The sequence below is a fragment of the Micromys minutus genome (genome assembly GCF_963924665.1).
Source record: "Micromys minutus genome assembly, chromosome: 10".
Classification (NCBI taxonomy): Eukaryota; Metazoa; Chordata; class Mammalia; order Rodentia; family Muridae; genus Micromys; species Micromys minutus.
This window is the reverse complement of record NC_137979.1, coordinates 11,301,722-11,373,810: the sequence shown is the minus strand read 5'-3', so window position 1 is coordinate 11,373,810 and position 72,089 is coordinate 11,301,722. Positions and strand designations below refer to the sequence as shown.

The window sequence follows — 72,089 nt, the reverse complement described above, 5'->3', positions numbered from 1 at the left end:
AGCAATCCTGTCGGTTGTTACATCTTCGAGGAGAGACAGCTCACATTAAAGAGAAGTGTAGTGAGTAAACAGGTCCCATCCCTGAGAAGAACAGCCAATGCTGGATAATGATGTCTTTTTCAAATGTATTCTTAAGACATGTCTAGGTCCGGTAACCATTTTCATCTTATATGTAGGCAATATCTCTTGCTTAATTTTAAAAATTATTTAATTGTACGTAAATGGACACCTTGTACTAATATAGGCCTGTGGAAGTGAGAAGAGGCTTTGAACTTAATAGATGGTTGTGATTTGTTATGTCTTTTTAAAAGACACTTTTTAGTTGGGGTAGTATGAAGAAGAATGGCCCCTTTAGACTCATGTGTTTGAGAGCTTGGCCATAGAAAATGGCACTATTGGGGCCTTATTGGAGTGGAATGACCTTGATGGAGGAAATGTGACACTGCAGAGGTAGGTTTTGATATCTCCTTTGCTCAACCTAGGCCTAGTGTGGCAGTCTTCCTTCCCTTCCTGCAGATCAAGATGTAGAATGATCAGCTCCTTCTCCAGCACCGTTTCTGCCTGCATGACACCATGCTTTCCACCATGATGATAATGGGCCGAAGGTCTGAAAAGTGTCAGCAGGCCTCAATTCAATGTTTGTCTCTGGAAGAGTTGCCATGGTCATGGTGTCTGTTCACATGGATAGAAACCCTAAGTAAGACACTAGTGAATGAGGATGCAGCTGTGTGGAACTTTCCCTCAGAGTGACAGATGCTTGTACATGTAACAGACTATTTCCACTGTTCCAGCCTTGCTGCAGGAAGAGGAGCAGTCTTTGTTGGCCTCTGTGATGCACTTCAGTTTCTGAGCACATCCTTAGATTATCAGGTCACCTCAGAGCCCTTGTGTGACAAGGTTCAGTGGAAATACAAGGAGCTGTACCCAAGCCTGTGAAGGGCAGGAGGGGAGGGACAGAAAAATGCTCAAAATACATCTTAGTTTCACTGCCATGTCACATGGGTCTACAAACTAAACAATATGTATGAATCTAAACCATCTTATTCATTCATGAAATTGTGATACAAAATATATCCTTGAAACGTGGGAGCCACTTCTCCAAGGGAAGATACCAGAGAGTATGCTAGTTACACAATGTTTCTTGTGACTTATTTGAGTTAGATAGTTTGCATGTCTACTTGAGATACAGTTCTGTAAGCGTCCAGTAGCACAGGTTAAGGTCAAACAATATTTGCTTCTTGGGGAGAGCATTAATAAGCAATGAGTCTAAATTAATGTGTTCCCCAATACCACAAAATGAAAGAAAAGGAGGATAATAAAGGATATCAGAAATGAGCATGGCTTCTAATAGCGGAGCAATATTCCATCATGTAAATACATTTTCTGTATCCATTCCTCAGTTGAAGGACATCTGGGTCCTTTCCAGCTTCTGGTTCTTATGAAAAAGGATCCTATGAACGTAGCAGGTCATGTATTTATGTTATATGTTGGAGCATCTTTTGGATATATGCCCAAGAGTAGGATAGATGGATCTTTAGGTAGTACTATGTCCAATTTTATTAGGAACTTCTAGACTGATTCAGAGTGGTTGTACCAGCTTGCAATTCCACCAACAATGGCGGAGTGTTCCTCTTTCTCCACATCCTTGTCAGAATAAGCTGTCACGTGAGGTTTTGGTCTTAGTCATTCTGACTTGTGTGAGGTGGAATCTCAGGGTTGTTTTGATTTGCATTTCCCTACTGACTATGGATGCTGAGCATTCATTAGGTGCTTCTCAGCCATTTGGTATTCCTCAGTTGACAACTTTTTGTTTAGCTCTGTACCCCATTTTTAATAGGATTATTTGATCTTCTATAGTCTTCCTTATTGAGTTCTTTGTACATATTGGATATTAGCCCTCTATCAGATATAGCTCTGGTAAAGATCCTTTTCTAATTTATTGGCTGCCGTTTTGTCTTCTTGACTGTGTCCTTAACCTTAGAGAAACTTTGCAATTTCATGAGGTTCTAATTGTCTATTCTTGATTTTAGAGCAAAAGACAACTCTCTTTGTTTCAGGAAAATTTCCCCTGTGGTCATGTGTTCTAAGCTCTTCCCCACTTTCTCTTCTAATTGTTTTATTGAGACTTGTCATATGTGGAGGTCTTTGATCTACTTGTACTTGAACTTTGTACAATGAGACAAGAATGACTTCATGAAATTCCTAGGCATGTTGATGGAAGTAGAAATTATAATCCTGAGTGATATAACCCAGTCACAAAAAAGAAAAACCACACACACACACACACACACACACACACACACACACACACACACACACAAGGTATGCACTCACTACTCACTGATAAGTGGATACTAGCTCCAAAAAACTCTCAATACACAAGAAACAATTCATAGATCTTATGAAGCTCAAAAAGAAGGATGGCCAGAATGCGAATGCCTCTGTCTCCACCGTCTGTGACGGCGAAAAGGAGCGACTACACAGCGTTCTTCTCAAAGCGGTTTATTCAGGTAGCTTACAGCATGCCAGTGAAAATCTTTCTCTCCCCTGTCTATTTCTCTTTCTGTCTCCCCTTCTAGTTTCTCTTTCTGTTTCTGTTTCTCTTTCAATTTCAACTTTCTCATTTTCCCTGCCTCCAAGTGCAGTCCTATTATCCTGATCTCAGGTCATGGGTGCACCTGCGCAGCTCGCACAGTGGGAGTGGCTAATCTTGGGGGGGGGGGACAGGAGGAAGTCAGGTGCTAGTCACAAGACCAGGCCAGAGCCCCAAGCATTATCTTGGGACTCCTGTCACACCTGCTATCCACATGCCTCAGTCCTTCTTAGAAGGGAGAACAAAACACTAATCGGAGGAAATACAAGGTCAAATAAAGGAGCAGGGATTGAAGAAAAAATAATTCATAGACTGATTCACCTGGGGATCCACCTCATATGGAGCCACCAAACCGAAGAACTATTGCTGATGCCATGAAGTGCTTACTGGCCCAGATATGGATGCCTCATCAGAAGCTCTGCCAGATTCATACAGATACAGTTGAGGATGCTTGCAGCTATCCCTCTGACTGAACACAGGCACCCCAATGAAAGAACTAGAGAAAGGACTGAAGGAGCTGAGAAGGTTCGTAAGCAACCAATCAAATCCTCCACAACTCCCATGGAATAAAACATCAACCATTGAGCACACATTGAGATTCCGCTGGCTCCAGTTGCATATGTAGCAGAAGATAGCATTGTTTGGCATCAATTGAAGAAAATCCTTTAGTCCAGTGAAGGCACATTTTTCAGTTTAGGGTAATGCCAAGACCTTGAGATGAAGAGGGTGATTCGGAGAGGGGGCACATTTATGGACGCAAGTGGAGGGGAAGAGAGATGATATCGGGGGAGGGGAGGGATAAAGATAACATTTAAAATGTAAATACATAGAATATATAATAAAATAATGATAAAAAAGAAATGAGCCTTGGGACATCTGCATCCTTCTATGTTTCTTTCTACACAGGTGAGCCTGATAGTATCTCAATATGTTTCTGTTCTGTTTTTCAGTTTCATGTCTCTCTCTCTCTCTCTGTCTCTCTCTCTCTCTCTCTCTCTCTCTCTCTCTCTCTCTGTGTGTGTGTGTGTGTGTATGTGTGTGTGTGTGTGTGTGTGTGTGTGTGGTGTACTTATGATTTCAGGTATGTTTCTATCTGTGTGAGTGTGTGTACCATCTGACCAATCTTGTTAGCTCCCACATTTCTCAATTTCTTATCTTTTAGTTTGCATCTATCTGTCTATCTATCTATCTATCTATCTATCTATCTATCTATCTATCTATCTATCCATCCAACCATCCATCTATTAATCCATCTATCAATCCATCCATTCATCCATTTATACATTCATACATCTAAATGGGTAGATAAAATATAGTCGAATCTTTGAAAAATTAATCTACTTCATTTTTTAAGGCAGGGTCTTACTGTATAGCCATGGGTGTCCTAGAACTTACTATGTAGACTGGACTAATCTGAAATTCATAGAGGTCTTCCTGTCCTTGCCTCCAAAACACTAGGATTAAGGGCATGAGACATTATGCATGACTACTTTGTCTGTTAAAGGTCTACTTTGATAATTTACACTTAAAATCATTACTGACAGAATTAGATTTCACTATCACATTTGTTAATGTTTCATAATCATTTTCTCTTCTCTTTCTGTTTTCCTTTTTTTTGGTTTTAAGCATATCAGTTTTATATATTTTAAAAGCTTCAGTACATTTTCTTGAGTTTTCAAGGTGCTTCTTTTATAAAACAACTTAGGCCAATTTAAGAATGACAGTGTAGCACCGCTTTTCCTGTAATACAGACACATAAGAGAATTCACATCATGATTCCTCCAGCATAAGAAAAAAAATTACCCTTCAAGAAGCACTAATAATAAGTTGTGTGCCTTGATATAGTCCATGTATATTGGATTCTGTCATATTGACTGTATAGGAAAGCATTTATTTCAGTATAATTGAGCTAAGAGACAGAACGTCCACAAAATTACAAATTTCTAAAATCATAAATTATGATCACAACTCTTATAAGAAAAACATTAATTTTCATTTATTTTAAATGTTAGGCTTTAGATGTTTGACTTCAGATGCTTAGCGCCCATCACTAATGTCAGTATTGAGAAACAAAACTTAATACATGCCCCAAAAACACTGAACTGGGGTGCCGTGCTTGTGAAAAATTAAGAATCAGGACCCAGATATTTTACTAAAAAGGAAACCCTGTTATTCCTCCCAATAACCCCACACTTGGTAAGCTGAAGCAGAAAAACTGAACTCAAGACCTTTCTTTACTAGAAACTGAGTTTGAGGCTACTGGGCTACCAGAATCCCGTCTTATAGTGAGAAACAAGGGCCTGGAGAGATGGGCAAGAGCATTAGCTGCTCCCCCAAAGAACCTTGTATGATTCTCAGCACTTACAAGGTGCCTCAGAATCATCTGTAACTTCAGCTCCAGGAAATGTTCTCTTATGATCTACAAAGAACCAAAGCACAAAATAGTGCAGACACACATGGAGGCAAAGACACACACATAAAATAAATATAAGAAAATAGAACAAACTGAGGACAACAGCAAAAGAACCATCCTGGCCATATATAAAATGAAGCCACATTTCAAAAAAACTGATTTGAGTGAATTTTTACTTAAAAAGGAATTTAAAAATTTCACTGAAAATAAAAAGGACAGATTCCAACTATCAATATATACACATAAAAGCAGAGCCCTAAGCCAGGAGACAGAGATTTGTAGGAAAAAATTACATTGTGCTTCCTGTGGGGAGAGAGTGACATTGGCCATGAGAACAGCTGTTCCTGAAGTTTGCAAAACCCAAAAGGCACATCTGAGAATCCTGGTGTCTGTCTCAGCACTGACATAGGAAACTCCCTCTTATGACCTGTGGAAGACATCCAGTGTAAATCCAACAAAAGTTTGGTATCCAAAGCAAAAGAGAGACAGAGATAAAGGATGTGTTTAAGGAGAGCAAGTCTGTTTCACGTGGGTAAGTTCCAGTTACTCAATACACACAGTGCTCCTGAGAGTTCTGCCATAGCTGCAGAGCCTGGGAAGAGGGAGTCCAAAAGCCCTGGATGGTTGGCCATCTCCTTGTGTATAAATCCAGGTTCTGCAAACAGAGAGGAAGAGAGTGAACGACTTTGTGGGTCATTCCGTAATATGGGACTGGGTTGTCAGAAAGCAAGTCAGTTTAACACCAGCCAGCAAACAGTGTTATCAGCAGAACATACATCATATTTCTCTGGTGGCAGACACTTTTTTTTTTGCTTGTCTTTCTATCGTAAGTATCTATAGGTATACATTTGCACTTGATTTAGGTAATTAAGTTTTGATATTTTTACAACATCCCGAGAAACAATGTTTATTTTAAAAATGTTAGGATTTATGTTGCTATTTGTAGGTCAATGCACATGGGTCTTGGTGCTTATAGTAGGCAGAAGACAGTAGAGAATCCCTTGAGCTAAATTGTCACAGAAAGGACTGTGGTGGCTTCAGGCATGTTCTGGAACTGGTTTCATCGGCATTGTCATGTGTCACAGGAAAGGAAAAGGGTGTGTGTGGCTGAAACACTTGGGTCCAACAACAACCATCAGAGGCACACACTGTAATCTTCGAGGATTCAGCACTTTCTCTCACAATAAAGTTTCTGTAGAGCAGACTTCATGTCTTTGTTCCTCAGACAATAGACAACTGGATTCAAAGACGGCGTGACCACAGAGTAGAAAATGGATGCCAGGCGACCCAGGGTCGGAGAGTACTGAGAGGCAGGTCTCAGGTATACAAAGCTTCCAGTTCCATAAAACAAGGTGACAGTGGTCAGGTGAGAGGAGCAAGTAGAAAAGGCTTTCCACCTGCCCTCCACTGAGGGGATTCGAAGAACTGTGGTCACGATGCCAATGTAGGAGACCACTGTGAGGGCAAAGGAGCTCATGACAGTGCAGATGCTGACAACAAAGCCCAACTCTTCATTGAAATGATAATCAATGCAGGACAGTCTCATGACAGGAGGGATGTCACAGAAGAAGTGTTCCACAACATTGGGACCACAAAACGGGAGGGAGAAGATGTTGAAAGTGCGGAAGATTGAGTAGATGGCCCCACTAACCCAGGCAGTTACCACCAGTGCAGAACAATACTTCTGGCTCATGATGGTTCCATAGAGCAGTGGTCTGAGGATGGCCAGACACCGGTCATAAGCCATGGCTGTGAGCAGAAAGCATTCAGCACTCGCAAACGTAAAAATTATGTAAAGCTGTGCTACACACTCGAGGTAGGAGACAACCCCAGAGCCTGTAAAGGATATAACCACTGCCTTGGGGATGGTGGCCGAGGTGTAGCACACGTCCAGGAAAGACAGATTCTTCAGGAAGAAGTACATGGGAGAGTGGAGCCTCCTGTCTCTCATCACAGCCATGATGATGGAGAGGTTTCCCAGGAGACCAAAAGTGTAAGCAAACAAGAAAAATGGGATGACCACCAATCTCAGCTGTGGGACATCTGAGAAGCCCCTGAGGATGAAGTGAGTCACTCTTGTGTGATTGGACATGTCTGCTGAAGTTGTGCTCAGAAGTAGTGCCACACTCAGCTGAGGGAGGGGACAGAAATAAATGCCAGCCTCAGAATATGTGGGTAGGGCCCTTTTGACTATGGGGGCATGGCTTTTACAGAAAAGTAAGAAAATGAAGTAGCCAATCTAAATGCAGTTTGATGAATTAATTTAGAGAAGGTAGATTGGGTGATGGAGGAGGAAGAAGGAAGAAAGAGGATAGAGGTGTGGTGAGGGAGGGACATACAGGAGAAAGCAGGGGTGGAGAGGGAGAGTAAAGGGGAGTAGAAAGGGAGGGGGAAGAGTAGACCTATGTCAATGTTCTCTTGCTTTTATGTTTTGCATGGTGTCATGGTGAGAAGCAGTCTTTTCTATGTACTTTAAATTTTTTACCTGTATATGTGTATGTGTATGTGTATGTAGTTTAGTCTCTCTCTTTCTGTTTCCCATTCCCCTAACTCTGTATGTGTGTGTGTGTGTGTCCATAAATGCACAGGCCACAAAATAGGTAAGGAGTCCACAAAACTATTTACAAGAGTCGGTTATCTCTCTCAATTATGTAGATTCTGGGATTCACACTCAGGTCGACAGCTTTGCAGACATCTTTACCTGCTGAGCAACCTGTCCTGCCCCTTTCTATTTGATCTTCTATATATTGAAGCAGTTAAATTTTTGTGGACATTTTCAAAATTAATTAAACTTGTTTTAGATAAGTTTCTAAATTTTGCTTTTATTTTTAATATGCCCCCTTTAATCACTTGAATTTTAGAAGGTTTTGAGCTTTTTGATTTTCTTCATATTGCTGATTTACAGCCTTCTTTACTTGTGTTAAATTTTCTGTTTTTCTGCAAACTACTGATTGAAAACCTTCATTTTAGTATTAACAGAAAGATCAGCATCCGAGTCCGTGTGTAAGTGTCTTCAATTGAATGAATGTTTGTTGATCAACCCCACAGTTCTAGATTTCTATAAATCCCTGTTTCTAGAGACCTTGATTTCATTTATTTATTCTCCTGATATTTTCCTGTGTAAGTGCATTTTTAGAAGCAGAGTCTGCTTCCTCTGCATACAGAGATGGTCAGTATCAGATGATGAGCCTTCATTGGAAATTAGTAATTAGACAAAGGAAAACAAATAACTGTAGCCTCTCTAAGATATCAGCTTAGCTCTGAGCCATTAATCTCTGTGGTGTCAAGACAGAGAGAGAGAGAGAGAGAGAGAGAGAGAGAGAGAGAGAGAGAGAGAGAGAGAGAGAGAGAGAGAGAGAATGAGAGAGAGAGAGACAGAGAGACAGAGAGAAACTCACTTGCATAGACAAACATAACCCTCCCCCAAGACTAACTGGATGCAAAACATGCAGCCTGCTGAGTAGGTTTAATAGAATATGTGGGATTCATGGAAGTCTCTGCTTCTCTGCCCCTTTTCTGGTTCACCAGCAGATGTCAGCCACAGGTGCTGAACAGGAGAACCAAGGCTCCCACTCTTGTTCTGTATTGCCAATCCTTCTATTTGGTTGAAGCCATTGTGATCACTCCAAGGTCAGCTGGGTGCAGGTAATGTAGTCATGGGGACTGATGAAGGCACTGGCTGTAGCCTGAGTCAGGCAGTGTGGGCATTTCCCTTAGAAGAGGGAAATAGGCACAGTACATGGAAAAGGGTCAAGTTTCCATAAAGTACAACCTCTGTTGTGCTCTGGATGGAAGAGGGGTGTCTTTGGTCATACCTGGAATTCCTGATACAGCTTAGTAGATAAGTCCCATCTAATGTAAGGAGAACACTTGAATGAGCTTTGAGGACTGGGTGCAGAGGTCCTGGTAAAATTCCCACATTTCATGCTGTTTTGTAAAAACCTCGGAAATACGAGAAACACCGCTATATTTCCAGAAGACAAAGCGGGGAAAGTGTATGTTCATTTGGAAGAGAATTAATACTGGGAGGGAAGTGAGGAGCTAGCAGACTACAGCCAGAAAGACTCTTTCTTTCAGGGCTAGGTGAATTTGCTTGTCACCTTGACTGAGCCAAGCCATGGTGGCTGTGGGTCATAAGCCACCTCCCATTTACTCCCTCCTCCATATTCCCAGACTCCTCTTCCTAAGATGACATGATCAACCCAGGCTCAAGATACTACCTCTGGCTTTGGAAGAGAGCAAGACCAGATCCTGGCTGGTGGGTTGGCATGGCTGTCAGAATCTGGTGTGACTGGGGTGTGGGTTTCATTAGAAGGTGGAATTAATGTTGAAGATATTTACTAATGGTATTTTTAAAACAAGGGAACAATTACAGATGTCACATTTGAGCTGTGGATACTTGTACCTTCTAAGCTTTGAGACATTGTACTCATCAGAATGTCTTTGTCAATGCAGCAAACATCAAATACCAAGATAACTTGGACAAAAATCTTTACATTGTATCTTTACATTGTATGTTTACATTGTAAATCTCCACATTTCCTTACAAAGGACCAGAAATGAATTTTCTTTCTCTTTAAATCATGTTTAACACTCAAAGGGTAACCTAAGTGGAACCTGAGGCAATTGCTGATATAAGTGTATGTAAGAGTGTGATGTGATATTACCTACCTGTATAAAGTATGGAATTTCTGTTCTGGACTGTTTGCCTTATTGGTACTGGGCACAGGGGGAACTAGGAAGAGCATTCACACTAGGCAGACTGGTCACACTAGCCACAGTGGTCACATGACTGGAGTGGCAGCTCACTATTTTTAAGGACTTTCCCTTGTTTTGATCTTTAGGTGCATGGAGTGATTTCTCATGGAAAACCATAACAACAGTAGCTATTTCCAGTAGAGCTTCATTGGATGCACTCACTAATGCATACGTCCCTTCAATGTATGGATTCCATGCCCTTTGGGTGTGTACTCAGGCTTGGGGCTGCTGGATCCTGGGACTGTTGTATTCCCAGCTTTCTGAGGGTTCTGCATTAGGCTCTGTTTGTAATCGAAATGGTGAGTAGGTGAGGTTGCCAAAGATGATTAGGTTAAATGGTCATTTAACAGTGTGCTCAGGCATGGGGACAACACATAAAGCCTATTCAGGCATCACTATCAGAAATTAAAACTGAAATAGTCTGAAATCCTCCCGTTCAGAGGTGAAGCAGGAGGCTCAGAGCATTAAGATCCTCTTGGCTTTCTAGGGAGTTTGAATATAACTTTGGACACATGAAAACCTGTTTTCAAAGAGACATTGACTGCATAATTCAGTTCCAAATCAATAATGCAGTTGGTCACGTAGTATCTTCAGCGAGGAAGAGAGAAATTAATGCTTGTGCTCAGCCCTCTTTCTTCTTTTTATAGAGTTTAGAGTGCCTGCCTAGAATGGTTTTGCCTTACACATCAGTTGACCCAAGCAAGGTAATCCAGCACTGACCTTTTCAGAGGCTAGTCTTAGTCTAAGTAATGCTTCATGAGTGTGCCTAGACATTTATCTTCTAGGTAATTCTGAATCTGATTAAGTGAGATTAAATATCATAGTCCCATATGCAGGAGAGGTGGGGAGGGACCCACCTGTTCTCTCAATAAGTGGAATCCAGTCATTGATACCTGACATGAACTGAGGAGTATTTCCTTCTATGTTTTCTGTACAGCCGAGGTGCAGCTCACCTGGGCATGAATTTCCAGAGTCAGCTTTATTAATCAGGCCTCTGGTGGTTTCAGGTCCTAATTTCCCCAAGGTTGGCTCATTATCTGAATTCCTAAAAGATACATTTTCAAAAGCAAATCTTTTTGATTGTGTATATGTTTGATTAATTCCTCAAGTTTGTAATTTTAGATCATGGAAGCTATGTGAGTTTGGAAAATGAAAATAGACAATAAAACACAGATTTGGGTCACAGATCCAACCCCTGTTCACTCAGTTGGTGGTCTGCACTCAGTCTTCAACAGGCATTCACTCTAGAATGGAAGGCACCATCTCCCATTCCTGGGATGTAATTTTGTCTTTGAATCCCAGAGATGTTACATTTCTTTATCTATTGCAGGTTTATCATCAGCCCTTATATAATTGTCCCTTAGAGAAAGAGGAATTCCAGCCCTTGGCAGTAGCAGCTGTCTGAGGGAGATGACAGAGTTCATGGAGGTGCTGGGAGAAGACATGTGTAGGAGGCTGGGACTCTCTGGGGACTGTGTGTTTAGGAGCATTGAAGGATGGCCCTGAGACACTTGGGAAATGGGAGAATCTGCTCTACATAACCCTGTGCTTTTTCTCCAACCAGTTCTTTCTATGACAGTGTAAACAAGGTTATTGATGGTAAATCATTTATTAAAATAGTCTGCTATATATTGTAATATGGCTCTCACCAAAATGGCTGATGTGTATGAAAATTTAGAAAATATGGTCAACCCATCAACATGGTCAAGGCAAGGCGGGATGGAGCAGCTAACCTCAGTGCAGACCCAGAAGCAGAGAAATGTTGACTTCTGGGCTCTTTGCTATCAGTCTCCTAGGAGACACTAAATCCAGATGAGCTGACAACCAATTATCACATCTGCAAGCATGAGAATCTGCTCGGTACCTGGCATTGCTGTAGGGATCACATTTTCTAAGATAGAGAGACCATGCCTGCTGCAGGTTACTGAGCAGTTTGCCAGAATCTGTTTATACAGAGCCTATGTCTTTTTAAAAAATACATAGTCAAGTAAACAAAAGGTGCTCTCAGAATGGGCTAGGGACCTGTCCATATATTTAAATCAAAAGAGTGATCTTTTGATAGATTCTAGAGCTTTCCTTTGAAAATCAATGTCTTTTCTTGCAGAATCTAAATTATGATTGGACTTAACCCAGTTTCCTCTTGCTCTCTCTAATGTCTTTCTAGAGCCGACGATGTTTGCAATGGTCCATGAGAGTACGTGCACCAAAAACTCAATAGCAGATTCATTTACATTAGTGCTTGGATGTTAATATGATTTCAAAAGAGAGTATGTAGCTTCTGTAGTTAAAGGATCATGAAATACCTTCATCAAAATAGAACTTAAAGCCTGGTGGTGGTGGTGCATGCCTTTAATCCCAGCATTTAGAAGGCAGCTACAGGCAGATCTCTGAGTTTGAGGTAATTCTGGTCTACAGAGTGAGTTCTAGAACTTCACAGAGAAACCTTGTGTTGGTTCCTCCCCCAATATACATATTATGTGTGTTCGTGTGTGTGTGTGTGTGTGTGTGTGTGTGTGTATGTGTGTGTGTGTGTGTGTTTGTTCGTGTGTGTACATATTCTCTATATATCTCGAGTTCTAGGTCTATGTCTAGATTTTAGATTTCAAAATAGAATAAAGTCACAGGTGAAGAGCTCACACGCTGGCAACAAGTGTCTTTGTGCCTTTGTTTAGGGTATTTCAAGGTGTTGGAGAGGGTGGGGTGGGCTGCCTGAGCTCCTGTCGTGTAGAGATGTGTTCCTCTCATATTCTGGCCCTATTTTATATTTTCTGCCATGGCCACTTTTGAGTTCTTCCTGTTCAAATTGTCTCCTGGGCTGGCCTGACTCCTGCTCCTCAGACACAAAGGCTGGGTTCTCATTCAGCTGCCACCTCAGCCTTCCAAGGAGATTCACTGCTTCTCCTTCCTGCTTCCAATGGTTTCCATAGAGACAGGATGTCCATCCCCCCCCCAGTGAGCACTCTCTGCACAGCCCACCACCAGCTACCCAGTGACCCCAGCCCTCAGGAATAATGTCTAACATGGATGTGAAACTTTCTTCCTCAGTGGAGTCTGACAATTGCTAAAAGCGGCTGGTGTGTAGTGCCTGCTTTATATATTTGTTCAATCTTCTCTCTGTCAATTGTTTCACCCTAAGGCAGCAGAGTCAGTCCCTACCCTACTCAGTCTGTGATTTGCACAGGAGGCCATGTCCTTCTGCTGCTGCCATGCCTCAGAGGAAGCAACTCATGATTCCTGCAAACTCAGGTGGCCAACCACTGCCTCAGAAACAGTTGGGATGACAGCCTTGTACCGTCAGGTCATTGTCAGCATTCTGAGGTAGAGGGAACACACTTGGACAACTTTAGAAACAGACCTTCACCCCAGTTGTTATTCCAAAATGCAACCAAGCCTGCTAAGCCACAAGCATGTGTCTTGCCTCTTGCCCAGGTCATTGTACATGCTAAAATGCTGTGTTGCGAATATCCTGATTGCAGTTGTGAGAGAAACCAATGCCCAGCTTTTTCATAATTTTCCCTCCCATTTGTAGACCTTCAACTTTCCTAATAGAGATGCAGGTTGCTTGATTCACAGTGAGCACATCTTACAATGAGGAAGAGTGGAGGTGTTTCATTTTGTTTTATCTCATCCAGCTCTTACCTGCTTGGACAGTGTCACTTTCTGTGTCCAGAAGTCACCAAGTGGTGGGATGTGGTAGGACAGTCTCTCAGGCCATCAGTCAACTACCCGGGCAAGAACTTGTTGGAGGTATGACTGGATGAAGCTGTCTGATGTCTTTTGCATGTCTTAAATATTGTCAAATGATTCACCTGACAGTCCATTTGGGAAAGGAGAGAGCGTGCTTTGAGCTGTCTGGGGACCTGGGGACCTGGCTCTGGGAATATGTTTGGTTCTTGTCAGGTCCCATGGACTAAGTCGTTTCAGGGTCCCTAGAGGTTATCTTGGAGAACTTGAAAAAGAAAATTTCCTGATGCCACCTGAAAATAATAGTTGGTACAATAGAACTGTGGTTTGAGTTTCAAATCCAGAGGCTTGAGTGTATGAGACAGACATTTATTTTCAGACACAAAGATCTGCATACTATACCGACCACAACTATAAAATTAAACGCCCCGAACTTACCATTTTCTTTGTCCAGGTTCTTAGGGTTCTTAGAAACATCAAGTCCAGTGCACCCTTGTACTTTTACTGTGATCTGTGACCCCAAACATTTGATTACCCAAACCCTTGTCTTATCTTATAGATAAGCATGGGTGGCATTGTTTAAATATCATGTTTGCTAGTATGTGCCATAAATGGTCAGCTGAAGTCCACAGCTCATTTTATTTTAAACGTATAACCAAATCTATCATTCTTGCCAATACATTTAGATTGGGGAACAGAAAACAGAGACCAGCACTCAAGGGGCTGGGGATGGAAATATGAATGTGAGGCCAGCCTGGGCTATGCATCAGGGTCCTTTCTAAAAGCAAGGAAAGCAAAATAAATAAGTGCTCTCTCCCTCTCCCTCCCTCCCTTCCCCCCCCCGTGTGTGTGTGTGTGTGTGTGTGTGTGTGTGTGTGTGTGTGTGCTAATGCCCCTATGTTTCTCTATAGTACCTACTCTTGTACAATTTGTTTTTTGAGTTTTGCCAAGGTCATTGTAGAAACATAAATACAAAAAGGCACACACGAAAATCTGAAGTCTAAAGGTCTGTTAATTTTGCTGCATGAAGAAGTGCACGTAAACAAAGCTCTGATCAAGCCAAACATCAGCATCAGCTCAGGTGTCTTTCATCCCTTCTCCCAATCCACGCACCTCCATGTGGGGCTGAAGGTAGTTTTACTAACAGGAAGCCATAGGTACCCATGTGCTCTGATTCACTATTGCATCTGGTTTCTTTAATTGACGTTTTGCATGTGAGATTCATGCATGTTGTCTATATTTTTAATATATGTCTTTACATATTTCCATGTTTTGTTTTTTTCAGAAGAGCATATTTCATAAATATTCAGGCATATAAGGAATTAAATCTATAGCAAGAAAAAAAATCTGTATGGCCAAAATCCACGAACAGTTATTGATCAAGAGGTACACATGCCAAATAGATAAAGGAAACACCCTCAAATAACATTGTTTCTTTTCAAATTAAAACTTGCAAATATTTCTTTCTTTTGCTCATTGGATTGATTCTTTCCTTCACTTGTGGGGCATTTTTGTTTCGCTATAATTTTACTTGACCATGTTTGCTAAGCTGCCTGTGATTTGGCCTGTGATTGATCAGGCCTAGCTCCAAACCAGGGAGCTTTTCTATATATTTTCTTTCTTTTCTGTATATGTTTGCAATATGGAAGCTTATATTTAACACTATAATTCATTTTTGGATGCATAAGAGGTTAAGTTTCTATTTTTTTCTCCATATGAATAATCTTTGCTTCCAGCATAGTTTTTGAAGAGACCATCCCTACCCCATCAAATGGTTTTAGTCTCAGCAGTTTTATATCATAATAAAATATGATATGATGCCATTATAACTAAAACCACATAGTAACTTAAAGAAAGAGCCCAGGTTGAAGGTAGGCATTACAGCCAACAGATTTCCAATACAGTGCCAAGAACCCAGATGCTTGGAATAAGGATGTTACCCAGGGCTTGTCTTATGTCCATCAAAACAAAACAAATCCTGTAAATCTGTCGTGTCTGGTTGGAGAGACATCCCACATTTCATAGAAGTGAGTAAAGAGGCCCCACCCACGAGAACAGCAAATCAAAAACTCTCGAAATAAGCGTATGCTCACGGGGAGTCTCTTGTCTGAACACTTCAGAGAAGTCTGGGGGTCTGACTTTGACCTGGGAACTTGAGCAGCAGCTCTGCCTGATGCAGTGTCTAACAGCCATATCCAGGCAGAAGAATCACCTCCACCCAGAGAAGACAGGAGCTGGACTTGCTGGATGTGAGCAAATTTCATGGGGTTTAATAAGAATCGTTTCATCAGCAACTGCCTCCATACTTAAGATCTGTGCCTGATTTACAACCCAACCCAGAGAGGCCTGTCCGGAGCGGATATCTGTGGACCTCAGTCCCAGCTAGAGGTTCTACCTGATGTATACACAGTTCAGTCTGGGGTCTCAATAAGTAATGGCATCCAGCAGGTTCTCTCATCCAAAATCAGAGCAAAGGCAGCACTGTTGTGAGCCAGAGAGGTCATGGCACCTTTGGCTGCCCCATATCATCTCCTCTTGGCCCTTTTAGTGTCAGAGACTAGACTAAGTTATAAGTATCTACTCCCAAAGAGCACCGTTGAAAGTCAAAGGCTCTGCTGTGTCTCCAAGAAATACCAAGACACAAAGGATTATGGCATCTCAAACAAATGGAACATGGTAGAGCAGGAAACCCAAATGAAAGAAAAATTAAGCTCGAATCATGAACCCAAGTGAAGTGGAGGCCTGTGCCATTTTAAGAGCGAGAAAGTATTTTGGCACATAATTATAAAGTGTGCTTGTGAGTTTCAAGGACGTACACCCATCCTTCAGAATCTAACCTGAGCCCTAGACCCCTTCAGCATAGTACAGAGTACCACATGTCAAGCTGCAGGTATTTTCTGCCTTCCCAGTACATATGGGAGGTGTGCTTAAATACCACCATAATTTATTTAGTATGTGATATTAAAAATACTCACATTTTAATCAAGCTATATCATTGCTAAAATGCGTGTTGTCATCCTATCTGGGGATAGGGTGTCAACAGGCTTTCTCAACGCAGGCATGTCACAAACCTTCAATATTTAAAAGACACAATATCTTCAGAACATCATAAAAATGAAAGCAAGATATTTGACCGAGAAATCCAGACAGTAAAAAAAAAAAAAAAAAAAAAAAAAGCATTACCTGAAATCCCAGAGATTCACCAGCGTGATGGCCAACAGAGAATGCCTACCGTGCGTTAGTCAGCAGGAAGCACCGGAGAGCCCATAGTCCACAGTGACAGGACTGTCAGCAAAGGTCAGACAGATACGGAGCAACCAAGCCAGCCAAGAAGAGACATTCATGAGTACTCAGTAGGGAGGTAGTTTTTGTTGTCATTTTGTCTTTAAAATATTGAACTTTTAGACTCAAAACACATTACCTTTCTCCTTAGTCGAAGGGAGGATGGAATTCCAGAATATAATACCCTTTTTATAGTGGTATTTTTATAAAAGCCATTTTATTTTTCTTAACACATGCAATGCAATTATGGAAACTCCTAGACTTTGCACCATCGTACTGAGGTCATTGTTTGGATTTAGATTACACTGACCAGTGAGTGAATATTTGGTAGTTGATGATTGGAGAAGATATGGGGGATTTGAGGAATGCTTCAAGACAATTCAAGCAAGCTCATTTTCAAAGAGGTATAAACAGCTAAAAATTACATTTCAAATTGATAGTCAACATCTGTCCAGCTTGACTTTAAGCCTGCTCAGTAGGGATGGGTGCGTGTTGCACACTTAGCCAAGTCCCCATGACTGGACAGATCACACACTCTAGAGAGAACCCAGCACTGACACTTTACTAAACAACTATAATTTCTGTCTTCGAAACATGTATGCCCATAGATGAACTCTCATTTTTTAATGAAAGAAACTTCTTACTGCAGCATAGGAAGACCACCAGAGAAAGCCACAACTGGCTAAAATGCAGAGGGCAACCAACTATGAGGTGCCAACCCCAAATGAACCCCAAAAACATGGCCCTGCACACAAGAGTCAGGGGAGAAGGGCATGGGCAGCTTCTGAGATGGAGATCCAGGCCATGGCTTCAGTAACATTGTTGCCCAAACAAGGGACACCTCAGAAGGAATTGGGTGGGGGAGAAGGAGGAGGGAGATGATGGAATAGAGTGAGTGTGCATGTAAGAAACTGTCAAACAATAATAAAATTTTAAACAGAAAGAGGTACAATTAAGCCAGGTAGTGATGTCACACACCTTTGATCCCAGCACTCAGGAGGCAGAAGCAGGTAGATTTTTATGAGAATGAGGCTAGCCTGGTCTACAGACTGAGTTCCAGGGCTACACAAAGAAACCCTGTCTTGAAAAACAAAAACAATAACAAAACAAAAGCCAAAAAATTTAAAATACCATAAAAAACAAATAAAAAAATTAAAACTTATATTTTAGTGTAATCTATTTTAAAAACAAGACAAATTTGAATAAAAATTTTACAAGGACATCTTTTTATATGATATCTTGTTTTAACATATAATTTATATTTTATATAGTTTAATCATTATGGTAATAGATATTTTCAATGTTAATCACAGCTGTAAACAGCCAAAAACTTTTCACTTGAAAATTAATATTGATGGTTTTTAGTGCTGAGATGTATGCCTACTAAAATTTCTTTTTCTTTTTCAGTCTCATGTAGCTCAGAGTAGTGCTGGAGAATCCTTCTCAGCTACCTCTCTTAAACCTTTGGGCTTTGTCTCTGAATGATCTGACATCATCATCACCACCATCACTACCACCGCCACCACCACCATCACAACCATCACCACCATCACCACCACCAACACCACCACCACCACCATTACCACCATCACCACCATCACCACCACCACCACCATCACCATCACCACCACCACCACCACCATCACCACCATCACCACCACCACCACCATCACCATCACCACCATTACCACCACCACCACCATTACCACCACCACCACCATTACCACCATCACTACCACCACCATTACCACCACCACCACCACCACCACCATCACCACCACCACCATCACCATCACCACCACCACCATCACCACCACCACCACCATCACCACCACCACCATCACCACCACCACCACCTCTACCATTACCACCACCACCACCACATATACAAACATATGTATCTAGACTATATAATTTTTAAAGAGTCACATTTATTTTACATTTATGTATATTTGTGTTTTGCCTGTACACCATGTGTATGTAGTACTCAAAGAGGCCAGAAGAGGGCATCAGATCCCCTGGAACTTGAGTGAGCTACCACGGAAAGGCAAGAGCAACAAGTGCTCTGAATCCCTGAGCTATCTCTCCAGCCTCGTATAATTTTTATAATTTTTTAATCAACTAAAAAACAGTCAAATATTTAAAGAACAGAATAAAATAATACTCTGATACTTTAGAGAATATTAGAGTCTATTCATGTGACAAAAGATTATACATATGAAAATGTCATGAGAAGAGTATCTGTGTATTTATGTATCTATATATGCATGTATCTATCATTTATTTATCCATGTCTATGTATGTATGTATGTATGTATGTATGTATGTATGTATGCATGTATGTATGTCTGTATGTATGAATGTATCTATTTATCTATTTCAGCTTATGCCAGGTCTCATTGTAAAGTCCTGGCCAGCATTGAAAGCAACATCATGAGTGAATTTGACTCCACCAAAGTGACAGCTGAGACTTCCAATTTTAGTCCTTCTCAGAACCACTTCATATCTCTGTAGTAGTGGCTTCTCTGTGGGTTGTTTGGGGTGTGACCTCTGCTGCCTTAGATGTACCTGAATGTGCCTGATATCATCAGCTAGTGCACGACACATGTGAGCGTTTGGATCGTCTTCATTATAGACACACTTTTTTTGTATGTCCTAGTAGACACTGATTTTGAGCAGGCAAAAGTCAATCTGAAAATTCTATGTAAAATCGACGAAGTCACTAACTGGTGCCCACAGTGTCTTTTTTGGAAGACTTAGGAATACATTTGATGTTGCTGTATTAGCCCAGCACAGGAATTGTGTAGAGAGCTTCTTTTTATTGGATAGCTTATATATTTACATTTCAAATGTTATCCCATTTCCTGGTTCCCCCTCCCTTCCCACTGCTTCTATGAGGATGCTCCTCCTTCCACTCACACACTCCCACCTCACTTTCCTGACATTCCCTTACACTGGGGAAATGAGATTTCACAGGACCAAGGACTTCTCTTATTGCTGTCAGACAAGGCCATCATCTGCCACATATGCAGATGGAGCCATGGGTCCCTCCATGTGTACTCTTTGGTTGGTGGTTTAGTCCATGGGAGCTTGGGGGTTCTGGTTGGTTAATACTGTTGTTCTTCCTATGAGGCTGCAAACCCCTTCAGCTCCTTCAGTCCTTTCTCTAACTCCTCCATTGGAGTCCCCGTGCTCAATCTGATAGTTAGCTGCAAGCATCTTAATCTGTTTCAGTAAGGCTCTGGCAGAGCCTCTCAGGAGACATCCCTATCAGGCTCCTGTTAACAAGCACTTCTTGGCATCAGCAGTAGTGACTGGGTTTGGGAGCTTTTTTATAGACAGCCAGCTTGTATTCCCGGCCCTCCCTGCAGAGTCAAAGCACCACAATGAGGGAAAAGACAGGCTTTAATGGCTGTAATAATGAGGTAAAACTTTGAGATGTAGGAAAACTTTTTGTAAATGAAGTATTTGAACAATAGTCACGGGACTCATTAAACTAACAAGATGACAACCTCTTGGGACAGGTTTTCAGAGTTCCTTGGTGAGTCTTGTGAGTTACAGCCATAGGCAGACTTCTGATGAAAGTTGGGATCTCAGGGGAAATTAAGAGACTAAAGAGTGAGTGTCATCCTAGGGTTGAAAACAGTGTCCCAGAGTGTCTTTGGGAGGGACGAACTAAGAAAGGGAAGCCCCAGCAGATTTGATGCCATTTGTAAAGCTAGAGCAAGAATAAGCTGGCAGAACCCTGTTCCTTCAGCTAGGACACTGTTTTACAGGACTGAGTTTGATTGGAAAAATCTCCCTTTTAAAAGATCTGAATAGGAACCATTTCCACAGCATGGTTTCCATGCATAGACTGTGTTGTGGACATTGGTGATTGATCAGATTTCGAAGTTGTGGGCTTCTGGGGGCACGACCGTGCTTTCTCCTGCCTGCTTTCAGGTCACTCTCTGGCCTCACCCTTAAGTTGCTGCCAGGGCTGCTCAGTGCTGCGAGTGTACAGCGGGGAGGCATTCTGTACACAGTTAACTCCAACAATCACACGCATCAGACCTTAAAAACACCGTTTCCCACCTACCTCCCACAAACACCAATGAAGTTAAATAAATAAGCCTCACATATGATTTAAGGCTTTTGTACCGAGATTATCTATAGATACCACAAAGAACAAGAAAGGTAAAACAAAGGTGCTTGGACGTAAGAATGGACATATTTCTCTAGGAGCCTAAGGAATCTTAATGTGTTTTGTTCAACCTAAGACTTTTAAAAGTTTGCCATTGTCAGCTTTACCTACTTTTGAATTTACAACAGCCAGTCACTCCTTGTAAACCTGATCATGTCTAGGGAAGTTGTCTCAGTTAGGGTTTCTCTTGCTGTGAAGATCTACCATGGCCATGGAAACTTTTATAAGGAAACATTTAATTAGGGCTGACTTACAGTTCAGAGGTTTAGGTCCATTATTGTAGATGCATGCCAAGGCGATACATGATTGGACAGTAGAAAGTGGGGCGGGGACAAAGTTGGTAAAACAGAAGAGGAGGGGAAAGAGGAGATTGAGGTGGAGGCAACATGGAAGCAGACACGAATGGATAAGGTTGTTATGAATATATTAAAAGGAATGGATTTGTACAGCATCATTTGACTTGTCTACTTGGGCAATTTAGATCATAGCAATTGGATCAGAGCATTTTGGTGTGTTCTTTGATGTGGCGACTTAATTGAGTTCAAAGGGTATAGTGGTGGAAAGCATAAAGCCTGCCACAGAGTTGGGATGCGTGTGTGCAAGGCTTGGCAACAACATGCCAAGGGAAAGTGAGTGAAACCAACACACTGGATCGGCTGTAGACCACCTGGAACAGAAGCTGCCGGGGCTGATAGAGTGGACCATGCATGGGTCAAAAGAAGCTGGGGCCTGTGAGTACTTAGATAAAGATGCTCCAAAGTGCCTTGTGGCTCTAAGGGAGCTGGCACTAGTGCTGGATAAAAGGTTTCCACCTGTTTTATATTTACCGCTATGATTATCATGAAGGTGGGAACATAGCAGCACCAAGGCAGACTTGCTGAGAGCTCTACATCTACATCAGCAGGCAGCAGGAAGACACTGAGACACGGGGCCTGGCTTGAGCATCCGAAACCTCAAAGCCCGTCTCCTGGGAGCCGCTTCCACCAAAGACTTTTTATAGTGCCACTTGATATGAGTCTATGGGGGCCATTTTTATTCAAACCACCAGATGAACTGGTTGTTCTCAGAATGGTTTTCAATGGTTTTTAAAGTGGGTTTGTCTATACGGGGAAGAAAACCCCATGCAATATGAGCTTTTAAATTGACCTTTATTATAGTATTGTATAAATTAATGGGACTTACTGATATTTTTATGTGTATCTGTCATGAATTGGTCAGGTCTGTACACTCCACATCTCTGTCATAGCCTCGTAGCATCCGTCCTAGTCATAGAAGATGCTCTGAATTTACTTTTTTTTTTTCTTACAAGTTTATTAAAAAAAGAACAGAAATATATGTACATATTTTTAAAAGCATTTTGGCATAAAACTATGTGAATAAAGTTTGTCAGTACTTGATTTTTTAAAAATGTTTGATAGTATGCATTGAAATCTTACTAGTTATCACAAGCAAAAAGTACATGTAAAACAAAACGTAGCATGGAAATAGTCAAAGTTTTCTTGGTGTGCATAGATTAAACAGAATGATTTTTAAATACCAAAAATTGCCACAAGGCTATCTTCTTAGGTCTTGAGTTATTAATGATTTAAGGTTTAAGTTAACCCCACTCTGAGAGGGTACTATACACTTACTGTTTTTTTTTTTTCTAAGAAGGACTGAGGCTTCCACTTTTTGGCCTTTCTTTCTTTCTTCCTTCCTTCCTTCCTTTCTTTCTTTCTTTCTTTCTTTCTCTTTTGAGCTTCATATGTTCTGTGAGTTGTTTATTAAGTATTCAGAGCTTTCTGGAGGTAGTATCCAATAATCAGTGACTACATATTATATCTGTTCTTTTGTGACTGGGTTATCTCACTCAGGATAATATGGTCTAGATACACCTATTTCCCTAGGAATTTCATAAAGTCATTGCTTCTAATAGCTGAGTAGTACTCCATTGACTAAATATACCACAATTTTTGTATTCATTCATCTACTGAAGGACATCTGGGTTTTTTCCAGCTTCTGGCTATTATAAATAAGGCTTCTATGAACATTGTGGTGCATGTGTCCTTATTGTATGTTGGAGCATCTCTGGGGTATATTCCCAGAAGTGGAACAATTGGGTCTTCAGGTAGTACTACGTCCAATTTTCTGAGGAACTACAAGACTGAGTTCCAGAATGGTTGTACCAGCTTACAACCCCACCAACAGTGGAGGAATGTTCCTTTTTCTTCACATCCACGCCAGCATCTGTTGTCATCTGAGTTTTTGGTCTTAGCCATTCTGACTGGTGTGAGGTGGAATCTAAGGGTTGTTTTGATTTGCATTTCCCTGATGACTAGGGATGTTGAGCATTTCCTTAGGTGCTTCTCAGCTATTCGATATTCCTCAATTGAGAATTCTTTATTTAGCTCTGTCCCCCATTTTTAAATAGACTTGTTTGATTCTCTGAAGTCTAACTTCTTGAGTTCTTTGTATATATTGGATATTAGACCTCTATCAGATATGTGCAATTGGTAAAGATCTTTTCCCAATCTGTTGGTTGCCGTTTTGTTTTCTTGACAGTGTCCTTAGCCTTACAGAAAGTTTGCAATTTCATTAAGTCCTATTTATCGATTCTTGATCTTAGAGCACAAGCCATTGGTGTTCTGTTCAGGAAAATTTCCCCTGTGCCTATGTGTTCTAAGGTTTTCCTTACTTTCTCTTCTAATAGTTTCAGTGTACCTGGTTTTATGTGGAAATCTTTGATCCACTTGCACTTGAGCTTTGTACAAGAAGAAAAGAAAGGGTCTATTTTCATTCTTCTGTATGCTGAGTGCCAGTTGAGCCAACACCATTTATTGAAGAGGCTGTTATTTTTCTATTGAATGTTTTCAGCTTCTTTGTCAAAAATCAAGTGACCATATGTGTGAGAGTTCATTTCTGGACCTTCTATTCTGTTCCATTTATCAACCTGCCTATCTCTGTACCAGTACCATGCAGTTTTTAACACAATTGCTTTGTAATATTGCTTAAGGTCAGCGATGATGATTCCTGCAGATGTTTTCTTGTTGTTGAGAATATATTTTGATATTCTAGGTTTTTTATTTCAGATGAATTTGCAAATTGCTCTTTCCAACTCTATGAAGAATTGAGATGGAATTTTGATGGGGATTGCATTAAATCTGTAATTGCTTTTGGTAAGATGGTCATTTTTACAATGTTGATCCTTCCAATCCATGTGCATGGGAGATCTTTCCATCTTCTGAGATCTTCCTCGATTTTTTTCTTTAGAGATTTGAAGTTCTTGTCATACAGATCCTTCACTTTCTTAGTTAGGGTCACACCAAGGTATTTCATGCTGTTTGTGGCTATTGTGAAGGGTATCTTTTCCCTACTTTCTTTCTCAGCATGTTTGTCCTTTGAGTAGAAAAAGCCTACTGATTTGTTTGAGTTAATTTTATATCCAGCCACTATGTTGAACTTATTTATCAGCTGTAGAAGTTCTCTGGTAGAATTTTTGGGGTCACTTAAGTATACTATTATGTCATCTGCAAATAGTGATGTTTTGACTTTTTTTTTCCAATTTGTATCCCTTTGATTTCCTTTTGCTGTCTAATTGCTCCATCCAGGACTTCCAGTACTATATTGAATAGGTAGGGGGAGAGTGGGCAGCCTTGTCTAGTCCCTGATTTTTGTGTGATTGCTTCAAGTTTCTCACCATTTAGTTTGATGTTGGCTATTGGTTTGCTGTATATTGCTTTTATTATGTTTAGGTATGGACCATGGATTCCTGTTCTTTCTAAGACTTTTAACATGAAGGGGTGTTGAATTTTGTCAAATGCTTTCTCAGCATCTAATGAGATGATCATGTAATTTTTTTCTTTGAGTTTATTTATAAGGTGGATTACATTGATGAATTTCACTATATTAAACCATCCCTACATCCCAGGGATGAAACCCACTTGATCATGATGAATGATCATTTTGATGTGTTCTTGGATTTGGTTTGCAAGAATTTTATTAACTATTTTTGCATCATTGCTCATAAGGGAGATTGGTTTGATGTTCTCTTTCCTTGTAGGGTCTTTGTGTGGTTTAGAAATGAGACTTATTGTTGCTTCAAAGAATGAGTTGCGTAGTATTCCATCTGACTCTATTTTGTGGAATAGTTTGGAGAGTATAGGTATTAGGTCATCAATAAATGTCTGATAGAATTTTGCACTGAACCCATATGGACCTTGGCTCTTTTTGTTTGGGAAGCTTTTGATGTCTGCTTCTATTTCTTTAGGTATTATGGGATTATTTAGGTGGTTTATCAGGTCCTGGTTTAACTTTTTTATCTGGTATTTGTCTAGAAATTTATTTGTTTCCTCCAGATTTTCCAGTTTTGTTGAGTATAGGCTTTTGTAGTAAGATCTGATAAAATTTTCAATTTCCTCAGTTTCTGTTGTTATGTCGCCACTTTCATTCCTGATTTTGTTAATTTGGATACTCTGTCTTTGCCCTCTAGTTAGTCTGGCTAAGGGTTTATTGATCTTGTTAATTTTCTCAAAGCTCCTGGTTTTGTTGATTATTTGTATGGTTCTTTTTGTTTCTACTTGGTTGATTTCTGCTCTGAGTTTGATCGAAATTTGCTTCTGTTCTCTACTCCACACTTCCCCTTTTAGTGATCTGTATTCCACTGTGTACTTTTGTAAGACTGCCTTATTCTTTTCTGTACGTATGTGAGAATGTGTGGTATTTTTCATGTAGTGTCTTTTTCATTCAAGTGCATTCTGAAAACTTCTGAGGCACTTTGACCTGCAAAGTAGTCCAATCAACATGTATCTTCTTCAAAAATTATTTTTTTAGGGTGTCCTTGTTTTGAGGAGCCACCATGACCAAGGCAACTCTTATAAAGAACAACATTTAATTGGGGCTGACTTACAGTTTCAGAGATTCGATCTATTATCATTATGGCAGGAAGCATGGAAGCATCCAGGAAGGCATGGTGTTATGGTTTGTATATGCTTGGCCCAGGGAGTGGCACTATTAGAAGGTGTGGCCTTGTTGGAGTGGGCATGTCACTGTAGGTGTGGGCTTTAAGACCCTCATCCTAGCTGCCTAGAAGTGAGGATTCTGCTAGTAGCCTTCAGATAAACATATAGAATTTTCAGCTTTTCTTGCACCATGCCTCTACAGACTATCCTATAGGAATATGGTCGATTTTGTTGCTGAGAGTATTCAAACTGTGCAGACCTGATTCAAGAAGTTTCAGAGGAGAAGAATTTCATTATATAACATAGAGACTGTTTTGTCGTATTTTGGTGAAGAATGTATCTGCTTTTTGCCCTTGTCTGAAGAGTCTACCTGAGGTTGCCTTGATAAGGAAGTCTCAGAAAAGCCCAGCAGAGACTTTGTTCTCTGGTTAAGTCACATGAAGAACATTTTGAATAAGCATAGCAAGCTTAGAAAGAAAAAATATAAAATATATGGTTTTATTATTAACGAGGCCCAAGGAAGTAAAATGGAACTTATTCCTATGCTCTAGGAGATAACAGATTAAGAAATTTGGGGGCAATATCCTTCCCAGCTAAATTTATATTCAGGCATGGTGGTACACACCTTTAATCCCAGGAGACAAAGCCAAACAGATACCAGAGTTCAAGGCTAGACTGAGAAAAAACAGTTTTTAGGTGAAAGAAAGCTTAAATCCATGCATGGTGGCCCATGCCATTAATCCCAGCATTGCAGGAGACAGAACCATGCAGATATCTGAGTTTAAGGCCAATCTACAGAGCAAGTTCCAGGAAAGCCAAGCTTAGGCAGAGAAGGAATTGGAAAACAAGAAGCTGGTAATAGAATAAGGGGGCCATGTTCCAGCTCCAGCAAGTGGCAGAAGATGGAAGCTTCAGCCATGTGGCTCTGGCTTTAGAGCAAATAATAGAAGGGACTAATGGGACAATTGAAGCGGTCAGCTGGAGCTAAGGAAGTAGCAGGGATTAAGAAGAGACCATCATCACTGAGATGAAATCTTCTGGGAAGTATTTTCTGAGAGCACAAAGAAGCTGTGTTCCAGGGATAGCTAAGGTTGTACTCTGTGCTGCAGCTGTACTTGGAAATGTGTAAGAGTCACCCAGGTGGTACTGGTTTTGAAGGCATGAAGGGGTCACAAAAAGGATTTGAGGCTTGGCACCATGAAGAGAACCTATGAGGCTATTGGTGAAGCCTAGTTGCAGTGGAAGACCCCAGCGTATTGGAGATGCCAATACCATGGGATGCTCACCAAGAACAGCAGTGGTAGTGGAATGGATCAACCTGAGCTTACAGTGCAGAGGGCAGAGCTTGAGAAAAAATGCCAGCCCTTTGGAGGAGCCCAGAAGATCATGTGTTGATCCCAGACATTGAGACAGGAAGCTGTAACATTGAAGCTGCCTCAGAGACCCCAAGATTTTCATGATGCCAGAGCCAATGTTGCTAACAGGGAATGGAGCCATTCCAGGAAAACAACTTTGTTGCAGTCAAAAAAGGTTAAAAAGGAGTTGGAGATCTGAAGACCACTTTAACATCAGACATGGAGTTGCGGAGTTTGGAGTTTGCCCAGCTGCTTTCCTTTTTGCTTTGGGGATTACAGTTAAGTGATTGGATGAATCTCAGAAGAGACTTTGACCTTTGGACTTTTAACACTGTTGAGACTATATATTATGGGGACTTTTGAAGTTGGATTAAATGTAGTTTGTATTATGCTATGTTTAGATATGGCCCCATAGACTCATATGTTTGAAGCCTATGGGGGCCAGGGAGTGGAATGTTATGTTTTGTATATGCTTGATCCAGAGAGTGGCACTATTAGACAATGTGGCACTGTTGTAGTAGGTGTGTAACTGTGGGTGTGGCTTTAAGACCACCCTCCTGGCTCCCAACACCTTTCTTGTTCCAGCAGGGTGTCTACCAAGACTGAGTTACAGAGAACACTTCTATGTTTTCAGAAAAATGAACTTGTCAGTTTAAATATCAAATTCTTTCTCTTCAGAAGTCTTAGAGGTTGAAGTAAAATACTTTGACTATAATGTTCTAAAATTATACTGGAAAGAGAAGCCAAATAAAAGAGAAAATGATATCACTTTGGATGGAAACCCAATTGTAAAAGTCTCTTTCAAACATTTTTTTTTTTTTTTGTTATGAGCAACCCATGTCTTAAAACCTTCTGCATTTGAAGGCACACATTTTTGTTCTTATCTTTAAAAAGTATAAATTACTAATGTTTTAACTTACAGCAGGGTTGCATTGACATGAATACACCATAAGCTGTGACCCTGAAGCTTCTTTTGTTTATATGTACAAATGTGTCTCTGTCTGAGAGCAAGCGTGACACCTCTGTGTGGGTGCCTGCAGGGGCCAGAAGAGGGCAGTGGGTACCCTGGAGCTGAGGTTGCAACCATTGTGAGCTGCCTGGTATAGGTGCTAGAAATTCAGCTCAGGTTTCCTGGAAAGGAGGAAGTACACTGAACTGCTGAGTCATCTCTCCAGAGAGCTAAGCAGAGTGGGTTGAGACCAGTGCAGATTTAGAGTCAGCAAGAAAAGGTTCACAGTTCCCTGCTTTTCAGACCAGAGCTGCTGTAACTTTCAAGAGCCTTCTCTGATCTGTCTGTCTGTCTGTCTGTCTGTCTGTCTGTCTTATCCCTGGAAAAGGGGCTAGAAGAAAAAGAAATTCCCTCTTCTGTCCTCTTCAGGCACCAATGTAAGAAGTGGCACACACACTCATATACACATGTACACATAAATAAAAATATTTTGAAAAGCTTCCAGATTATGACATGTTCCTATCAACACAGTCCTATTATAAGATAAGGAACACTGGAAATTTACAGTTTTTAAAGACAGAAGCAAATCGTTTGACTTTGAATGCAGTGTTTTTAAGATACGCAGGTTGCTTAGAGAGCAAAGAAAGTTCGAAATAAATGTTCACCATTTGATTTCTTTCAGAAGTAATTTCATTAGTACTTCTATTTAGTTTTCCTTTTGAATGTAATCTTAGTATATTGCTATATACTAAAAATACTTTACTTGAAGCTCTAGGACTTATGCAGAGAAAGAATCTGACATTTAAACCCAAAGTCAAATTTTCTAGAACATTATGAGTGGTTTATGTGTTTTCTGTGTCTCTGTCTTGATAAATGTCTGTAATGGTGTGAACTGCCCCCTGCCCTGCCCTGCTGATCGGCTCCAGTTTCTAAAACCTCTTCCCAAGAGTCAAGCATTTTGGTAACAGACATAAAATAGCTTCCTAATAAAATATCAACCATCAATAAAACAATTTACAATGAAAAGTCTGATTAGGAGACGAGCACGGGGTTACGTAGATCAAAACCTCATATTTCACAAGTGTTTCAGGATGTCCGTCATTGCTCGCGAGCTCACATTTCCCAGATAACTTCAGCCTCATAAACATCTTCTGTTTACCCCACCATGAAGCCTACCATTCCTCCCAGCCTGTCAGTGCCTCTATGGCAGAATTCCACTTTCTCCAAGCACCAACTTGAAAATGGCTGTTAATAGAATAGTAATCAATGAAATCAGGTAATATCTGTAGAATTCAGAGAAGCCAGTCAAATTTCTGGACTGGGGGATGGTGGCTTCCATTTCTGGAGAGAAAGCTGTTGAGGCTGGTGCTCTGATTACAGGACCAGCAGTATTTGGGTTAAGGGTGATTGACCCTCTGGCTTAACACTATTTTATTGTCTTTTTTCTCTTGGTTAGAATCTAAGCTAGTTTAGAGCTTTCAGGAACTAAGATTCAAACTCTTGGATGGTGAAAGGAAACTATGCACCAAAGTCTGCCTTTAAAACCTACCCATTAGGAATTCAGACAATGAGCCAGAGGAAACCATGGCTCAACACAGCAGACATCCGAGTGAGGAAGTTGATTCTGGAAATCTGTGCCTTGGTGAGCTAGGAGCCCAGGCTGCCTCAGAAAGTACTGCAGGAGGCTTTGTTTCCTGAGCTAAGAATATCACCCAGCCTTCAGGACATAGGTGTCATGGCTCTGTGCCCTGAACTGGCCTCTCTCCTACTTGAGAGACTTGAGTCAGCTTTACTGACACAAGGTCTTTATCTCTGTGTGACACGTGGGTTTGCATAAAAGGTCTTCACTGCAACCTGGCTGGATGTTTAAAACATTTATCAAAAAGAAAACAGTAAAATCACTTTATTACTTTTTCAAGATTTTAGTTTGGAGTCAGGGTCAAGGGTCAACTTTGTATTAGCAAATCCAAGGCCATTTACAGTTGCTGAAGCTCCCTGATGCCTTTCTCACTCGTTACTTCCAACACCACTCATATTTAATACAGTGGTGCTAAGTATTGGAATTACAACAAATCTATACTTACTAAGTATAATTTGCCTTTATCTTTTTGGTACATTGATATTTTGTAATAAAACTGAAAAAGATCAAGCAATATTATTTGGACTCCAAACATTGTGATTCTATAAAATCTGTTAGTTTAACATTGATAAATAACATTAGCTTACTTTGAAAACATTAAGTAATATGTTTGAGATGAACCCCTTTTCTGCCAGGAAAAGAACGTCAGGAATAAATAGTGATACAGTAACCATCTCCTAGTCAAGGCACTGAATTGTGGCAGCAGATGGGCCATGGTGGTGTTTAGAGCTCTTGTCCAGCGCACAAGGCTGTGGGTTTTATCCCAGCAAATTCTTGTCTTTAGTTTCTCAGACTATCCTGGTCCTCAGTCTGGTGAGACCTTAGAGTATGGCAGAGCCTTTCATGGCTCTCGATTGATCTTCCTGGATAGTCAATGGCCACCAAAGCAACCTCAAGCCAGTGGCTTCATGAGCCAGTGGATTCTGATTTTGATCCTGATCCTGATCCTGATCCTGATCCTGATCCTGATCCTGATCCTGATCCTGATCCTGATCCTGATCCTGATCCTGATCCTGATCCTGATCCTGATCCTGATCCTGATTCTGATCCTGATCCTGATCCTGATTCTGATCCTGATCCTGATCCTGATCCTGATCCTGATTCTGATTCTGATCCTGATCCTGATCCTGATCCTGATCCTGATCCTGATTCTGATTCTGATTCTGATTCTGATCCTGATCCTGATCCTGATCCTGATTCTGATTCTGATCCTGATCCTGATCCTGATCCTGATCCTGATTCTGATTCTGATTCTGATCCTGATCCTGATCCTGATCCTGATCCTGATTCTGATTCTGATTCTGATTCTGATTCTGATCCTGATCCTGATCCTGATTCTGATGTCTTATTAGCAAGGAGAATAAAGAAGTCTAGACTGAGAATGAGTGGAATGGACAGAGAGTGGAGTAGAAGAGGTTCTGGGAAAGGAATATCTTGTATTTACACATCAAGCCAGTCTTGAGGTAAATGCCTCTATATTTTCCTTGGTGCTTCTGATGGTTGGTTTCAATATCAAATAGGCATGGGATAACCCCTGATCCCTCCACAGTGGAGAACTATACCCTGGAATGTTGATCTTACAAGAAATCCTTTCTTCTGTGCTTTATCACAGTAACAGAAAACAAAATTAGGGCAAAATTGGTTTGGAGAAGCGGGGCCATTGTAGTGATAACTCCAACTATCTAGCTTCTCAGCCTTTGGAAGAACTGTTTTGTGGAACGCAGAATTTGGAAGTTTGGGTTGAAAAAGCCACTAGGGTTATAGCCAGATTTTGCAACAAAAGAATCCTGGGAAATGACCAGTAGAGGCTCAGATCATGGGATTTCACAGAGGACAATGACTCTATCAGAAACTGGAATAGGACCATTCCAGTGGTAAAGAATTTGACTTTACCTGAAGGAGGTTGAACTGAGAGATAATGAACGTATTTCTTTGGCAGAGGGCATTTTAAGGCACCCTGGTGTTCAGGCTGTAATGGAGAAAGATCAGCATCACCTCAGAGATGCCTCCAGCACCGGGAGAATGGGAAAAGCATCCCGAGGGAAATTCTAATTCGCCTTGTGAAAATCTGAATAGTAATGGGAGAAAAGTCTTAAGCCAAAGGGTTCCCTGCTCCTCAAAAGCAAATTCATAGGTGAAAGTGTGTCCCCAGGGTTAGTGCACAGAAGCTTTTATACTGTGGATCGGGGCATGAGCTACAGCTTTAGCTGGGTAGCAGAACTTTGTAATGCTATTAAGTCACATCCGTATGCACTGGCTCCGAAGGAAAAGGTGCAAGACTGAGGAACTGTGAGAGTAGTAGGGGTCAGGCTTTGTGTCCGTGCCCACCAGACATATGGAAGCTTTCTCAATTCTGTGCTCCGTGGCTAGAGATGTATCCAGACCTATTCCTTCTCACCCAGCTCCTTCAAGTGTGCTCCTTACACGGGACAGGGCATATCTGCTAAGCTACATCAGGAACTCCAGGTAAGACTATCTCTCCCACGCAGAGGAGACCGGCGGTGGTACTTTCTGCAAACTTTGCCAGTTTTCAAGCACTGCACACATTTGCTTTTTTAAAGGGAAATCCCCTCACTGCTCCCCTCATGCTGCAGCCGGGGCCTTCATCAGCCCCCACAACTGCCTTGCCTGCTCCCAGCTGACCTAGGGGTGATCAGGATGGCTTCAAACAAATAGGAATGCAGCCAAGTGTTGGCAATACAGGACAAGAGTGGGAGCCTTGGTTCTCCTGTTCAGCCCCCGGTGACTGATGTCTTCTGCTGGTGAACCAGGAAAGGGCAGAGCATCAGACACCTCCATGGATGCCACATATTCTACTAAACCTAGTCAGCAGGCTGCATGTTTGGCATCCAGTGATGGTTGGGGGGGGTATGTTGAGCTCTCTCTCTCTCTCTCCCTCTCTCTCTCTCTCTCTCTCTCTCTCTCTCTCTCTCTCTCTCCCTCTCTCCCCCCCCCCCCCTCTCTCAGTTGACTTCATAGAGAGATCTGGTGCAGAGCTAGGCTTCCAGGCTGGTGTCTGAGGGAAACCACAGGTAATTTCTTTGGTTTGCCTAATCACTAATTATCTAGTGAGGGCTCATCCCCAGACACTGACCATGCATGCAGGGAAAGAGGAATTTCCTGCTTCTGTGAATGCATTGGCAGAGAGGAAAACACCAGGGAAATAAATAAATAAATAAACAAAGTCACAGTCCTTAGGAACAGGGATTTATACAAACCTGAAACTCAAGTGTTTTGCATTAAATGTGCCCCTCAAGAGAGGACAATTGTCCAGTGGTGTTGGTAGAATTATTTTTTTAACTTAAAAAGGGCTCTCAAGAAAAAGGAATGGAATCTTGACTGAGGTATATGTATGAGGTGAATTAACAGTAGGAAAAAAAAAAAGAGAAATTCGCAGAACATGTCTTAATGATTAAAATTAAACAATTCAACCTCTACCCGCTAAACATCGAAATGCCCATAAGAGTTGATTTGCTTCGGTTTATAAAATGTATGTATATGGAACTGCTTCTCACTGGACTCAATGGAGAATTTAAAATTAAGAGAGCTTTGGCAGGTGTGTCTTCTTCCTCCCCTCTCTATTTCTTCTCTTCTCTTTCTTCTTCCTCCCCTTTTCTTGTTCCTCAGTTCTTTGAACTGCATTTAAATTAGCTGTTTCATTGTCTTAGTTTTCTGATAAAAGCCATGCCTCTGTAGTCCGCATGGGCCAGCACATGTATTCTGAGCCTGTTATTTCTGTCCCCTCCCTCAGCTGAGTGTGGCACTACTTCTGAACACAACTTCAGCAGACATGAACAATCACACAAGAGTCACCCACTTCATCCTCAGGGGCTTCTCAGATGTCCCACAGCTGAGATTGGTGGTCATCCCATTTTTCTTGTTCGTTTACACTTTTGGTCTCCTGGGAAACCTCTCCATCATCATGGCTGTGATGAGAGACAGGAGGCTCCACTCTCCCATGTACTTCTTCCTGAAGAATCTGTCTTTTCTGGATGTGTGCTACACCTCGGCCACCATCCCCAAGGCAGTGGTTATATCCTTTACAGGCTCTGGGGTCGTCTCCTACCTCGAGTGTGTAGCACAGCTTTACTTAATTATTACGTTTGTATGTACTGAATGCTATTTACTCACCACCATGGCTTATGACCGATGTCTGGCCATCCTCAGACCACTGCTCTATGGAACCATCATGAGTCAGAAGCATTGTTCTGCACTGGTGGTCACTGCCTGGGTTAGTGGGGCCATCTACTCAATCTTCCGTACTTTCAACACCTTCTCCCTCCCCTTCTGCGGTCCCAATGTTGTGGAGCACTTCTTCTGTGACATCCCTCCAGTCATGAGACTGTCCTGCACTGATTACCATCTCAATGAGGTGGTGGGCTTTGCTGTCAGCAGTTGCATTGTCATGAGCTCCTTTGCCCTCACAGTGGTCTCCTACATTGGCATTGTGACCACAGTTCTTCGAATCTCCTCAGTGGAGGGCAGGTGGAAAGCCTTTTCTACTTGCTCCTCTCACCTGACCACTGTCATCTTGTTTTATGGAACTGGAAGCTTTGTGTACCTGAGGCCTGCCTCTCAGTACTCTCCGACCCTGGGTCGCCTGGCATCCATTTTCTACTCTGTGGTCACACCGTCTTTGAATCCAGTTGTCTATTGTCTGAGGAACAAAGATATGAAGTCTGCTCTACAGAAACTTTATTGTGGGAGGAAATACTGAGTCCTCAAAGATTACAGTGTGTGGCTAAGATCTGAAGGCTATTGGTAGAGCCAGGTAATTTATTCCCTCAAACTTTCTCTCCCTCCCGGTGTCATTTAACATTGTTGATTAAACTGGAGAACCAGTAGGGGCCTCCACAGTCCCTGCATTACATAATACATGTATACTATGGATACATACATACTAAGTACATGTAGGCAAAACACTCGTACATAAAAAAATAAAAAGTCAAAGTAAACAAATCCTTCATCTAATTTCGTTGTGGAATTCTGGTTTTCAGAGCTGTACTCATTACAGGAATCTCAGGTCTTTACCATCAGCCCCATGTAAAGGCCACTATTGTGAATTTCCATTATTTTTGAAAACTTCATCTTTCCTGGACTGGCACAGCCATATCCCCTGGAAACTTCCAAAATCCTGAAGCTTGCACAGTAGCCTGACACAGTCCCAGCAAAGCTGACTGGGTTGATACTCTTAATGTCCTTCTATCCCCAACTTTTGTTGCATTTTTGGTGGATTTTCTGCATTATGATTCAAGTTATGTCTTTTCCTGAGGAAAATTGTGTCTGAGTCTTTTTAGGGAAATCCTAAAATGAACTCTATCTGGCCATTATTTGAAAGTCCTCCTTGTGCCCTGGAGATAGTTACACACAGACAAGTACATTAGTAGATGAGGCTATTATTCCAGGAATCTTCTTGGGGGAGCTGCCCCTGAGGAAACCCAAGTAGTATGTAGTTGGTGCAGGGTAAACAGACTCAACAGACAAACAGAATAAATCACGGCTTCAAGGTTTCTTTTTATTGTAGGCTTAGAGCTTTCTGAAAATGCAGTTAAAAAAGGGGGGGGTGTTATATAGGGTATACCCCCGGAGGAATAAAACTCAGTAAATAAGATAGACTGAAATAAACTTTTCCTACTTTATAGCATAGCTGGTGAAATGTATACTAAAAGAATTTAGGTGTCAGTATTTGCTATTCATAAGAAGACCAGCTCAGGTACTTTGTCTGGAGTGCTTTAAAACTACAAACATTGCCAGCCTAAGAGCAGGCTGTCACTTAATATATGCATTTGCTTGGCAGGTGACATTCTTTAGATTCTTTAAAGTAGGGTTATAGGGCTAATGATAAAAACAAAATTTGTTCTGTTTGTATTTTCTAATTGTAACTGAATTTGTGACCCTGGACGTGCAATGGAGAAAATCAATTGCATAATCTGTAGCCCCTGGATAAGCATTAGTCTTTGATCTGTGAAACCTATAGAAATGAAGCAGTCAGAGCTGAGAGATTTCCCGGAAGATCATGGCCTGGCTCACTCCTCTCTTCCCTCATGGACTCTTTACCACCTCTGCAGGCTGGCTACTCTGTAAGCTAGGACCCTCAGTGGGGAAGGGCCCCCGGTACTGGATATCCCATAAGCAACACATTTTGTCACTCAAAACTGTGCCTTTGATGTTAAATTGTTCTACTTCTCTAGACACTTGAACCATCCTGATTTTGCCCCATTCTGATGAATTTTAAACATTCATTTTCTTTACTTTCATCTAAAGAGCAATCTTCATCCCCCATGCTCTAAACATCTCATTGAGCTTTGATTACCATCTCTCTTAGTCTAGGATTCCTTCCTCCAACACTTTATGGAGGGTCTCAGATGCTAGGCCAATCGTTCAGACTACAGAACACTTTATGGACGGAGTACAAGGGAAATCTTATAAATTATTCTTGAACCATGTGGCTTTGAAGGCTTGGCTTATTTTTCTTATTTTCAGGAAGTCAATAAAGGCTCCAAGAGGCTGGTTTTAGCCCAGCTTGGATCATAGGGGCCAGGCATGGGTCACATTAACAAGTCATAAAGGCAGTGTACTGGTCTCCTTAAACAGTGTGATGCAATCATCTGAATGCTTTAAGGAACTATATATAATGATGTAAGGCAACAAAATTACAGACGCCCAGTCAGCCACAAAACACCAAACAGATATCTGCCTCTACTGTGCTGGGGACTGAGAATGCAGAGAGAGGGAGAGGGAGAGAGGGGGAGAGGGAGAGGGGGAGAGGGAGAGGGGGAGAGGGAGAGGGGGAGAGAAGGGGGAGAGGGGAGAGAGGGGAGGAAGAGGGGGAAGGGGGAAGAAAGGGGAGGAGAGAGAGAGAGAGAGAGAGAGGGAGGAGAAATAGAGGTAGTTTAGGCATAAAAAGCACATTTATTGAAGTAACTAAGTTTGCAATAAAGTATCAAATGAGGGGGACTCTGCAGTTTTGAAAGGCGAGCACATGTGAGCTCACATAAATGTCGGATGTTAGAAATTCTTCTGCAGACAAGAGGCAAAGAACCCTGCAGGCCGAGGAGAAAAGCCGAGAGAAAAAATTATGAAGTGCTCAGTAGATACGGGGGTTTGTGCAGCAGTGGACACACACCCAACAGGTGTAACATTGTCTATCACACAGCAGACATTCTCCTTCATGAAGGTGTGAATGGGTGAGTGAATAAGAGATCACAGGCTCTAGCATCTGTGTTTAGCTGCTCATGAGAGCCAGGGTGATTTCTTTCCCTACTCTAAGTTACTTGTTATTTTAAAATAAACTGTGCTATAGAAGGTGCTTAAGGGTTGAACATAGGAATGAAAAGAAAGATGGTGGTTTTGAGGGGAGGAGGGTGTCAGAGGACAGTTGCCTAGGTGAATTCTGGAGCTGGGTTTCACACTATGCTCCTGTATCATGCAGCTGGACCTGAGAATGGTTAAGACAGGATATCTTAGAAGATGCGCATTTTATCACAACAACAACAACAAAACTGAAAGTAGTTGGGTCTGGTGGGCAGGCCTGTAATCCCACCAACTCAGCAGGCTGAGCAGGAGGATTGCAAGTTCAACCTCTGCCTGGGCAGCTTAGTGAGATCCTGCCTTAAAATAAAAAGGGAAGGGTTGGAGATAGATTTCAGTGGTGGAGCAGCTCCCCAACTAGCAGAAATTCTGAGTCTAACCCCTAGTGTTGTAAAAATAATAAAACAAATCACTGAAATGTCCAATTACTTAGATTAGAAAGAGTAGTGCTCCTGTTTGTTTCCTTGCACCAGATGATCTTATTCTCTCTCTCTCTCTCTCTCTCTCTCTCTCTATCCCCCCAACCCCACTAGTGCGCGCGTGCGTGTGTGCGTGTGTGTGTGTGTGTGTGTGTGTGTGTGTGCGCATTAGAGGTGCTTTTTGTTTATTTTAATTCTGGGCACCTACTTATAGGCTCTGGCTCCTCCCCAAATCATCTTTAGAAAGTGACCTCCCAAGTGAGGTGCACTTTTCAGTCTCTTCTTCCTTGGTGGTCCAAAGACCAACAGCCTTTTCTAGCAGCACACAGGGGCAGCTCTAGATCCTGAAGCTGAATCTGGGTCTGTGGAGGCCAAAGGAGACACCAGGAGCCTGAGAGTTGAGAGGGGTGGAGTCAGGGAAAGGCTGCCAGGGAGGGTGGTGCTGAAGTGCCTGGGTGCTGTTGCCTAGCGACGGGAAGGACGCTGTGGTTGTGGCCTGGACACCAGAGGAACACCAGTTGCTTGGAAACTGTAGAATGAGACCTTTCTCCTGGCAAGGGAAGGCCAGATAGTTTGACTTCTCAGAGCAAGAGTGTGGCCATGGCAGGGCATGTGGGGCAGAAGATGAATCAGGATGAGGTTCACCAGAATCAGATCTTGCGGGAACTAATTCTCAAAGAGCTACGGGCACAGAAGCTGTACACGCAGTATCACGTGAATCCCCTGCGCAAGGGTGAGCAGGCCCAAGAGGGTTGGGAGGAGCGGGAGAGCAAGCATCCTCCGCCTCTACTCATCTCTTTAGAGTTCAGACAGTTGAGCCTTGAGGGGAATCTCTTCCTGTGTCACCCCAGGCACAACAGATGCATTAAAACGCATCCAGAATTAAACGTTTTAGATGTAGAATAAAGGCAAATGATTTATGGGGTAGTTTTGCTTCTCAAATAATTGCGCAGGGTTTTTAATGTCTGCTTTTTGTCTTAGCAGTTTGGTCTCTTTTTAATACACCCAAGGGGTTTTGTCCTTGTATGGTTTGTTATTATTGCTTTGACGTTTTGCCACAGACCCCCTTAAGATGTAGAAATGGTGGGCTACCAGGTGCAGAACTTGACACCCCCTCACCCAGTAAAGCCACCCCTCCTCCTGGCCTCCCACAGTCTCCCTCCTTTGTGACTCCACGGGGCTCTATGAGAATGCATCCAGGCCTGAAACAGACTCCCGTGTCCCACCACCTCTCAGCAGCCTTCCCCGGAGCGGGAGCAGCTCACGGGTGCCTCGCTGGGTCAGTCCTTCCCACCCTCTGCTGTTCTGCTGGCTAGTTTAACCATCCTGCTCCACTAGCTAAGCGGCTGTTCTCTCACGCCGTGCACTGGTCACCCCCACAGTTTTCCCAATTGACATCTGCGCAGCCCAGTGAAAGGTCAGAGTGCACACGCAGCCCCTCTATCCATTTAGGCCGTTTACCCTCTAATGGAGTGTCTGAACCCCCAGGAGGGTTTGAGGTAGTCTGAGGGACTCCAAACTTACACTCCTACAAGTAACAACCTCCCCACCCACTCTTTTTTTTTTTGCTACATATTTTAAAAGATCAGAGCGGACTAATCCCTTTGTAAACATTTTAGTTGCCTGCTGCAGTTTCTGAGCTGAAATTCCAGCCCACCAGCCTCTAAGGTTCCATTGGATCTGGCTCTAGTTCCTATCCGGCTCTATCCATTCTGAACCCCCCACATGTAGCCCCACCCACCCTATCCTACCCAAGATCCTCCAGTAAAGCTACAGTACCCACTGTGCTCTGTAGCCTGTGTGCACGCACACATATATTCTCTCTCTCTCTCTCTCTCTCTCTCCCTCTCTCCCTCCTTCTTCCCTTCATTTCTGTAGAAATAGATTTCTAAATGTGTCAGACTGTCTTCTATACTTACGTGTTCCTTGTCCCCAATGCCTGCACCCCCTTAGTCATAGTGCGCAGCAGCCTGGCTGTCTGTGGAAAGTGCCCACATGTAACCCAGTTTTCAACTAAAGTCAGGAGGAAATTATTCTCCAGTTCTGTTTAAATATTGTCCATTCTGAGACTTAAAATGACTCCTAAAGGCCACATTCAGGCTTTCTCAGACACTGCTGTCTCCTGGCCCAGGTTCCCTGGGAATAAAATGAGAATTCACTACAGTGTGTTGGTGATTGCTTCCCTCCATAAGGACTTTGCTAGTATACTGGTAACAATAGCCAAGAGAGCCACCCAAATGAGTATCTTAAGTGTCTGGATGAAAATGGCCAATACCGTCTAAGAGAAACTGATTCCTATCCCCTTGCTCATTCCTCTTGTTCTACACCAGCTGCCTCCTCTTGAGCATTTCTTCCCCTTTGATGCTTCTGACTTTTGCTTGTCTCTCATCCTCTTCCCACATGTTCTCACAATGGACCACAACTCCTTCACTCTCAGACATCTCCTTGGGGCACTCATCACACACCCATGCCATCACCTCTAAGCACGCAGCTTTTTCTCAGGTTCTCCCTCACGTGTTATCCCATGTTGGTGTGCTGTCAGTCACCACATTTAGAAGGAAGGTTTTGACATCTCTTTTTGACAGCTCTTGTCTTTTTTATAGTGCTACCCATCAATACCAGGAACAGGGGGGGTGTGGACTTCGTTCCTCTTAGCAATGGCCTTCTGTGTTCACCCCTGTCTGGTTCTCACGAACTGGTTCTCTGCCAATCAGCACTGGTCAGGAGAATGGTTTTCCATGTTGGAAACCTGAAGCCAGTATCCACAAACTGTTAGCTTCATTTTTTTTTGTCATTTCAGGTCCAATAGGCACTCCTGGCTGTGGTACCAGAGTGACATACTTTGCTCCTTAGTGGCCAGCACAGTTGATGGCATATGTCAGACTCTGCAGTGAATGCTAACCAGGGAACCTGGTTGTGGGTGAGTTTAGGACAGGTGTCATCTGCTAATGTGAATTGTGCTGCTTGTTTTTTTTTCTAGTTCACACAATTACCAGGAAGCCCATGTCTTGGCATGATAACTTGGAGGAGCCAGAAGATGGTAGGTGCTGGGCTTGAGAACTCCTTCTGAGAGAAAGTTCAGAGCACAGAGGGGCAGGCAGGCTGGTGACACCTCTCAGGTTTCTGGCATCTTGGCCAGTATGGGGTCCTCTGAAACTGGACTTAACCAAAATCATAGGAAACTGATTTATTCAGCCACAATGCCACGTTATTAAGCATGAAGCCAGCGATTTTTCCATATTCTAACCATCCATCCATCCATCCATCCATCCATCCATCCATCCATCCACCCATTCATCCATTCACACCCACCCACCCATCCATCTATCCACCCACCCCCCAACCACCCATCCATCTACCCACTCACCCACCCACCCACCCATCCATCCATCCAACACCAAGAAGTCATATTAACTGGTTTCAAATTTCAATCCCACCACCCACTAAGCAGTTGACTTTGAGCAGTGCTCTAGTTTCACTCTGTTGATGTGTAAAACACTCTGACCAAAAGCAATTTGGGGAGGAAAGGGATTATTTCATCTTACATTTCCAGGTCTTGTTCTCCTGAGGCAACTCATAGAAGGGACTCAAACAAGCTTGAAGTAGTCATTGAAAAGGCTGCTTGCTAGTCCAGCTTCTGGCTCGCTTATTTACAAGCTTATGCACAGCCTGTGTAGGGTTGGTGCTGCCCACAGTTGGCTGAACCCATCTGTATCAATTGTCAGTCAACACCCCCCATGGACATGCCTACAGGTCTATCTGATCTAGGCAATTCTTCAATCTAGGCTTTCCTCTAAGATGTCTCTAGCCTGTGTCAAATTGGCACTTCACTTATGACACTAGTCAGCCCTATTTTTTTTGTAAACCCTTCTGAAACAATTTTTAGGGTTGTTATGAAATCTAGACAAAATAATGCAAGTACTTGGGATGGGGTGTGGTATGTGGTGGTGAGTGAATGTTGGCTAGAAGGCCCTCCTTGTGAAGGAGAAGGGAGTAGGCTTGTTCATACCTGGTGCAGTCTTAAGGAAGGGGGTGGAGTGAGCCAGTGTCACAGACTGGTACTTTGTCAGGCAGTGGCATTCTGGGAAGAGTTCTCAGAGACGCCAGGTAAAGTCAGAGCCACCCAGGGGAAGCCTGTGTAAGGACATTTCATGGTTTGTGAAAAGCACAGAAAGCAGAGGCACCAGCATGGTCTGAAAACTGTACAGAGTGGTTCTTGTCCCTGCTTTCCACAGTGGGTTTTCGGTCTACCTTGTCACAGGGCTGCCCTCTGCTCAACATCCAGAGTCCCCCTTCTCTCACTAGCTGTATGACACTATAAGTTACTAAGATGCTTTGTGACCTGGTTTCTCTGTGTGGAATGGAGGTATTGCAGTACCAGCTTCTTTCTCTAAAGTATGGCTCACCCTTTGGGAGATTGATTTGTATGCCTAAATATTGTACCCTTTGTTCTCCATCTAGATCCCAAGCCGTAGGAGAGCAGGGCTCATGTCTGTCTTGCCCAAGGCTCTGCCCTTAGAATCCAGAATCCAGCTTGACAATCTAGTTAAAAGACAGGCAGAAAACCAGATTCCTGTATCTTGGGGCCTGGGCTAGTCTTGGGGGCCATTAATGCTTTTTTTAGGGGAGCCCATGGGTAGGTCAATGACGGGAACATATTTTTGGTCCAAAGCTCCAACTTCTTTAAAATAATTTAAAAGCTTTTTTGAAATTATCATATAACTGCATTATTTCCTTTGCTCCCTCCGCTGTCTCCCATGCCTCCCCGAATTGTTTCTCTCAAATCTTTAGGCTTTTTCTTTAATTGTTGCTGTGTACACAAACCCTGCTCAGTCTGGATCACGTTACTTGTATCAATTGACTTCAGGGCCGCCCACTTGGTATTGGATAACCACCTGGAGTGCTCTGTCTTGGGTTAGACCATTTTTTCCTGATCTCAGATTTCTTAGTTACCTGTAGTTTTCTGTCAAGTTTGGTTGAGGTCTCATGAACGTCCACCCTCCCTAGCGTGTCAACATGTGTATTGGAGCTGCCATTCCTCAGGTCTTTCTTCGGCAACCATGTTGGTGGAACTTTACGGGGGTAGCTTCTCTGGTTTTTCTCGGATACACACTCTCACACCAAACTTCTTGGTTCTCTGGCTCTTACAATCTTTCCACTACCCTTCCTCAGTGATTTCTAAGCCTCAGGCACAGGAATTATGTTGTAGATGTATCCACAGGGAGTGACCACTGTACACTCTTATTCTGTGCAGCTTGAGCAGCTGTGTTTTTTTCTGTAACAGTCTCCCTCTGTTTCAAAGGAGAGTTTCTTGAAGAGGATTGAGGACCACACTTCTCTGTGGGCATAAAGCTAAATAGTTACAATGTTACAATGCTGCTGGGGATGGTGCTGTTGTAGTAAATTGGTGGTTGAAGGATCTCCTTCACAGTTCAAGACTATCTTGGGGCAGTTGGCTAGTTTTTCAGTAGCAGGTCTGATTTCCTTCCTGTTGAGCAGCCCTTAAGACCAATGAATGACAGGGCTGTTGATTCCCACCACAGGTATGCACACCACCCCTGCATCCTCAGGTTTATCATGGGTGGTTGGAATTTCTGATTCCCTTTTCACTGTGCCTCTTTTCCCAGCTAAGTTCCTGAACCTCATTCACCATGCTGCACAGGGTCCAAAAAAGAAATATTCAGAGACACAGACCGAAGCCCAGGAAATCGGCTGGGACCCAAATCCCCTGGTGAGCATGTCCCTTTACATAATGGTACCTGGGAGCACAACAGCAATGACAGTGGTGGCCAAGAGGACAGGTTGGGGAGGCAATTGCACCTGGATTTGAATTCTGAGTTACATTCCCTAGCTGTGTGATCTTGGGAAGTTACTAGATTGCTTTGTGACTCTGAGTCGTAATTATGAGATGGAATATAGAATCTATCTCATAGGGTTTTTGAGCACAAGAAAGAAGGCTGTATTTGTAAGGTATCTAGGACCGTGCCTGGCACATAGACACTTTTCAATAAACCCAGGGTGGGCTATTGTAATGTGGACAGGGACTATTGGAAGAAGGGGCCCAGAGCACTGCTGAGCCCCAAGTCAGGTGGTGACCTTGGTTTTTTGGCCTAATACCCATTGTCTTCACCCACTGAGAGACTGTCAAGCATCCCTCACTCCTAAGAGCTCTCTGCATTTTATGTGTCTCCCTCTTATACCAGGGGCAAGGCTTCTCATCCACCATACAACTTTAGTTCCAGCAGGCGGCGCTGCTGCAAAGCTACCTCACGGGGATTTTAATAAGATTCTTCAAGTCCTGTCTTTACCGTGGCTCACCTTCCAATATGAGCTTATACAATAGCTCCTCTTCAGATATAGGGTACTGTGTCTAGAAGAGAGAACCCTTCAGGAAGTGGGAGAAAGATGTCAGCAGGGCCTTAGAACGTACACACGGAAGGCTGAGTTTAAAATGGGGAGAAGGGGAATGGCGAGAGATGGGGAAGCAAAGGCAACTCAGAGTAAAATGGCAAGGGGAGGAGAGCAAACCTCTTGAATGAGGGCAGGGTACGAAAGACAATATTATAGATGACGTTACTGAAAATGGATTAAAAACTGGACAAGACAGGGATGGATGTAGGAGTTGAAAGAGGCAGACCTAATGTGGAAGAGCGCAGGCCAGCATAAGCAGTTTGATCGCCGAGAGAACGGTTTGAAGGAAAGAAAATTGTGGCAGAGTTAGAAATTAGGTTAACCAGATAATGTATTGATACAGGGAATTGTTACAAAGCACAGATTATTTAACCCAGCGCTCCTCCCGACCCTCCTTTCTTTGAGTTTTAGAGAGAAGTTTATTGTAGATTCTTTGATGGTTCTTACTTAGATTATTAGCCAGCCTATTTGCATACAACAAGTAGCCCTGTGGTCAGGAGAGGAGCTTTAAAGAAAGTGAAAAGGTCCAAAGTACCAGAGAAGGCAGGCTGAGGCTCTGGCTATCATCTGAAAGATATAGGTGAAGAAAATGGGAAACTTGTGCCTCTCTGAGTCAGAAGGCAGATCCCACAGAGGCCTGCTGCAGGTCTAAAGTGTCTTACCTTCTTAAAGAAAAAATATTTTTTTTTTTTGGATATTTTCTTTACTTCCACTTCAAATGTTATTCCCTTTTCCATTTTCCCACCTGGAATCCCCCATCTCATACCCTTCCCCCTCATCTATGAGAGTGTCCCCCCACCTACCTACTTCCTTCCATCTCCCCACCCTCTTTTAAAAAATTATATTTTTAAAGACTAAAGATGTAGATGCTTTGGATTCAAAGTACCGAGTTGAAATGGGTCTTTGAGTTCCTGGTAGGCTGGGCCAGCCAGGCATGCCCTGCTCAGACCCTTCTAGGCCTTGTCAGATAAGATACTGTTGCAAGACATCTGCAAATAGTTTTTTCTGTTCATCACCACAACCTTGGGACAATGCCATCAGATGGCACCGTTGATGTATAAAGGAAGTACACTCCAAGACAGACTTCATCACCATGACGACACATGAGAAAATTTCATGGAGTAAGGACATATGTTGGCCCAGAGAGTCTCAGAAATTCAATCCATGGTGGCTTATTTTCATTCATCCTGGGCCTGTGGTAAGGGAGAGCACCGTGACAGAATGAGGCCTGATTCAGACTCAGCTCCACATCATGCAAACCTTGGTCTGCTCCCTCCCTGATAGACTTTTCTGATCCTCATGGCAGCCAGGAAGTACAAACAGTATCACATGAAGGGACCACAGAAAGCTCTAGGCCCCACCCCAGAGACTGATTCCCTCAGCCAGGCCTCAGTTTACCACCTTTCAGTGGTTTACTCAATGTTTGTATCCATCAGTTGATTACTGCAGTCAGAGCCTTATGCTTTCTCCCCAAGGCTCATCTCTGACAAATGCTTGGATGGGTGTCTTAGTCCAGGGTTTTACTGCTGTGAGCAGATACCATGACCAAGGCAACTCTTATAAGAACAACATTTAATTGGGGCTGGCTTACAGGTTCAGTCCATTGTCATCAAGGTGTGATCCTAGAAGTGTACAGGCAGGCATGGTGAGGAGGAACTGAGAGTTCTACATCTTCATCTGAAGGCTGCTAGGAGAAGACCGACTGGCTGTCACATGTTTAGGAGGAGGGTCTCATTACCCTTCTCCATAGTGATACACTTCCTCCAACAAGGCCACACCTCCAAATAGTGCCACTCCCTGGGCCAAGCTTATTCAAACCACTACAACAGGGTACCAACCCTTAAATACATGAGCATTTTAGGGAAGTCATTTTATATCCAACTGCAACCCCCTCCAAACCTATTAGGTCTATGCCTGTGGCATCACAAAAGGCATTATTAAACTGGTGTTCAGAGTGATACAGTTTAAGGCAAAAGAAGCTTGACTGAGCCCTGAATGCCCTCTCAGGACCTCTTCCTGTTCAGGCAGTGACCTCAACGGGATCATTAGGGAACTCATGATTCCGTGAGCATCTCTCAGCCTCATGACTTCAGGCAAATGCTGAAAGTATGTTCTTTAGTTGTGCAGTGTAGCTCCTAGGAGATTTACATGTCAGAATACTCACTCTAGTCTAGACTCCTTCAAGAAGCCTGAACTTTGGTTAAGTAGCCCTTGCTAGGTACTGAAGCTTGGCTTCAGTAATAGATATGAGGCCTCTCCTCTGTGAGCTACTTTCAAACGATGGTGAATCCTTAGGCAAGGCCTCTCTCAGTCAGCAGTAAGAGGACTGCCTCAGCTTTGATAAGTTACTGCTCTTCAGTTTTGGGGTCTTTGATGTGAGTGTACAAATTTCCAGGCCACAATGCAGGGTTTAGCAAGGGAAAGGCCTGTTTTCACAGGAGGGTAGGCCTCAGATCCAGCTCTATAGCATTTGAACCCTAGTCTGCTCCCTCTCTGACAGACTTCTTTCTGATCCTGCCTCCTTTCCTTCAGATCAACCCAGACCGCCAGGACCACAGGCTGAACCACTTCAAGGTCTACCATGATATCACTCTCTATAAGGCTAAGCTCTGGAGCCTGGGGGAAGGCAATCACCAGGAGTAACATTCTCACGGTGGAGTGAACCTGCACACTGAATTCCAAATGTGCGTGCTCCTAGAGAAATAAATGCTGCCTCTGTCAAAAATTACAGACTGTTTCACAGGTCATAAGGTTATGATTTAGGGTCAGGCAGTGTCTGAGGAAAAATGATTCATGAGGCCTTGCCATATCATGTAGAGTGAGGGAAAAGGAAGTCCCACAGAGAAGTGAGGTAAAGAGACAATGTGATTGGTTATGACCTGTGTCCATCTTATTCATGATGGCTTGATCAGCTGATCACTGTGATGAGCTGAAGCTCTGATATTTGTGAGAGAGGCTCTCAACCAAAACAAATTGAACAAATAAACAAAATACTGGGCGGTGGTGATGTACCCCTTTAATCCTCAGGAGGCAGAGGTAGACAAATCTCTGTGAGTTTGAGGTCAGCCTGGTATACAGAGTGAGTTCCAGGGCAGCCAGGACTATACAGAGAAATGTTGTCTCAAAAAAACAGAGAGGGGGGAGGGGGAGGGGAGGGAGAGGGAGGGAAGGAGAGAGAGAGAGAGAGAGAGAGAGAGAGAGAGAGAGAGAGAGAGAGAGAGAGAATGCCATAGAATAGATGAATGTTAGATAGACAGAGACAGAGAGACAGACATTGAGACAGATGGATGATAGACAGAGACAGAGAGACAGACATTGAGACAGATGGATGATAGATAGACAGAGACAGAGAGACAGATGGATGATAGATAGACAGCCAGACAGAGACAGCATGTTACATACCAAGTTAGGTTGATGTTCATTACTGTGTTCCAATTTCATTTCTGTTGTGACAAAAATCTGCATAGTGGAGGGCAGGGTTACTTGGACTACAGTTTAGGGAAGTCAAGGCAGAAACTCAAGCAGCTGGTCACATCAGATCCTTAGTCAAGAGCAAAGAGAAGCCTGCTAGAAGCATTACAGTTCTGCTATGCAGGGAAGGTTCCTCCATGCAAGTGTAACAGCTCTGCTCGGAGAGGTTTCCTGGAATTCAGGATCTAAGGTAAACCATAAAGACACATTGCAAATAAACTTCACACAGTACATGTTTTGCGAGGGAAAGTCCCCAAAAGGTGACTGCTTCTGCTCCATCAAGACGCAGCAGCTAACTCCACAGAAGGCAGGGTTTACACAGGGTATTTTGGGGATAGGAAAGCAGGGTCAGTGTTCTCTTTCTTGGCCCTGGTACCAGGGTCAAATCAGAGTCAGGGTATTTTTCCTTCACCTTTTTACCTTACACATACATCTCTGCTGCTCCTGCTTGCTGCCCAGTTTGGCCAGGAAATGGTGCTGCCCCCAAATTCAGGATGGGTCACCCCACATTAACAATCAATAAAATCCCCACATACATGCCAACACACCAGCCTGATCCAGACAATCCGTCATTACGACTCTAGGAGATTCTAGATGGTGTCAGGCTGACCCTACATGACCCAGTGCGCTATCAACAACTGACAAATGGAATTTTGCAAAGCAAATGAATCCATTAACTGAAGAGCTTGCCCACATAATGACAGAAAACTGCTGTCATCTCTACATATGGCTAATGATCAGTATCTAGATTATACCAGTTATTCAAAATTAAGCAAGACATCAAATAATCCAACTGACAAATAGCCCCAGTGAAAATGGGCAGTTCTCAAAAAAAAAAAAAAAAAAAAAAAAAAAAAAAAAAAAGACACCAAATGGCCAATAATGCATGAAAATGTTCAGCGTCACTAGCCACCAGAGAGGGGCAAATCTGAACTACCCAGGTATTCCATCTCACCCCAGTTGGAATGGTCACATTCAAGAAACAAAAGAAAATGCTGGGGAGGGTCTTAGCTGGTCTTAGCTACTGTAAAATCCAGATGGGGGTGACTAAAGAAACAGAAACAGAGCTCATGCCCAAAGGATAGCACTTTTCACAGTCAACAAACTGTGGAACCAACCCCAGTGTCCACCATCAGAACAACAGACAGGAAAAATGTGGTTCACACACATGAGGGGCCTTTTCAGTCATAAAGAGAATGAATGCACGTAGTCTCCAAGGAAATGAATAAAATCAGACATAATCATATTAGTTAATTAAGCCAGATTCAGGAAAACAAATATCGTATGTTTTTGCCACATGAAGCTCCCATATTTTAAAGAGAGTCATGAACTTATGTATGTACAAGTGAATTTGTTCAGGGAAACACTGGGGACTCACCGATGGGAGGGGAAGTGTGAAAGGGCAGAGTAGGAAATACGGAGGGGGATTTGTTCAAAGCGCAGCATATACTTGAATGAAAATGTCCTTGTATAACACAGTACCACTCACAATGAGTACCTACAGTGAAGCTTTCTTCCTCTTAATTATTATTTTGAGATTAAGTCTTCTTGTGGCCCGGACCCTGTTATATAGATCAGGCAGGCCTTGAACTCACAGAGATCTATCTGCTTCATCTCCTGAGGACAGTGTAAGAGGAAGTGATACTCAAGAACTAACAGGAACCAGAAATTAACAAAAGAGGCTCCACACAAAGACCTCTGCTGTACAAAAAGGGAGGTGAGGAAGAAAGGGGTTGGAATGATGGCTCACCTTCTGTATATCACTACACAGAAGAGACGTTTATCCACGTATGCTTCCAGCTTCTGTTTAGGACTGGGTCTGCAGGGCATCCCAGAATACTTGGTATCTCTCTATAGGACTTGGTCTTTAACATTTAGCAGTCAGAGGCAGTCAAATCAAGAGTCCAAGTTCAAAACAAAGACAAACCAAAACAAGAAACAGACAATAACAAAAGAATGGAAAAAGAAGAAGCAAATCTTTGCTGTAAGAAGCTACCTTCATTTCTATAGTGACGATTAACATCAAACCTGACTGAAAATGTTAGTCATTAGTAAAAGGGGACATAAGAGCCCAAAACAAGAAGTAAATTGAAGACTGTTATAAGTTTATTATTTGTTCTATGACAAGTTTAAAAGTTTCCATTCCATCCAGATCAAGGGTACACTGACCAGAATGCATCCTAAAGATAACATAGAAACTAAGTATCACTATCATCTCAGTAAATGTATCCTGTTGCACAAAGCACCAAGTTTACATCACAAATGTGTGGATCTGCATCAGAGTCCTGGATTTTCCAAAGCCACTGCAGGACCTGCAGAGCTGGATCACATCACGCCTTCTGGCTCATCCTGCATAGCCCCTACTTGGGATGCTCTGTGAGATACCCAGGACTTCATTAATGCTGTTCAAGAAAAGGGAGTGTGTGGGGGAAGGGCTCCAGATAAACACAAAGAACCACAGTAAAGGGATAAAAGGATTAATTGTTATATCACTATGAAGCATTGTCTTAGGGTTGCTTTTGTGTTTGCCTTGTCTTTGGTAAACAAGATGCGTTTATACATATTTAGAATGCATTGATATGTTAATAATTGCTTGTTAAGTTGGATGCTTTTAAAACATACCAAATCCATGATCTGAAATTGCTGTAGGCTTATAAGTGCTGGAGAAAGAAGGGGTGTGTGCTCTGACATCTAAAGCTTTACCTTTTAACACTATTTTCACCTTCACTGAGATGTAACTGAGGGCACGGTGTTTTATAGGGAAGGTGTCAGGATCTGCCAGGTCTGAATACCTGGACAGAATTAAGGCAGGTGTTGTAATCCAGCTCAACTGACTGCCAATGTTCATCGCTTCAAGCAAAGTGGAAGAGTTTAGAATGGAAACCCCGAGTACAAATTAACTCAAAACACATCTCCAGACATTGACTACCAACATTCCAACATACAATTTTACTGTCAAATTCCAAATATTGCTTTGAATATGCAAGGGAGCCACAAGTGGTTAGCTGTATAACAGCAATAATTTATTTTTATTTTTCATTTTCCAAGACTGAACTACAAGGTTAACAAAAGAAGGAATCTCACCTAGTAGTAGGTCAATATAAAAAACTGAGTACTGACAGTCACCAGGAAACTACACAAGGGCAACACGATCAGTTACTGCCACACTGGGGAGACTCTCTGGGCAGAAAGAGTTGGTGAAGCATGGGGCAGCTGCACCCTGCGCGAACTGCTTGTGGGAATTCAAAATCAATCTGACAAAGACCCATAGTCATCCACCAAGTGAAGGGAAAGCATGTAATTCAAAAATGGTTGGCGGTCATCCACATGTCCAACGTGACGTAGGGAACAAACGGTAGCTTTTGAAACACTAGCACATTATTAATTGAAAAGACTAACTACTGGAGTGTGTAAGAATACAGAAAATCATCACAAAGGTGTCACACAGACACACACAGACACACACAAAATGAATGATACTGGTGTCCAGCAATGGGACAGAAAGGGGCTCAAAGGAGCCCTGTGCCTTGTAAATTTTGCATCTTTTGGTAACAGGTAGCGGGGAGAGGTCTGTACAACTGGTTGGAAGTTCAGGCTTGCTGTAAGTACCCTCCAGCTTGAAAACTTCAGTCACTCCAAAGTGAAACAAAGTGGCAGTTTGTCTCCAGGTTGCTCTTTTTTTATTGTTGGTATAAACATTTTTGTGTGAGGATGTTTGGAAACTTTTCACCCAGAATTTGCAATTTTTTTTTTTTTTTTTTTTGAGATTTCGGGTTGAAATGAGAAGGTGGCTCCACAATCAGCTGCCAGCATGTAGTCTAACCAAAACCTCTGAGTAGAGCAGGAAATAACCGAGACACGGCACAGGTGTACAGGAGCACCTTCCTTGTGACTCTGCTTTCCGACCTCACAGCTACCTGCAGACAATTGTCGAATGAAAAATCACCCAGGAATATTTAGCTCATCTTCTTACAGTGCTGTCTTCTGAGCACCATGTTGAGATTTCTTACAGCCCTGGTTCCCACCTCTGGCCTGCGGATCCACCAGGTATATGCTACCCATCCATTTGTTACATAGGAGCTACCTCAGCTCTAATGAACTTAATTTCATTCAGCAATGCCCCAAAGTGTAAAAGTGTTCAAGTGAAATTTCTGTTCAAGACAAGCTGTAAAGCACTTACTAACTTAAACTACAAAAGCTTTCAACTATTACAAAGGGAAAAATATTCTGCTGGGTTTGCTAATTTCCACAGCAAGAGCAAATGGGTCCATGAAACAGAGAAAGACAAAGAAACAGTACTTCTTTTGATGAGGCTCCTCAGGCTCCCTGAGTTCTAGCCACAGGATAGAAGTGTTGAGTTAAGGTAGAAAGGAAACTCAACAAGAGTTTGGAATTTTCAGTGTCTTCAGGTATCCATTGGGCATCCTGAGACATAACCTCTGTGTTGAAGGCGCTACTGTAACCCTTTCACCTTTGACCCACCAAAGCCGACCAAGGCATCCTTACTAGTAAGGGCAGCACAACTGGCCACACACTTCCTCAGGCTGCCCTTGACCTCGCTGTTTCGAAGACTGTAGATGAGGGGGTTCAGCATTGGGGTGACGGTAGTATAAAATACTGAGACAACCTTATCTCGGTTCGCTGACCGGTAAGATGCGGGCCTCATGTAGCTGAAAGTAGCAGCTCCGTAGAAGAGGCCCACTACTGCCAAGTGCGAGGAGCAGGTTGCGAACGCCTTCTTTCGGGCTTCTGTGGACCGCATTCGAAGGACAGTGGCCAAGATGAGACCATAGGACGTCAGAATGAGGGAGAAGGGGACCAGAAGCATCAGCACACAGCAAATGTACATGACAAACTCAAATGCTGATGTGTTACCACAAGCCAAGCGCAATAACATGGGGGCCTCACAGAAGAAGTGATCTATTTCATTGCGGCTGCAAAACTGGAAGCTCAGGGTGGCAGCAGCCTGCATGGCTCCATCAGCTGCTCCCAGGAGCCAACACCCCAAGGTTAGTCGTAAACATAATTGCCAGCTCATGAGAACCGGATAGCGCAAAGGGTGGCATATAGCCACATAGCGGTCATAAGACATGGCTGCTAAGAGGAAGCACTCACCGCCTCCCAGTGTGAGAAAAAAGAAGATCTGGAAGCCACAGCCAGCCGCCGAGATGAAATTCTTGCCCATTAAATACCCAGCTGCCATCTGGGGCACTATGGTGGAGACCAGCATCATGTCCATGAGGGAGAGTTGGCTCAGGAGGAAGTACATGGGTGTGTGAAGCCGGCGGTCCTGGTGAATCAGGAGAAGCAGGAGGGCATTTCCTAGCACAGAGTTAAAGGCCACAGTCAGAACCAGCACAAAGAGGACCAGGTGGGCTCTGGTGTGGTTAAAGAGTCCTAGGAGAATGAAGCCTGTTGTGACGTTCCCCTTGTCCATGATTTATAGCAGTTAGTGACACTGAAAGAAGGGACAAAGTTGTCTTGTCACCTGTGTTGCTGTGTGAAGTACACACGCCCAGGAGGTTGCCTGTGAGAAATGGAAAAACACACTTCAAATCCTTCATCCATGTTTGCAAAATGTTTCATGCTCACAAAACTAATAACTTGTTTCCCCCTCATTTCCTAGGTTTCCCTGACAAACATGTCACAGAACAGTGAGTGAACTGATGTAACCAACCAAAGTTTTCTGGAGGTTGCAAGTGGCTCGTGACTTTCTGTTGCCTGATATCTACATAAATGGTTGAGAACAATTTGTCATTTTTATTGTCTTGTGCATTATATTTTGCATGATCAAATCTTAGGTGCTTAATTAAGTAGATATTTGTTAACTCAACTTAAGGATTTGTTAATGTAGGTGACACATTTATAATGTCTCACAATTTTTTTTAATTGAGGCAGTTTGCTGTATCTGAGGCAGCCCTCATTTCCTGTACAGTAGAAGAGCGCTTAGGAACCTCTGATCTTGCTGGTACCCCTGAGTTCTGGGATGGCAGGCCTGTGTTACCATGTCTGGTTTAGGATTTGCTTGGTTCCAACACAGGCCTCTGTGAATGGCATGCTAAAATGCTATCTAAACCAGTCTTGATTTTGTGACGTTTCTAGAATACACCAAGTTCACATAATTCCCTCTAACACTGAATAACAAAGGTTTTGTCAAACAAAAGGATGTTTCCTCTTAGCTCTAGAGTCAGAAAAGACAGAATCTGTGAACCTAGGATGAACTCACCCTGGGTGGTAGCTCCCCAGGGTCTGTTTACAGAATCTGACACTTTGAGAAACAATATTTCTACAGTGTGAAGCTGTAATGATAATCTGTTCCAAAATATTGTTCCATATCAGACAGCCCTTCCCTCTCCACAATCTTGCAAACTCACCTTTTAGTGGGTAACTCGGAGACCCAAGTTTTTGCCTAACTGCAAAGAGAAAAAAAGATTACTGTTTCCAAGACTTTAAATCTTTATTTTCATTTGAGTCTTTGACTTGCTGGTGCCTTGGCTGTTTGATTTTATTGAATCAAAATGTCCAAACCTCCAAAGATATGGATACTAATTAATTCTCAAGGACCTGTGTACTTTAAAGGTCTGGAGGCAGCCTGTGGCCCCAGATTACTCTGTCTCTCCTTAGGTCAAATCACTCCTGTGGTTGAAACAATATCATCTTGACTCACACAGTCCCAGGCTGAGTACCTGACTGTTTTAGGTTGTTCGGAAGTGAAACATTTGGGAAAGAATTTTACTTCTTGAAAGTTACTTTGAAAGTACCTTCTCTCTGCTCGGTGCATGGGTTGCTCACTTTCCCTGTTTTATAATTCAGTTTTTACTCCAGAAAAATTTGGAAACTTAGCCATGGATCTCAGTGCATCACAAGCTGAAGATGTAGATATCTCCCTCCCCCCCCATCTTTCTTTCACTGTTCCAACCTCTCATTACTGAAGATAAGAGAAACTTTAAGATTGGGTTGTTTAGCCACTGGAGAGCATGTATCAACTTTATAAAACCACAGTCTGCATCCACATAACTATTTTGTGTGTATAGTCACTACAGTGTCAGCAGACACCTTTTGCACTAGAATCTGTCTTTTAAACTCTCTTAATACCTCCAGATGAGGAGTCAGCCTCATTCAGCAAAACTCCCCATCTCCCCAACTTCTCCCAGTAGCCTGCAGTGACTTGGCCAGTGCAGAAGGCCTTTTCCTCCATTTGTTTATAGGTGAGCACCAATTGAATGAGGTGCTTGACAACAGATGTTGGAGTTTATGTTTTGAAAATGAAATAAAATACCATACAAAAGAGCAATAATGAATATTTCTTTAGACCCTGTAAAAGAGGTGTATATGTTCTCAAAGAGTTGGTTCTACAGGTTCCCCATTCCTGTTTTTTTTTCTTTCTATTTTGTTGCTTATACAATCCTGGGGACCTAATACAGAGCCTCACACATGCTTGGCAAGCTCTCTAGCACTGATTTATATACACAGTCCTAGAAAATATATGTTGTGAAATCCCTATTTACATTTAAAAAGCTAATCTGTTCAGCTTTGTAGTGGAGATCGGTGACTGTGCGTGTGCATTTTAAATGTGAAATAAACGATTAAAAGTGATCAGTCATTATGAACCTAATCGTATGGTCAACTTGTTATTATTAAAGTTATTGCCTTTTTCTTTATATACAAATGAAGCAGGTTACTAGTAGTTTAAGTGTATAAACCTTCACAGAGTAGACTATTGGAATGAGTTCCTAAAAGCCTGACCATGGCAATGAATCACGGTTGAAATCAGTCCTGAAGCATTAAATGAGCATTTAGAGCCATGGGCAGAGAGATAGATACCAGAGATGTCCGCCTTCTCTTCTGACTCAAGCCTCTTGAGAGACCACAGACAAGTCAGGACATACGATTTCCATTCCACGTTTTCCCAAATTAATTGTTAATATGCAAAATTTAAAGTCTCATATTTCTGAATACTGAGATGAAAATCGATCTGCGTGAGAAAAATTAGTAACAGGGAAAATTTCTTGTTGATAAATTTATGGGAGCTTTTAAAAAGAGTTCACCAAATGCTAGCACCCTCTTTCACACATCTTAATTCGTTGGGCACCAAGATGTGTAAAAGGGGAGACTTCCCTGGACAAATGTACAGAGTGGTGGCATTAGATTCTATGTAGCCAAGGGCTCCTTGTTCCGTCGACCTCCTCCTCCCAAGTTCTGGGAGTTGGAATTGCATTAGAGTGAAATTTCACAAACAATCAGACATGAAGAGGTTGGCATGACTTACCTGCAAGAGTCAAAACTGCTGCCAGCCGGTCAGATCTGTACCCTCAGAGATGCATCTGGATACCCCACCTACAGAGAAGGTCTGTTCTCTCCTGCCTTCTATCAGTGCCTGGGCTGAAATGTCATGAGGATAGGCCCACGGCCAGCCAAAGTGGCAAACACTATCCTATCAATGCCCAAGAGCTACCAGGGTGACAGTTATGTTGCCAAAGGAGTTTACTGTGCTGAGGAAAATTTTAAATTCCCAGGAGATTGAACTTTCTTCCCATCTCATAATGCTGTGAATCATGGGATTGACAGAGAATCACTTTAGAGAAAAAAAATATAAATGAATGTCTCTGGACGGGGATTTCAAGTGTCTGAACATAAAGTCACACGATTCTGGTATTTCCTGCACAAAATTCAGCAGACAGGAAAGTTAAAGTGTCTGCCGCTGAGACCAGCATAATTGTCCAATAGCAACTGACATAAAATGAAGCCCATAGAGGGAGTTAACTGTAGTGTTTGTTTGTTTATTTATTTATTTATTTATTTATTTATTTATTTATTTATTTATTTATTTAATCTATCTATCTATCTATCTATCTATCTATCTATCTATTTATTTATTTATTGTTCTTGGGCTTAATTTGAGACAATTAAGGCAGGATGGTTCCTGTTTTATTTTGATTTTGTGTTTACATGTTGGTGTCTGCAAAGTAAAATAATGATAATAATAATAATAATAATAATAATAATAATAATAATAATGATGATGATGATGATGACGGTAGTAATTATAATGACAGCAGTGACAGCATCTCCAGCCTGTATTCACACCAATGACACTTTGCAGGTTGAATGTATCATAAATGTATTTCGCTGTGTTCGGCCATTTATGTCTGATATTTCTGATACGGGGAACCCTGGCGCTTGGATTCATGCCTTGCAATGTCTTTATTATCTAATATCATATAGAAACCCCAAATTCTACCACTGAAAACATAATTAGAAGTAAACAAAAGTTTTAATAACCATTTATGTGTGGGGGAAATGGATCTGGTTAAAAAGCTGTAAGATAATTTGGTAAACTACAATTTATATTCAGATTTATTTAAAGAAAATGGAGCCTTTAACATTATTATTTATTTCTTATTTACCTTTAACTGAGTGTTATGTAGCTCAGGATGCCCTCAAACTTCCTTAGCAGCACAGATTGCATTCGAACTCCTGATCTAATTCCCACTCCCAAGTGTTGGGACTATAGGTACTTACTTACAGTGGATCTATATCCTTAAATCCCACAAAGAGAGAAAAGCAAGATCCGGAAGGTGGTCTGTATGTTTCAAGAAGCACATCCAAGAGCCCCAGACCACCTCGCTTGAACAGAGGAGGGATGCGTCATCAGGGCTCTCCTGGGATTCCTGGAGGCTACACAGGCAGGGACAGACATTTGGGAATTTGACTGAAAGACTCCATAGGCTCGTCACCTAAAGCAGAACTTAGCAAAGGGAGAAAATGAAGAATGATGCCCCAGGGTAAAGTCATGCCATTCCCAAGAAGGGTTTGGCATAGGCTCTGAGAGCCATGCAGTAGCTACGCCCTTCTGCTTTAGATGTGGTTTGCTTCACAGCCTCACTGTGTGCACGCTGTCTGTGGCTTGCTCCAGGAACGGACTGATTCCAACATGCTGGGCGGTTTCCGGAGCAGGACTTCAAGTTCTAAAGTTGGGGATGGGGAGGAGGGTGATAAACAGCGGCCAACATAGAAACCCGGATAAAGCTCAGAAGCTACTTCCACAGGACACAGAGGATTGTGCTTTATTAGTGTACACAAAATAAATGTCAGTGGTCCAAAAAATTATAGAGGTTCCCAAGAGCATCTGCACCAGAGAAATATTGGAATCTGATTGGTATTCACCCACTAAGTACATGGTCTTTCTCATGACAGGCCCCGAATGTAGTGTTCAGATGTTAAAGGTGCGGGTGAAAAAGTTTTCCATTTTGGGGACAGGAAGGGGATGTAAAAATGGTTAGGTCTGCCTTTAGACAGAGTAGCCCTAGGTCAGCTCACACTCTGCTGGATATGGCTCGCACAGTGTGTCTACGTTTTGCTGAATGTTGTAAGCCCTTTGGTAGAAAAACTGGTACCCAACAAACATATATAGGAATTGTGGAGCCTCCTATGGTCACTTGTCTGTCTGTCACATTGTATGGTCTGTGGCTGAAATTGACTCAGAGCAGCCCACAAGGTGATAGGCTATGTGACATTTACCTCGGAGGATGCCTGGGTTTCCCGTTTCCCTTCCTATCCTTAGACTATGTTGCTTTCATGAATCCACCTGTACCTGGTGTTTCCTTCCCTTCCCTGAGGCCATAGAATTCCATATCCAGTGTACCAGTAAGGGACGGTGGTGTTCAGTGTTCTATAATGGGGACGTCAAACTCAAGGGTCCTAGACCTGTCAGAGGCCTGCTTCTCTATCAACAGATGGCAGAGGATAGAAGACAAGGAAAGGCAAGAGGGGTTGGCAGAGAAAGGTCTTAGGATGGACTGAGCCTTTGAGATTATTGACTGGTGCTTCGGTGATTTTGGATGCATTGGGATGTTGCTAGTCCAGGACCAAATTGCCTTCGGCAATCTTTAGTCTTCATCTCACTGTGACCCGACATGTTGGTGACTGCTGGGCAAACCATTTGAGATATCTAGAGCACTGGCTTCCAACAGCCAAAGGGTCAAGAATTCTGAGATAGCATGTAAGCCTGTACTTGACACATGCCTGCCTCCATTTAGCCTGACTACTTGTCACTTCCCCCAAATGTTTTTGGAGAGTGTTTGGTCTCTGCATTTTCTTTATTTTATTATTATAAAAAACCTCCAGAGGTGGGTACCACGTTGGAACATGAAATTTGAGTGTAACCTAAACCTGAGAGGGCCCTGGTCCCTCATGTTTGGCTTCAGAATAAGTTGCCTGTTAATCCTTCTGAGGTGAGTTTGTTTTGGATGGTTGCTTTTGTTTATTTATGTGTTTGTTTTACATGGAAATAATCTCACTATTATTTTATTATTTGAGACAGGGTCTTACGCAATCCAGGCTGCTCTCAAAACTACAGTTCCCCTGCATCAGGTTCCCAAGTGGTGAGATCTCAGGTGTTTGTCTCATGTTGAGCTATCTCACGTTTTGTAATGGCACAAGTGTCCTCTGTCATGAGAGTGGAACCCTCAGGTCCAATCACTTTTTGAGAATATCACATTGAATCACTTTAAAGTGCAAATTTGAAAATGTCATTAAGGGAGACTTAGTTTTTGGTTAGTGGTATTTGTTTTATTGTTTAAAGTATTAAACATAGCTATTTTAAAGCTATAATTTCTTTCTGCTTATCTTCTTTGAATGAATTTCTAAATCCTAAATAGTCTCAGATTATTCCCCTTGACATATTTTGACATATGGTACTTCATAATAAATTCAACCCTATGTTAATAAAATTATTATCCATTTATTCCTCTTTCTCTTGACATTGTCCATCATGTAAGAAAAACTGAGATTCACGATTAAAGTCTAGGTAACCAGACCTGTGTCATTGGCTCCAATCTCTAAGACCCTATTTGCAAAGAAACACAGTGGCTAACACAGGGGAGACCAGTGGGACAAACTCATTTTCCAAAGGCTTTGTAAAAATTAGAATATAAAATAGCAAAGGAGCATCAAAAAAAGTTAATACAATATGACAGAATGTTCAGTGGTGCAGAGAAGCCGAGGTGTGAGTGAGGCGTGCTTATCCTGAGTGGCGCTGGTTTTGGAATCTCTTCTGCTCATTTATCACGCTGTCATCTGTAGCCACTTCCTCAAGGCCCCCTTGACCTCCTTGTTTCTCACACTGTATATGAAAGGGTTCAGCACCGGCGTGAAGATGGTGTAGAAGGCAGACACCACTTTGTCACTCTTGCCTGGCTGGTGGGACTTGGGTCTCATGTAGATGAAGATGATGGCCCCGTAGAACAACCCCACCACAGCCAGGTGCGATGAGCAGGTGGCGAAGGCTTTCTTCCGGGCTGCAGAGGATCGCATGCGGACCACTGCCACCAGGATGAGCGAGTAGGAAGCCAGGACGAGGGACAGTGGGATCAGGAGCATCAAGATGCAGCAGACGTACATGAAGAACTCAAAGACTTTGGTGTCGGCGCAGGCGAGGCGCACCAGAGAAGGCGCCTCACAGAAGAAGTGGTTGATTGTCCGGGAGCGGCAGAAGGGGAAGCTCAGAATGGTGCCTGCTTGCATCAGCCCATCGGCAGCTCCCAGGAGCCAGGACCCCACCGTCAGGTATACACACAGCTTGGGGCTCATGAAGATATGGTAACGCAGGGGATAACATATGGCTACATAGCGGTCATAGGACATGGCTGCCAGGAGAAAGCACTCGCCCCCTGCCAAGGTGAGAAAGAGGAAGATCTGGGAACCACAGCCTGCGGGGGAGATAGATCTCGTGCTCATCAAGTAGTTGGCTGCCATCTTGGGGACGATGGTGGAGACTAACATCATGTCCATGAGGGAGAGCTGGCTAAGAAGGAAGTACATGGGCGTGTGGAGCCTGGGGTCCCAGCAGATGAGAAGGATCATGAGGGTGTTGCCCATCAGGGAGGTGGTGAAGGTGACTAACACTACAGAAAGCAGGAACAAGTGGGCGTGTGTGTGGCTGAAGAGCCCGAGAAGAATAAAATCCACGTCCGTGCTGTTACTGGGAGTCTTCATAGCTCTGACCAAACCTGAAAGACAGAAGGTGCTTGCTTTTTTTTCTTTTTCTTTTTTAGTCTTTTGAGATAGGCTGCTCTGGAACTATTTCTGCAGACCAGGCTGGCCTTGCACTCACAGTAATCCACCTGCCCCTGCATCCCCGGTGGGATTTAGGCATGTGCCAACGCACTTGGTCTGAGAATGATTTCTTTTTAAAGTGACTTGCACTCAAATAATGGAATATTTCAATTTAGTAAGATAATTTGATTTTTTTCTACCAGCTAACCTTGAAGTTATGGATGAGCGAGTAAGAACAAACATTTGAGTCTGACGCTCAGAACCCACACAATGTCAGGTGCGGTTCCCATGTGTCTATAGCCTTAGCCCTGTGAAGGGCAGAGCCAGAGGGAGTACTAGAGTTCCCTGGCTCCAGTCAACCTCCGCTGTTTCAGGGAGAGACTCCTCCTCAAATAAATAAGAGACTGAGAGAGGAGGACCTCCACACCTAGGTCTGGCCTGTCATTGGAGCCCATACCACACACGGGCACACACACAAACACCATTCCTCTGCCTAGCTTTAACTGTTCACCGCCTACCTCTGTTGTACCACACAGTTTAATTTGCAGCAGAATGAAAGAGAAGAATCTCCAGCCTCAGAGCGTGTTTCCCCTATGTTTATCTTAATCATGGCATACAGAAGCATTCGTGTGTGATCTCGGCTTCCCACAGCTGGGTACTTCTTGGATGAAAGAACCCTACATTCTTGCAGAGTCGTGAACACTGCTATGACCTGACTCATGACCTTTGCACCCTCTTATATATCAATTTAAAGTAGTTCCATATGAAAGCAAGGAAAAACTCTAGCCATTCTGGAAACCCAACTGGCTGAATTTTTCTATTCCACCTATTCTATATGCTCTTTATATAATATGCAATGACCACAGATGTTCCGCATCTGTACAATATCTCATAGCATCATGATTTCTCTCCGGATAAGAAGGGCCATTGGTTGGTGTAGATTCATTTTCAAACTGATTACTTGCCTTTATCTAGTGCACTCTCAAAAACGATACTAAATTTCATCGAAGCTTTCTGTAGAAAATTGACAATTTCATGAAGACACAGAAATAGGGGACATTAATTGTGTTTCAGACTTTCACACTTACTGCATTCTGGGAGCCAGAGGCAGGTGGATCTCTGTGAGCTTGAGGCCAGCCTGGTCTACATAGTGAGTTCCAGAACAGCCAGAGCTACAGAAAGAGATGCTAATATGAAAAAAGAAAGCAAGTCTTGATGTTTTGTTTTCTATTTAACATGTTTTTTATATATTTGGTGACCATGTGTAGTAGTCGATAATAGTTATTCATTTGTGTATATCTGCAACCTTTTGCATATGTTTTAAGTTATTGTATTACATCATTTTAAACCTGTTATATGTGCTTAAAATTCTTACAGGGTACTGTTTGTCAGACGTTGGCTTGTGCTTCATTGGTACAGTACTAGAAAGGGTAGTAGTTATTGATACATGAATGGAATCTATGATCACCATAAAATCCACATTACTGTGTTCTATCATTGAAAACATTTTGTCACACATGAGAGCTCATTCTAGACACTTACAGACACCCCCCCACACATACACATAGACATAGCCACACACACACATACACACTCATACATATGTACACACACAAAGAGACACAGACATGTATACATATAGACACAGTCATACAGAGACACACATAGAGAATCATACACACACACACACACACACACACACACACACACACATACACTCCCATAGTCTCACTCAAAGACACATAGACACAGACATAAACATAGACTTACACACATATGAAAGATAAAACTATCAGAAAATAAATGTAAAGAAAAGTATTTTATTTCAGGGCCAGCAGTGCTGCTCTGTGGTAGAGTTTCTGCTTTCCATGTATAAAACTCTGAGTTTGGTTCCCACAGCCACAGAAAGTCATTATAATGATCTGGGAATAGCTGCTTCATTCTCAAATATTATATATATAATATTTATTTATTTTATGTATATTAGTACATGATAGCTCTTCAGACACACCAGAAGAGGGCATCAGATCTCATTACAGATGGTTGTGAGCCACCATGTGGTTTCTGGGAATTGAACTCAGGACCTTTGGAAGAGCAGTCAGTGCTCCTAACCACTGAACCATCTCTCCATCTCCAACTTGAATATTTTGTATAAGAAATGTATTTATGTCAGAACTAACTTGTAATTGAGATTCCCCTTGTTCTAATAAAATGGACATGCATCCAGTGTCTCTTTGGCCTCTATTGTCATTCTGTTTCATGGGTCTCTTCTGACTCTAAGACAGTTCTACACAACTGTAGCTAACATAGTCACCCTGATATTTGCGAATCTATCATTAGTATTTATGAAAGTTTCTCCTACACCTTTGCCAAAATATTGTTTCTAAAAGTCAACAAGATGTTCACACATCACAGAGTGATTACTACTGTCAAATTGGAAGTTATTTTACATTTAAAAGCAATCAGGTAACAAAGTCTTACCATGTGCCATCTCATGACAGGAAAATAATAACGTGATTTCAAAGAATTAAATACAAGCTAAATCTGGAGGTCAGAAGAATTGTTACTTCTGTATCCTGCCTGCCCTATATGGTGAAAACAGAATAAATTTCCTTTCTTATTTATTGTCTTAAGTGTAATAAACAATAGTCTCCTGAATGCCTGGGATAGATCAAACGATCCACTTCCACATAATTGATAAATTGAATTTAGATAGGTTACACCACCTGTCAAGTAGTAACCCTGAGTAAGGACCATATCAGGCTATTTTGCTACCAATAACATGGTTTTGTAAAATGGGAGCAAGAGACAATTGACTTTACATATCTATGTTTTCTGAGACATGTTTTGCTGTGTAGCCCAGGATGTCCTGGACCTTGCAGTTCTCTTGCCTGGGCTTCCCGGGTGCTGGGATAACATATGCATGTCACTGGGTCACTGCTGTTTCTAATCCATAAATAAATGAAATATGAGGTCATTACAGGAGTGCTGCATTGATCATGGAGAACCCAGATACTTTTGATGCTCAAATTATATGAAAACCTAGTTGGTACATTCCAAGGACTCTGCCATCCAGTCAGGAGTGAGTGAGGGTCGATTGTCTCGTTCATGCACCCGCAGACTACACATCTAGAGTGCATTTGCATGGTCTCTGGAGCCACACCCATTCTTAGAGCAGAGGCTCTCAACCTTTGGGTTGCACACCTCTGGAGGGGGTGTCACATATTAGACATCCTGTATATCAGATGTATATAGTATAATTCATAATAGTAGCAAAATTACAGCTATAAAGTAGCCATGGAATAATTTTGTGATGGGGGTCATCACAAAACGAAGTACTGTATTAAAGGGTCACAGCAGTAGGAAGTTTGAGGACCACTGTCTTAGACAAAAATGTCTCTATTCAGTATTTTCAAATAGGGACTTAATTATCTTACAGACTAGCTTTAAGAAAAAAAATGGTAGTTTAAAAGGAGCATTTAACCAGCTAATGTTCCCAAGGAAGCGATTGAAAAAACATTGCTGGATTCAGCAAGATGAGTGGGTGATATGATGTTCTGGAAAAGTCTGCTGCCTAGAATGATACCTACGTAAACGTGTAATGAGACAACTGCCTCCACAGCATTGTCCTCTGACCTCCACTGAGTGTGCGTGTGCATACACGGTAATAATGACAACAACAACAACAACAATAATATATAAAATCAACTGACATCACTAGTCCCAGGGAGAAGTGCATGAAGTATTTAAATGATAAAATAGAATACATCCATCTATGTCGGGTTCAAATATACCTCACACTGAATTCTCCTGAAAACTTCTTAGGTACTGATTAAATAATTCAAATTGTATGCTTATGTGTGTGCACACACACCTACACACACACACACACACACACACACACACACACACACACTTACAAATTTTTGCTTAACTACTGAAAATGTCTGGTACTGTTTGAATATTTCAGACTGTTTACACACACACACACTTATAGGTTAACTAGTGAAAATATTTGGTACTGCTTGCCTGTTTCAAACTGCAAGAATCTTATAAATTTTTGGTTAAGTTCTGAAACAGTAAGAACACAATTAAGACATTTACCAAGCTTATTCACTAAATTCTTGCCTGAGTTTTTCTCTGGGTCTCACATTATAAGTCAGACTGTATTGAAGTCAACCTCAGGACAGAGTGGAATGAGACAAAAGCTGCTGTAACCTGTAGCCAGCTGGGAGGGGAGAACATACAGCTGCCTCCACACCTGGGAAGCTGTGACATTTCCCCGGACTTCATTCTAAGTAATAAAAGGGGAAAACAACTGATATTCACAAGAGCTTTAAAAGTTTGTCTAAAATGTGTAATGTGAATAGAGCCGCTACAGTGGAACATAAAACAATAACCAAGCGACCCTTTCATATCATGTTACTCAGTAGAGACCAAAGTCATGCTTCGTGGATTTTACCAACGGTGATGGCAGGGCGTTAAGAGAGAATACTTAGGAGGTTATGGGATGAGGCTTAGCTAAGTTGGTCTCTCTCTTTCAAAAGTGTTATGAATTAGGGCACAGGCCCTAAAAATGTGAAAAAGGAATATTTCTGTAACAAAACGTTGAGATTCCACCACCTGCTATTCTCAGCACGCAATCTCAGGAGCTAAGCACTCACCAGCGTGAGGAGCAGCTGCTGCGCAGGGCGGCCTGTGTCTGTAGCTCTGGTCCCACCAATTGTCGCAGGGAGCTCATCTCACCGTCAGGCTCTGGAATCTTCCACGAGAACACCTTTAGGGACATTCAGCTGAAAATATGGTTTTGGCTTATTAGCTCCCTAAAGTTAATATTTAAGTTAACTTTAAATCCCAGGACATTTGATCCCTGAAGTAACTGACCCATATTGGTTACATCATGATATGACCATGTGTAAGTAATCCACTTTTCAAATTAGTTCCATGTGACAGTGAATTCATGATCTCACTCCTTGAAATACATCATCCATGCTAGCCTGTGCATTTTTGACACTCCATGTGTTGAGAAATATCTGATTATTCCATGGAGAAGGACAGACATGCGATGTGAAAACTATTTTGCCTAAAGCGCTACTCTTTGAAAATGAACATGGCTCAACTGGAGAGTTAAGGTTTGTAGCTGATCTGGTAGCTATCCAACTTGATCCAGTCATTTAAAAATCATATAAAAAAGGGCTACAATATCTGTTACTGGTTTATTTAGAAAGTTACTGAACAGTGAGTGATAAATACCAAGTTAATCCAAGAAGTATCTGCTCCCATCTTGCCTTCTGTATTTACATGAAAAAAAAATCAAGCCAAGGCTAACTAAAGGAAATCACCACCACCTTCCCACCAAGACCAAAATCCAAAACCTCCAACCCCCCCTAACCTTGCCTTCTGATTTACATATAGTTAAAGGAAGGTATTTGTCTAATGTATTAACTGGTTACATAAAACCTAAATTAAATCTATACTATCCTACTTAAGTAAGTTGTAACTGAATGTACACATGCCTCTGGGTGTCAACTGTCAGTTGGAATGAGAAATCTGAGTTGTGTTCTCCTCAATTATACAGGGATGTGTGAGCCAGCATCTAGAGCATTTTGAATTTTATATTTAAACAGATTGGTACCCATAGGCACGGGGAGATTCTGACACACTATGCAAGGTGGTCAGCATGAATAAAAATTCACTATTTAGTTAAAAGAAATCTGGAACAGAGGATTCCAAATGTTTTTACCACAAAGAAATAATGAATGCCCATGATGGGGTTGGAGAGATGGCTCAGTGGTTAAGAGCACTGACTGCTCCTCCAGAGGTCTAGAATTCAAGTCCCAGGAAGCACATGGTGGCTCACAATCATCCAGAAACTAAACTGATCTCTTCTGTTGTGCAGGCGTACATGCAGACAGAGACTCACACATTTAATACATTTATGGTAATAAGTTAATTACCCTCAAATGATCATTATATAGCACATACATGCATTTATGTTATATTTTATAATAAGAATTGTATAATAAACAACAACAGTTACTTTGTGCTCATTGTACAAAAAGCTTAACATGTAATTAACGAAGCCATTCATAGATAAATAAATAAGTCTTATCTTCCACTCCAAATAGTATTTTTTATTTTATGACTTATCTTATTTTCAATCATGTGTGTGTGTGTGTTTGCAGGGGCAAGCGCACATGAGTGAAGTGTCTGTGGAGGCCAGAAGATGGCCTTGGATCCTCTTGAGCTGGACTTACAGGTAGTTGTTAGTTCCCTGATGTAGGAGCTGCCAGCTAAACTCAGGTCCCCTGCAAGACCAGCGCCTCTGCTCAACTGTTGAAGCATCTCTGAAGCTACAGGCAAACTCTTATTATTGACAATAGATGTTAAAATGCTGTTAATGGGTCTCTAAAATAATCCCAGAGAATGCATTCTTTCTTTGATATCACTTGAGCTTCTCCAATATTTGTGTAATAAATATAATATAATTAATATAATATTATATTATACTCAACAGTCAGTTTTAGTATCAGACAACTTCTGGTTTACTTATGATTGACACTTAAACACAGAGAAGGTTTTATAGTTATTGGGATTAAAATATTAATTTTTAATTATAATATTTGAAAAAAACATCTGGTTGTCTCTAGTAATAGATTTTTTTTTCTTCTCTGTAAGCAAACAGAGGAATACTGTTTAATACTGAGGAACCTTTACTGTACCTATCTACCTAAAAGAAAAAGTTGCTCCAAGAGCATAGCTGGCTATAAAAGTATCTTTTAATTGCTGAATCTAATTGCTATCTTGGAGGCTTACTGCTGAATAAGCTTACCTTTTTAACTTCTTTCTTAATGCTGTCTGGCTGGTTCAACTTAGCTCTTCTGGCTCAAACTAGTCTCCAAGCTGACTGAGTCACTCTGGCTGCTCTCAGCTTCTCACTGAATTGCTCTGTTTGGTCTCAAACTAACTTTGGCAATCGGTTCTAATCTTCTGGTTTCTTCTTATTCTCTGGCTTCAGCTGCCTCCGATGACCTGCACTGACAGAAGTCCGTGAACTCATGAACAAACTCAGCTCTACAGTATTGCACTCACTGCACACCACAGCCACTGCACACCACAGCCACTGCACACTGCACTCACTGCACACCACACTCACTGCACACTGCGCTCACTGCACCCTGAATACCGCACTCACTGCACACTGCACTCACTGCACACTGCACTCATTGCACACTGCACTCACTGCACACTGCAATCACTGCATACCGCACTCACTGAACACTGCACTCACTGCACACTGCACTCACTGCATACCACACTCACTGCACACTGCACTCACTGCACACTGCGCTCACTGCATACCGCACTCACTGCACACTGTACTCACTGTATACCGAACTCACTGCACACTGCACTCACTGCACACTGCACTCACTGCACACTGCACTCACTGCACACTGTACTCACTGCACACTGCACTCACTGCACACTGCACTCACTGCACACTGCACTCACTGCACACTGCACTCACTGCACGCTGCACTCACTGCACGCTGCACTCACTGCATGCCGCACTCACTGCACACTGTACTCACTGTATACCGAACTCACTGCACACTGCACTCACTGCACACTGCAATCACTGCACACTGCACTCACTGCACACTGTACTCATTGAATACCTCACTCACTGCACACTGCACCCACTGCACAGGCTCCTCACCAACTGACACAACTCCACGAAACTCAACTGAATTGAGAACTGGCTGACCCTCTCTCCCTGCACTGCTCTTAAACATCTATTTTATTCCTTGTGCTGTTCTGTGAGAGTCAGACATTGTGGTCTCGGAATTGCCACTCAAACCGCATGTGTCCCAACTCAGATAAGCAAGAACAGTTTATTGAATGCACACCTTATTTTTTAATATTTATTTATTTATTTAATGTATACAAGTACACTGTCACTGTCTTCAGACACACCAGAAGAGAACATCAGATCTCATTACAGATTGCTGTGAGCCACCATGTTGTTGCTGGGAACTGAACTCAGGACCTCAGGAAAAGCAGTCAGTGCTCTAACCACTGAACAATCTCTCCAGCCCAAATACACACCTTAATACTTGACATCCAGGAGCACAAAAAGGGCTTAGGAGCCTAATTGCAGTATAGTTTGCTCTCAGTGTAGACTTTTTATAGAAAAAACCAGGTTCAAAAGTTTAAAGGGCAAAGAGGGGAGCAGTTGGCTTAATACACAAAGTATTATCAGCTAACCTTTAAGTGATTCGTCCTGTGTGAAGTAAGGGGGTGGGTCATGGATGAGAGATGGACATGAAATTTCAGAACATTAAGATAACACATAGAAGAAGGAAGGGCTGCCCAGTGGTGGTCATCTCTGACTCCAGATATTTTAGACATAACACCTCAAGTTGACTTTTGATATGATGGGTCCTATGTTAATCCTTGTGGATTTTTTTAATATTAGCAAACCTCATACAAAACATTCAGAGTATTCAGAACATACAGAAGAAAACAGGGTGTGTGGTCAGCATGTTCTTGAACCAAGTCAGTTTTCTGTGTCAATGACTCTCAGGCATGTTACAGCAACAATAAGAAATAGCTGTCAGCATAGAACAAAATGACTACAGCTATTCTGGGGGTGGGGTGGGTGGGTGGTGTGTCAGACCATAACAGACACATCCTATCTCTGAATTATTCTGTCAAATCTTTCTCTGATTCATCACTTTGTTTCCCCCTCAATTAGACTTCCAAACATGGTTGCTTCCCTCTTCAAACCATCCTTACCCATATTGTGTGGTATTAAAAGTATGTACTCAAGGGTAATATGAATTTCAGCCTAAGTAGCCATGTTGCTGGGTTAAACTTCCTCTACAGATGGCAGCATGAATGCCATTTTACCAACTCGACTGTTCTGAGAGATGCTGAGATGAATAAGGCAAACCTCTGTGTCTCATGCAAAGGATCTGACTGAATCAAAGGTTCAACATGGGAATGGATTCATTTTAAGTGTACTTTTAAGAACTGGTGGAAATGTGGAAAATGGAACCTTCTTGGAACTGGTAGATACTGTGGAGGGTAGAGCCCTGGTTAGAAAAAGCACATCACTGGGGGTTGCCTTTGAAGGTTGTACCTCATCCCTAGCCCTTCCTCTGATTCCTGTCCTTTTGGCTGAGTTATTTCTGCTGAATATTCTGGTTACAGTGAGGTCTGCCTTTCCACAGACCTAAGGACCAACATAACCAAGAATGAAATGTGCTTGCCAAGACATGCATGTGGAAATCAGCGGACAATGCTGGGGAGTAAGTTCTCTTCTAATATGTGGTTCCTGGCTATTAAACTCAGGAGCATAGGTATTAATGATTCAGAGAGAGATGCTGCCATGAGAGTTGAGAATGGACCAAGAGGAGAGCCTGCAGACAAATTGCCTGAGCAAAGGAAATACATGACTTTCACAGCTTTTTAGGGGGTGGTGGGGGTTTTTATTTCACATGATCTAGTCTAGTCTGGGAGAGTGTATGTGACTGAAAGAGGAGGAGCCAAGTTCTGGGAGAACTATACATTAGAGCTGGAAAACCACAGCACAAAGTAGTTTTTTTTTTTTATTCTAGGCTCCAGAAAGAGCTCTGGAGGAGGGTGTGGCCCAATCTCTTTAGGCTATAGGATATGACCACCAAAATGACCAATATTGTAAAGGGGTCGGACTATGGTAGAATTTTATGGTCATCAGACTCAGCATTCGGTTCAAATGCTCATTGGCAAAAAGGAACACATGCACGCGTGTGTACACACACACACACACACACACACACACACACACCAATAATAATAATTTAAAAAGTCAAGCCAAGACCTTTGTCTTAGAAGGTGAATCCTTGTTACTCCCGAAGGTCCCTCTTTCATCCCATCTCCACTTTCGTCTGGAATTTCCTAATTCTTATGGCCCATCTTAAAAATTCTGTGTATTGCAGATTTGATACAGGAGAATCCAAAGTAATCTAATGGCTCTACTGATGCATATTTTTAAAAGATAAGAGTTAGTAACACTGCTTTTGGTATTTTTCCCGGCCCTTAATACAGTAAAACCTTTTCTTCATTTGTAGGAATATGAAGTGAAGATTTGGGGGTTGTCTCCTTTAGTTTGGATAGATGAACTTCTGATAATTCCTAGATAAAAACTGACCCTCTAAATTCTTTTGAATATCATTATAATTAGAATACATAAAATAGTATTATGTTCCTCTTTTAAGGATTTTTAAAAAAATCCAACAGCTAGTAAGTGCATGTATGTGTATATGTATGCATGTGTGTGTGCGCGCGTGCGCGCACGCGCATGCGTACGCGTGCAATGCCTAATAAAGCCCAAAGAGGATATAAGATTACTTGGATCTGAAGATACAGTAGTCATGAGCCACCTATCATGTGGGCCGGAAACTAAATTAAACACTGGCTTCACTGGAAACCCAGTAGGGGCTGCGGCCGGGGAGCCTTCAGAGATTCCTGCAATTGAGCATTCTAACTGAGTCAGGTGTTCTCTGGTTGGAAAGGAGAAAGCAGCCATGGGACTCTGTGAGTTAGCCACTGCTGGCCTCATCCAGCCTTGTTTTAGCATCTTACCTGGAGATCCTTACATCCCTAGTTTTGCCTGATTCTGTGTCTTCAGTGGACTCTTGTATATCTTGTGTCTTCTTTCCAGGTCACACAAGCCTTGGCACATGAATAGAATCTCATTACTTTGAATAATATTTGTGGTGAAGAAAAGGAAGTCCTTAACTCCCATCATAGAAGCTTTCATACAAGCGTTGGAGAGACTCTGTATGTAACTATCCTAGGAAGGGTCACATTCCTCATGGCCTCTTGCTTTTGAACTAATTCTAGGAAAGGCCATTGGTGGAGGTGCAGCCTCAGCTGCAGTTGACAGCCCAGGACTGAAGAGAGTTGTGCAAAGAAATTGGTACCAAGAAGAGAGATTATGTGAAGCTCTTGGTGAAGCCTCATTGCTGGAGAAGACTCCAGCGAATTAGAGATACCAGTACCATGGGATGATCACCAAGAACAGCAGCAACAGTGGAGTGGAGTCAACCAGAGCCTATAGTGCTACAGAGGACAGAGCTGGAGAAGTGACCCAAGCCCTTTGGAGGAGCCTAGAAAATGATGTATGGATCCCAGACACTGGAATAAGAAGCTGGAAAATTGAAGCTTCCCTGGATACCCCAAAATATTAGAAATGTCAGAGTTGTAGAATACCTGCTGAAGAAAGATGCTAACAGGGAGTTGGAACAGCTAAGAAAATAAAGTTTGCTGCTGTTGAATGACAGACCTGCTAACAGCCATCAACAAGGATAAAAGAATTCTCAGGGTATCTCATCTGCCTCCTGGTCAGGAAGCCATGGTGAAAGACTAGTCCTGAGTATTTGATGTAACTGAAAACTTCTTGCTTCAGTTTCTGTGCCGAATCCCTAGAACATTCAGGAGTTGGTCCTGTCACCTGCCAGGTGACAGCCAAATCTGCATAGCTGTAAATCAAGTTATGCCCAGCCAAACCTGCATAACTGTAAATCAAAATAAAGAGACCTGGAGGTTAACTGCCAAGGGGACTCTAACACAGGATCC

The 72,089-nt window shown here is 42.3% G+C and overlaps 5 protein-coding genes across 5 annotated transcripts; 2 read left to right on the top strand and 3 right to left on the bottom strand.

Moving 5' to 3' along the window:
* Window positions 1–6,171: 6,171 nt before the first annotated feature.
* Window positions 6,172–7,098, bottom strand: LOC308426335 (olfactory receptor 5A1-like; the record flags this gene model as incomplete). The annotated part of the gene is made up of 1 exon (XM_080924062.1): window positions 6,172–7,098. One exon carries the CDS (start codon window positions 7,096–7,098, stop codon window positions 6,172–6,174), a length of 927 nt encoding a protein of 308 aa, XP_080780188.1.
* Window positions 7,099–33,583: 26,485 nt separating this feature from the next.
* Window positions 33,584–34,510, top strand: LOC308426579 (olfactory receptor 5AR1-like; the record flags this gene model as incomplete). Its single annotated transcript, XM_080924403.1, has 1 exon — window positions 33,584–34,510. One exon carries the CDS (start codon window positions 33,584–33,586, stop codon window positions 34,508–34,510), a length of 927 nt encoding a protein of 308 aa, XP_080780529.1.
* A 3,613-nt stretch (window positions 34,511–38,123) lies between these two features.
* CFAP144 (cilia and flagella associated protein 144) lies at window positions 38,124–46,577 on the top strand (the record flags this gene model as incomplete). Its single annotated transcript, XM_080924061.1, has 4 exons — window positions 38,124–38,256; window positions 40,504–40,563; window positions 43,151–43,254; window positions 46,467–46,577. The coding sequence occupies 4 exons, from the start codon at window positions 38,124–38,126 to the stop codon at window positions 46,575–46,577; spliced, it is 408 nt and encodes a 135-aa protein (XP_080780187.1).
* Window positions 46,578–51,858: 5,281 nt separating this feature from the next.
* Window positions 51,859–52,842, bottom strand: LOC308426333 (olfactory receptor 2T8-like; the record flags this gene model as incomplete). Its single annotated transcript, XM_080924060.1, has 1 exon — window positions 51,859–52,842. One exon carries the CDS (start codon window positions 52,840–52,842, stop codon window positions 51,859–51,861), a length of 984 nt encoding a protein of 327 aa, XP_080780186.1.
* A 6,629-nt stretch (window positions 52,843–59,471) lies between these two features.
* LOC308426332 (olfactory receptor 2T33-like) lies at window positions 59,472–60,401 on the bottom strand (the record flags this gene model as incomplete). Its single annotated transcript, XM_080924059.1, has 1 exon — window positions 59,472–60,401. The coding sequence occupies one exon, from the start codon at window positions 60,399–60,401 to the stop codon at window positions 59,472–59,474; it is 930 nt and encodes a 309-aa protein (XP_080780185.1).
* Window positions 60,402–72,089: the final 11,688 nt, after the last annotated feature.